Here is a 72,089-nt window from a genome sequence, read left to right as displayed (position 1 = left end):
GATCAGAGGCCTGTAAACGGGAACTAGCGAGATAGTGGTGTGATCCGATTTCCCGAAATCAGGGAGCATGATGGTCTTGTATCCGTTCTTTTAAGGTGTGTTACAATGGTCCCAAGTTCTATCTCCTGAGGGATATGTTGGTGGAAATTAGACAGAACTTTTTTAACGTTTGCTTTGTTAAAGTCCTCAGTCACCACCACAGCCGCGTCGGGATGTTTGATTTGAAATCCGCACAACACATCATACAATCATACAGTGCTGTGTTGGTGTCCGCTTGCGGTGGGATATAAACCGCTGTAATAATGACCGTGCTGAATTCCCGGGGGAGATAAAATGGAAAGCATAAGATTGTCAGCTGTTCCAGGTTCGGCGGGCAGGTGCGGGAGAGAGTCTTGGTGTTGTTAGGGTTACACCAGGGGTTGTTTACCATGAGGCAGATGCCTCCACCTTTGGATTTCCCCGACTCCCCCGATCTGTCGCTGCGGAACACAGAGAAGGACTCGGCTGGACAGATGGCTTCATCCGGCACCAGTGGGTTCAGCCATGTCTCTGTCAGGCAGAGGATTCAACAGTTCCTCGTGTCTCGTTGGAATTAAATCCCCACTCAAAGTTCATCCATCATGTTCTCCAGAGACTAAACGTTGGCAAGAAGGATGCTTGGCAGAAGTGAACGGTAAGGTTGCGTCCTCATTCTGACCTGAATGCCGCCTCGTTTACCACGATGCTTTCTCCGTTGGCCCACTCGTGGAACAGCGGCTCCATTTTTGTTGTTGTTGTTGTTGTTGTTGAGCGTGTTCGCGCGTAGAATTTCAGCCGGCCACTCTACTTCCACGGATAAAAAGTCCTAAAGTTGTTCGTTTAGGGAAGTTTTTATATCAACGAGTGCATCGCGGCCATAAGAGATAACTGCCGATGCTTTTTCGGTGGACATTATGATAAAAAAACGGAAAAAATACTAAAATGTGCAATAGTCGACCGGAGCACCAGCGCAGGCGACCGCAAGGGGCGGCGCCACTATCGCCCACTGTAGCGAAACAGGTTTGCTACAGTGGGCGATAGTGAAACAAGTTTGCCTCACCGACCACGCAGTGAGAATTCTCTAACAATACACACAAACATGCACAGCACATGTGCATGATGTACATAAAATCCCACTGTATGCTGAGAAAACAATATACAGAAAATAGGCTATATTTATAATATTTCTTCAAAGGTAAATGTCTGCACAAACAGTTAGTGTGGTCGTAAGCCCTGGTTTGCTTGTTACTTGTAGCAATGTTGGTCTGAGAGTTCGGGTGCTGTTTTCTATGCCACCCGCCACTGGTAATGAAAATGGTTTAGATTTTGTTAGATTATGTTTTTGAGCAGATAAGCAGTGGTAAGAGGGTGACGGAGGACACGTCCCCATCACACACAGTGCTTGTTTTGTTAGATAAGGCAACAGAGTAATAAAAGTAATAAAATAACCTACTTCTAAAAAAAAAATACACTGTTTTGGTGCACCAATCACAGGGCATTGTTTTGTGTTGGTCCTAGAGGATTTTGCAACCTGGTACTCCGAGACAGTGCCGTTGCGCAGTATTACGACCAAAAGTGTGAGGCAGGTACTGTTTCAGGTCATCCTCCGAGACGGGATTCCGAAGGAAATCCTGACCGACCAGGGCACTTTCTTTATGTACACTTTAGGAACTTTACAGGCTATTGGTCGTCCGCTCCATTCGGACCAGCGTGTACCACCCCCAGACCAACATGGAGCAGTTAAATAAGATGCTGAAGACAGGGCCGGCCGTAGCATAAGCACTCTATGCCGTTGTTTATGGCCACAACCGCTGTGGGGGGGTACACTATCAGTGTAGGGGCCACACGATGAGTGTGACGTTTCCTCTCTGCTCCTCTCGACCAATTCGTGCCGCTTCTCCAAATTTACCCCCTGTTTCTCAATCTGCACTCGATTGCTCTTCCTCAACAACACGGATGTTTGTCTCATTAAACTGAAATTGAATTGCAAGAACGGAATGAATTTTTCAGTGACCATCAAATACAGTTTCAGAGCAAATTAACTCAATTTTATAATATTACATTCAGTTTCAAGTTTATTTAAATTCAGTTCCAAACTAATATATTCAATTTCAAATGATGCTATTGAGATTCAGTTTGTCAATCCAGTTATTCAAGTTAAGCAATACAAATTCAAAATATGTAATTCAAATTTAGTTTTTTAATGCAATTACTCAAGTAAAACAATACAAATTAAAATTATGTGATTGAAATTCAGTTTTTCAATGCAAGTATTAAAGTTAAACAATACAAAATAAAAGTATGTGATTCAAATTCAGTTTTTCAATGTGATTATTCAAGTTAAACAATACAAATTCGAATTCTGTGATTCAATTTCAGTTTTCAATGAAATAATGTAAGTTAAACAATTCAATTAAAATCATGTGATTCAAATTCAGTTTTCAACGCAGTTATTCAAGTTACACAATACAGTATTCAAATTATGCGTTTCAAATTCAGTGTTTCAATGCAATCATTTCAAATTGTCATGGAGGAAAACCTAATTGTTGCGCAAAGACAGCTGAGGAGACAGCTGCTTTGGCTCCCGGAAAACAGGAAAAAGATAAATTATGAGGTCAGCCACAATTGAAATAGATTAATGACCAAAGAAGGAAGAATGTTGAATTCTCTTGAAAATATTGGTGGTGGGCAATACAGAAACAGGATCCCCCAGAGGCAGATCCTGAAAGGGCAGCCCCAAGAATAGGTGTGCAGAAAGGTATAAAAGTGTATGACATTGCTGAAGAAATCAGCTTTTCTGCAGAACTGCTTGGTTTTTTGGTTACTCTATAATAAAAAGTCAATTTGTATACTTAACCTCATCTTGCCTGTTGCATCTTCTTAAAGTTAAAGATTTGAAGACTCTCCACACCATGACATAATTTGGTATCACAAACAGGATTGGAAAGAAGGTCCAAAGACCTGCGGAGCCCGGGGAGGATCCAGTGCAGACCACCCAGAAGAGTGAGTGGCCATTCCAAAAAGAATGGCCACTCACTAGAATGTTCTTACTATTTAGCTAGAAGTTTTGTGTGGTTTGTCCCGGCCAACCTTGGGGCTGCGCACTGAGTAGGATTCTCCAAAGCAAAGAACAAATTATTAAATTATTGTATTCTAGCAGCAGAAATGGTTGAGTTGCAAACAATGTCAGTGTGATCTGTGTTGTGAAAAAGGATGTGCAGGTGTTCGAAAAGCCTTTGGATACTGTCTGTGTTTGGAAATATTAACAGAGGTCTGAAACGGACAGGTCGTTTTGAGAGAAAAATGCATATGATCAACTATTTGAATGAGGACAATAGCCTTTTGTATGTTACATGGTTTTAAAACATTGCCTCTGGGTTTTTAAGGAGCCCCCCCCGGAGTTTATGTAAAGGGACAGTTTTTTCTCTACAATGTCAATTGTAATATTGAAGAACCAGATCACATGTCATCCTCATTCAAACTTATATGAAGATACAGACAACCCCAGGGGGGCTGGAAAGAGCATTGTAAGGGATAGTAGGATTGTACCTGTGACCGGAGTTCGATTGTACCTGGGAAATCACTGTTTGAGGGGAACACCCGGGGAGAGAATTGAGGGGCACAGTCTTGTAAATAACATCAGAACAAAGGCACACAACCTCTCTTTGGTATAAAACTGTCTTGGTCAGTAGTAGGGGTAGAGTGATCAGATCACTGCTTTGGAGCAGCTCTGAATCTTTTTCTTTATGCTGCAGAAGAAATATCTTTAATATTCTTGGTTTTGTTTTCTTGTAGCAGGCAGATTAACCTCACCAAGCATGCAAGAGAAATTCTCAAACAATCTGGCGACGAGGATGACACTCTCTGCTTGACTCTGTTGGACCTCTTCATGCCCAGGTTGTGTGCACAACGGCAGTGGCCGTGAGACATCCAAGAAGGAGTCGTCTGGACATGACAGGCAGATCCAGAAGAGGCAACACGAGATTGTGAACAAATGAAGGTGAGGACTGGAGATATTATACCGATTAGGAAAAGCATTGAGTAAGCTTAGATATTGTACCGATCAGGCAATATCGAAGGAAATAGCTATTGTGAAGGAAATAGTTCTGAGTAAGCTTAAAGATTGTACGGATCTAGAGGATCGTTGAAGAAGCTTTGTTAAACTCAGAAATCCCCCCCCCCCCCGACAGACGTGTTGCCAGCAGCGTACAGTGCAGGTTAGGAAAGTGCAGCAGATATATCAGTCTGGAGGACCGTGGAAGTGGCCACTATTGCATCGATCAAGAATTGTGGTTTTTCATTGTTTGTTTTTTATTTTTTATTTTATTTTTATGTTATTCAATAATAAGTCGACATTATTGAATACATAATCATTATAGATTATTCTTGATCCCTCCTAGGAAAAGTGTTGAGGACATGAAAGAAGAATAGTACTCCCCTTTTTCCTCCTAGCAAAAGCGATGGGGTAGGTGAGGAACTTCTGGTATTGTCAAAATTACATTAAATTAATTAATAACTAAAGTCAAATTGATCATAATAAATAAAGCCACCTGTTGGTCATGTGGTGTATTGGGACACAGGTTTGGAAATAATAATAATAATAATAATTATTATTATTATTATTATTATTAGTAGTATTATTATTAGTATTATAATTTTGATGTATTGTTCTGTTTATTATTTTTTATTTTTTTTATTTTATTTTGGAGGTACTGATAATCCAGTTATGAGACTTAATTTCTAACTAGTTTCAGTAAGTTTTGAATAGTTAGGAAGAGGACGGAGTTTAAGGGCTCATTGTGTGACTCTATGTGCAGTAATACACTCTCACATGAATCTTGTGTGATCTAAACAGTGTCTGGGCCTGTGACTGCCTGGCCGATGCATCACTCTGGAGCACGTATGAGAGTGTTCGGAGAGATTCTATCAGTGTCTTGGGGTATGTTTTGCTACCTGGCTGATAAAAATCTTGATGAAACAAGCAAATGGCGAGAGAGAGCTGTAATGTTAGTTATAGACTGAAAGGATTATGGAAGTTGATGTGAAAGACAATAAAAGTGGGAAAGTTTGCACATGATGCATTTGGGATTCCTTGTTTAGGATGAAACTTGGAGCAAAGTGAGTTATAAAAGTCATTTTTGTAAAATATTGGTTCAGCAGAGGAAGCTGCAGGAATGAAAGATTTAACTAATTGTCAAATTGTGAACTATGTGGTTATGGTTTACTAGTGGTGTTTAGCAGACTAAATTATAATCAACAATCAATTGGATATAAGTGCCAGTTAACAACAGTAGTCTATGCTGAAGTAGTATGAATAGATATTGAACGGTTTGAACTGTTGATTGATTCTGTTTAGAGAAATGATTGTGATATTGATCATAGTGGTGTGATAAGTTGTAGCAGGTTTTAAGTTGCTGGAAAAAGTGTCCGGTGTTGGTTTATCAATGCGACTTTTATAGTATGTATGATTAGTACATACTATGATTAGTGAGTATGAGTATGAGTATGATTAGTTTTTGTCTTCAGAACTATTGTTTGCGCTTTTTTAATAGATTTATCGCAAACCATTTCAAATTGATAAAACTAAATTGATCAATATAAATTGGGAAAAATTGCTTACAAAATATATTTTTAAGCTATCGCGGAGAGCAGATATGATGCATAGTAGCAGCAGAGATGCATTCGTTTTTGGTATATAATGTTTGAGTTATTCTTTGCAGATTTACTTTATTTTTTCCTTTTAGTGTTCCTGTGTCAAAGTGATCTGCTGGTTGAGACAAGATAATCCTTTATCTATCCCACAGAGGGGTAGTGTGCAGTGCTACAGCAGTAATGAATTGGCATAATTGCATGAAGTATTAGTAAATTAGTACTTCTAAATTAATGGATATGATAAATGAGTAAATAGTATATATATATATATACTGTATATATATATATATATATATATATATATATATATATAGGATTAAGAACTATACATTGAATCGTAATATTGCACGAGTGAACAACAGTTTTGGTGTGATTTACAATAGTGTTTGTGTGTATCAAATCCTTACTGGGTTTTTTTTTGGTACGGCTGGTAAGTTTTTAAGTATAATCGAACAGTATTATTATTACTATTTTAACTTTAATTTTTTTTTCTCTAGAAGTAATCTCGATTTGACATTGAAAAAGGTAGATGCTGATATACAGTATACAACTTAGCAAGTAGTTTAACAAAGAGGAATAATTGTTTTGTTTTGTACACTAGAGATGGATTGTGTACTTTCGCTTACTAAAATTGAAACACTAAAATAAATGTGAAATACGTTGACTGTTTCAATGGCTTTTAATTTGGGCATTCAAAATACTTTAAGTTTAAACTTGAAAATATCTTGTGGATCGATTAATGTTGTAGTTGTGTATTGATGGATTAACCAACCTGTCTATTCAGTGTTTTATTTCTGCAGTTTTAAGCAGGAATCAACTGGCTACATTTTCGAACAGTGTAGATGTGTAGACTGCCTCTGATTGGGAAGACTTGAAGGACTGACAACAGGATTGATCGAAGAGAATTGCTCTACAATTGAGTAAGGCCATAACATGCCCAGCATTCAAAGGCCCTCTTAAATGAATGATATTATCACAATTTGTATTTAACTGATTTGTAAATTCGATGATAAAATAGGCTCAATTGGAATTATTTTGAGATGAAATGCATGCAAGTTTATAAATGGAAAGACCTGGATTGAATTTAGCTCTTTACCCCATATTGAGCTCTATCGTTAAATGTTCTCTAAGAAAAACTAAATTCTAGTAAGAATACTGGCAAATTAAAATTAAATAATTTTCCAAAATTTTAGGAAAAGGTTTGAATAGTTAATAAATCAAATGTATTAAATAGAAACAGAATTAGGTAAATATTATAGACAAAATAATTGCTTCAGTGATTTGCAAATATGTTAAAAATAGCCCTTCTAGGTTTTAGATGGTCTCAATTTGAATGCTGGCTATGTTATTGTCATTATACATATATTTTCAAATAAAGGTGTTAACTTGATTGGAAATGCCAAATAGCCTCTAAATTTTTCTCTGATCAGACTGCAGAATGATGTGACTTATAGTTCAATATTCCCTGGCCAAAAGGTAAGACTAGCAGTTCAAAGCTTAGCACATAATATATGTGATTTTTAGGAATTGGGTAACGTAAATTGACTGTGAGATAATGGATAGGTGATCAAATGTTATTGATCAACGCCAGTTAGTCTTCAATTGGATTGATGACTGCTGAGATCTCAAGCTTATTGTTTGCAGTTATTAATTGTACCTTTAAGGGTACAAGTAAGAATTATTAAAAAAAATATATATAAATAGGAATATAAAATTGAACGCTACATTTTAAAATGTTTTTAACTTTTTAACACAATTTTTTTGTTCCTTACCCTCTCTAGTTGCTTAACTTATTGTTGAAGTTATGTGGAGCCTCCAGTAATGTTTCTTCTGCCACATTACGGAAATTTATTTTGACTGATTATTATTTTTATTAATGGCAGCACAGTCATTCTAATATTGATGGTTTGTTGATCTGCTTGTGTCGTGGATACACAGGACTTCCTAAAATACTTAGAACAAGAGGATCACAGTTTCTTTTTTTCCCCTTATAACTCCAGCCGGCACAAAAGAACGTTCATTACTTGAGTCATGACATTTATTTTATTTTAATTTTGTCTCCTCAGGAACGCACCCTGGCATGGCCTTTCTTGGCTGTTGTGGTTATTGTTGTTTACGGATCGTGGAATGAGGCAATGCTTGCCCAGCCATGAGACGGGAGAACGTTTTGTTGCTAGACTGATCAGAACACTGCTTTGGAGCAGCTCTGAATCTTTTTATTTATTCTGCAGAGTAAATATCTTTAATACTCTCAGTTTTGTTTTCTTGTAGCGGGCAGATTAACCTCACCAACCACGCAGGAGAAGTTCTCCAACACCACCCCGGTCAATAGTGAAAGGAAAGGAAAATATCGTGGGAGAAGTGGAGATAGAAAATAAAGAAGAAGAACAGCATAGTCGAGAAGAGGATAGCTAAGAGAAAAATCTGACATATATCCAGACTTGGAGTATGAAGAAGGACTGAAGGGAAACAAGACCCAGGTGAGGGAACTTCAGGACAACAACGAGCTCATCATTACTCCAGCAGTTGCAGGAAAAGATAAAAAGCTTTGATAAAAGAAGAAGCACTCCAAATGTAGAATATCTCACGCAATCTATAGCCTAATCCCAATATTACATAAAGCCAGAAGCAGAGGCAGGTATAGAAACAATAATAGAAGCGTTGAAAACGGCAAGAGTACTAATAGAGAGCTGTTGCAATACTCCTTTGCTCCAAGTTCTGAAGGCAGACAAATAAGTGTGGAGGCTGGTACATGATTTGAGGGCAGTGAATGAGATTGTAGAAGATCAACAGGCAGAGGTCCAAAATCCACATACACTGTTGACAAATATCCCATCTGATGCCAAATATTTCACAGTGATTGATCTCTGTGGAGCATTCTTTAGTGTGCCATTGGCACAAAAAAACAACATTGTTTGCATTCACATACAAAGGAAGGCAGTACACATATACGCGAATACCCCAAGGATTCAAACACTCACCACATGTCTTAAATCGGGTGCTGAGCACAGATTCAAAATGTCGATGATTTGCTGTGTGTTTGTCTTTTCTTTTTTGTCAATGATGTGCAGATGAAGAAGGAATGTCCGTTGACGCTGATTTGATTATAATATTGTGTTTACTACTAGGAAGAACAGCATCAAACCAGACTTGCCATGGATGTCTGGCAGAGAAGGGAGTCAATGCAGTCTCTCCCGAATGGAGCCAGAGATTGTCTTTAATACCTCTATAGACATAACATCACACATCTGGTTCCCTTAAAAGGTCACAGTTCAGCACCTGTCTGACATAAATCTAAACATTTCCCATTCTCTTCTCCAAAGGCAACCTTCTATTTCCCTTCTCACCGGAGTCCCTAAATAGACACTCTAGTGTTGACGTTCTCCGTGTTACAATTTAAGCGCCATATCAGTACTAACATATGTTAGTACTTACACTTATACAATGGGCTCTGTCTTGGGAACCCAGTGGCCTCTTCAACCCCAAACATTCCAGACACCTCATATTTCCCCCCTTCGAGACTACACAAAGTCTCGAAAGAGAGAAGAGTGATGAACTTGATGATGTTAATTGGCTTAATAGAAATCACAAACAAACAAAATGATTATAATGTACCCTTCAGACCATGCTTAGTTGTAGCAATACAGTCAATTTGTGGAGTGTGAGAGCCAAAAACCCCTTTTCTTAGTATATCCATCAAAAAATCTAGACAGGAAAACTCTCTCACGGTCCCTCTGCCCCAGGCAACCACCTATGGTACTCCAAATCAATTAACAAAAAATAAGAAGGGTTTAGAAAACTGTATAGGATGTTACATATAAATGTATATATTTAGAACCTCAGAAATAAATCAAAAAATTAGTCCAAAGTCAGGCTGGTCGACCCATTGGACCTTCCAGTGGACCATTCCCTGCCTAACACAAATGTCCCTCTAGACTGCAAAAAAAAAGAAAACACCTGAGGTCCCAATGTATTCACTTCACCCTGTTACAGAAAGCTCCAAAGAAAACAATACTAAATCCAAGTAATATGTCTTGCTAAAAATATCTAGTGTAGAGTACAGAAAATTCATCAGTAATACAGGTTACATTGTAATAAACAAACTCCAATATTATAAAAACATGCAGGACACATATGTATGTATTGAACTGTTGCTTTTTAACACCATCAACTTTCAATGATATTTCACTCGACACCCCTGATCATGATGTTCTCATTCAGGGTCTGCCGTCCATTTTCAACCTCCATTTTTGAATGTCCATGTTTGAGTGTTCAAGTCCATTAGGCTGTTAGGATCTCTGGACACAGCCACCCTCAGACTGGTCCTGAAAGAAAAAATCACCAGCCAGTATCTTGCACAAACATCAAATACAGTAAAATAATTTAACTATTGCATTATACTTTAACATTATTCCAATATATGATTGACATTTTCCATTCCCCCCCTTTGTCCATAAATTTTCCCAGTATAAAATAGTATTGAGTCTATGACTGAATCAGATATTCAGAATGGATATTTCTCTACAAGTGTTAGCTCCCTCCTTCATCACTATTTCCTCCTCATCTTCACTGACATCATTACCACCCAATAGTGGCATCTGAACATTTTCTCCCGGCATTACAACTCCTACCCATCTCAATATCATGGCCTTAGCAAAGGTCAACAACACCGTACAAAAACAAAACATCACACACAGTGATAGAAGAGCAGCCACCAGAACCTGAACTACTACAGCCCCTAGTGGTCCTAATTTATCTTGCAACCACACATTAGCTGACCACCAAGCTCCTTCTGATGGCCCAAACGCATCCCTTATAAATTTCAACGCATCTATGACATTAGTCATGTTATCGGCGACATCAGGGATCAACGTATAACAGGCATCCCCGGTTAGATTTAAAGCCACGCAGAGGCCACCTTGTTCGGCCAAAATATAATCAAGTCATGTTGTCGTGTTTCAGCAACGTCAATCGATGGCTCCCCTGGGTGTTTGACAAATATTCAAAACCTCTTATGGTCTCATTTGCAAACCCTTGTAGGTTATATGTGATATTATCAATATGATCAGCTAAGAATGTGACCCCATACCATGGAAACAATCCTATGGCCCATTTTTCTCCTAAAGATATCCTCCAATGATAAGACTCCAAATTATGAAACTGTGCCAAGTCTCTTTTCTTCCTACTTTCGGCAGTCTTTGTAGAGTTACCCTTATCTGGCTCATGTCCCTTCCGGATAACAAAAACATCATAAGGAAGTTTCAACTATGCCATATAGCAATGCTTTATCACCACATACCCACCAAATTTCTTCAAATGTTCCTATAGTCACATTACCTGGTAAAGTTTGATTCTTTACGCTTAAAGTTTTACTCTGTCAAGGATGTGGTGCATGAAAGGTCACTGTATGTGTGTCATCAACTGTCCTTCGTCTAAATAGCATCATGTAGCTTTCACATTCTGATATTCCCATAAACATACCATCTCCATCATGAGTATCATTTGAACAAAAACAAGCTCTACCTTTCGCAGGTGTCACTTCCATAGCATCAGGTATTGCTGTTCTAATATCTTGATACTTATAAAAAGATTTAAATATGATAATTCTTTCAACCAGGAACACCCACATCCATGTCTAAATAGATAGACCGACAGAGCCATCCATTTTTCATTCGCTGCTTGTTGTTTGAAGAGCAGCCATGATAACACATTACTTTGACATTCAGGGCATCAAAAGTTCTGGTACCGTCTCTAGAATTGAAGGCCATGTGCCCGGAGCTGGAACTCTCACCACATTAGCAATCATTCTAACGGAGTGAGTTATCTGTTGGAACCACAGATTTCTCTTTGTCCACTCAGCAGCAAGAAAATCATTGACCACATTCGACATAGTCACCTGAACTATTTCACCTGAATACCTATCAATCTCCTCAGCAAATGGCTCTCTCATTACAGATCTGTCCTTGCTATTGTCCAAATTAATTTCCAACTTCACCATAGTCTTCTGAGTTTTATTTATCAACTTCTTAAATGATGGGGATGTAGTGATGGATGTCAACGTCTTAGCTACAGAATTTGTAGACACCGAAAAAGTTGTCATTGTCAAAAAGGGATCACCACACCATTGGGACACATTCTGACACCACACAGGGGCCATTTAGACATTTGGTGATGGATTATGTAGGCATTATTAAGAACGTCCATCGGAAAAGATATATGCTGGTGTTGATTGACAGGGTTTAGCAGATGGGTGGAAGCGGTCACCTCAGCAGACCAAGGAGCACGAACGGTGATAAAGTTTCTGACCAGAGAGGTGATGCCAAGGTTTGGCATTCCAACTGAGATTAGCTCAGATAATGGTTCATCATTCATTCAAAAAACAGTGAAACAGGTGCTACAGCATGTCAGGATAAAACAAAGGCTAGGGTGTTTGTATCATCCCCAGTCACAGGGAGTGGTTGAACGAGTGAATGGAACACTAAAGGCAAAAATGAACAAGATATGTTCAAGCACTAAACTGAATTGGGTGGATGCACTCACCGCATGAGATGCTAACGGGTCGACCCATGCCTATATAGTATATTAATGCATGGATGTCACAGAACTTTTTACAACTGAACAAAGGCAAAACAGAAATATTCCTCTTTGGTGCAAAATTTGGTGAAAATTGCTGCTCATCTCAGTTCTCTGTCCCCAGAGAGCAGTATGAAGCCAAAAAATCTGGGTGTAATCATAGACGGCGATCTAAATTTTAAGAGCCATATCAATTACATCACAAAATCAGCCTTCTACATCTAAAATACATTTAAAAATTAAGAGGCTTCCTGTCAAAAGCAGACTCCTAAAAATTAATCCATGCATTCATAACGTAATGGCCTATTCACCGGCCTACCAAAATCAGCTGTGCAGCGGCTGCGGTTAATGCAAAATGCGACTGCACGCGTTCTCACTGGGACAAAAAGGTTTGAACACATCACACCTGTTCCTAGATCTTCTCATTGGCTACCTGTTAAAACTAGAATTGATTTTAAGATTCTGCTACTTGTACGTATATGAAGCTATAAATGGCCTTGCACCTCAGTATATAAAAGAAATGCTGATTTCTACACGAACCAGCCAGATCTCTCAGGTCCACAGGTAGTGGTCTTTTAAATATCCCTTGTATCAACTATAGAGCAGGGGAGGCTGCCTTCTGTATCTATGCCCCAAGTAAATGGAACACCCTGCCGAGGGACCTGAGAGAGGCCCCCACACTGAACACTTTTAAAAGAAGGTTAAAAACCTTGCTGTTCACTACGGTCTATGACTGACTTCTGTGTGTGTGTGTGTGTGTGTGTGTGTGTGTGTGTATGTGTGTGTGTGTGTGCTCTGTATGCTGTGAGATCTGCTTATTCTGACTGTTCTTATGATTGCACGGATAATTACTGCTGCTGTTTCTGTTGTTGCTGCTGTTGTTGTTGTTTCTGTTGTTCCTGCTGTTTCTGTTGTTCTGTTGTGGCTGCTATTGTTGCTGCTGTCTGTGGTGGTCAAAGGGACGTGGTCAAGCACAGGCTGCGGATGACAGCACAGTTCCCTTTTCCTGCAGCCACCAAGTTGCCTCCTATCGGCTCAATCAGCGCCTGCAGATCGCTGATAGGTCCGACTTGAGGCAGGGAGTTTTTCTTTATGTTTTGTTTGTCTTACAGAGGAAATCAGCGCACAGGCTCATGAGCAGCCCAGCAGAGGAACACCATTCCTCCTGCGCCCGAGAGGACTGTTATTACCCACGATTACCATAAGACTCCTCAGTGGTATATATAATTGTGGCCTGCGTGCCACGAATTCCAATGAACAATAAAACTCTCGCCATGTCGGCGCACCACGGCCAGAAAGACTCCGCCACACTGTCGTTGTTTCCGTTGTTGCTGCTGGTGTTGTTGTTGCTGCTGCTGCTGTTGTTGTTGTTGTTTCTGTTGCTGTTGTTGTTGTTGTTGTTGTTGTTGCTGCTGCTGTTGTTGTTTTTTGTGTGTGTGTGTGTGTTCTCTATGTTGTGAGATTATGGGTTAGTGCTGCTGTTTCTGTTGTTGCTGCGGTTGCTGTTGCTGCTGTTTCTGCTGCTGTTGCTGCTGCTGTTGTTTCTGTTGTTGTTTCTGTTGTTACTGCTAGTTTTGCTGCTGTTGTTGTTGTTGTTGTTGTTTTTGTTGTTGTTTCTGTTGTTGCTGCTCATTGTTGCTCTGTTGTGAGATTTCAGTGAGAGGATCATAAGAAGGGTATGTTTTCAGAGAGAGAGAGTGTAAACGGTCTCCCTCCCGAGGTTTGAATGAAAACATGACCCGTAATTTATGGACGCTAGTTAAAAGCACCGTGACTGGATTGAGATGAGATGGTGCACACTGTTGAAATTTCCGTTTCCACTGAGAGCTACCACTTCTGGTTCCGGTGACGTTTTTGTGTGAGCGCTACTTCGTTGAATCGTATCCCAACTTTACCTGATTTGGATTAGGGATTTTGAATCTTGCTTTGACGCTCGCCTGAAATATTTTTGGGAATTTGGGACGTGGACTTTGGCTTGGCTAGCACTCGGCTAGCGGCAGTTGTTGCTGCTGTTGCTGCTGTTGTTGTTGATACTGCAGTTGTAGTTGTTTTTGTTGTTGCTGCTATTGTTGTTGCTGTTGTTTCTGTTGCTGGTAACAGCTGCTGGTAACAGCTTTTTGCTGCTGTTCTATTGTTTCTGTTGCTGGTAACAGCTGCTGGTAACAGCTTTTTGCTGCTATTCTATTGTTTCTGTTGTTGCTGCTGTTGTTGCTGCAGTTGTAGTTGCTTTTGTTGTTGTTTTCGTTGTTGTTTTTGTGTGTGTTTTCTATGTTGTGGGATTTTTGTGTGTGTGTGTGTGTGTGTGTGTGTGTGTGTGTGTGTGTGTGTGTGTGTGTGTGTGTGGGTGTGTGTGTGTGTGTGTGTGTGTGCTCTGTATGCTGTGAGATCTGTTTTCACACTGACTGTTTTTATGATTGCACAGACATTTTCTGCTGCTGTTTCTATTGTTTCTGTTGTCTACTGCTGTTGCTGCTGTTTCTGTTGTTGCTGTTGTTTCTCTCTGATGCCGCGGTTGCCGCTGCTGCTGTTGCTGCTGTTGTTGGTTTCTGTTGCTGTTGCTATTATTGCTGTTGTTTCTGTTTTTATTGTTGTTTCTGTTGCTGCTGCTGTTCTTGTTCTTTCTGTTGTGAGATTACAGTTATAGGATCATAAGAGGGGTGTGTTTTTCAGAGAGAGAGAGAGAGAGAGTCAAAAGTATCTCCCTCCGGAATTTTGAATGAACACTTGACCTGTAATTTACAGACGTTAATTAAAGCCCTGCAACTGGATTGAGATAAAATGGTGCACACTGTTGACTCAAAACAGATGAGAGATTTCCAGTTCCGGTGAAAGCTACCACTCCAGTGATGGCTTTGTCTGTGCGTTACTTCGGTGAATCGTCTCCCAACTTCCAACAACCTGATTTTGGATGAGGAATTTCGAATTGTTCGCACTGTGATATTTTTACTATCTCCTAGCTTTTACCATCGCCTGAACAATCTTACAGATTTTGGAACGTGGACTTTGGCTTGGCTCGCGCTAGTTGTTGCTGCTGTTGCTGTTGCTGTGGTTGTTGTGAGTGTTTTTGCTGTTGTTTTTGTTGTTGGTGCTGGTGTTTTTTTTGCTTCTATGGCTGCTGGTATTGATGTGTTCTGTTGCTGCTGCTGTTGTTGTTGTTTCTGTTGTCTCATTTGTTGCTGCTGTTGTTTTTGCTGCTGTTTCCATTGTTTCTGCTGTAGTTGGTTCTCCTGTTTATGTTGTTTCTGTTGCTGTTGTTTCTGTTGTTGCTGCTTCTCCTATTGTTGTTTCTGTTGTTTCTGTGCTGCTACTGTTTCAGTGTTTGTTTTTGTTGTTGTTTTTGTTGTTGTTGCTGCTGCTTTTGTTGTTGCTGTTGTTTCAGGGGCATTCTTTTGAAATGACCAGCTGACAACTTTGTTCTTTTTTTAATTGCATTTCATTGCGCATTGTGTTGCCCTGGTATGAAATGTGCTTTATAAATAAAGTTTGTGTGTGTGTGTGTGTGTGTGTGTGTGTGTGTGTGTGTGTGTGTGTGTGTGTGTGTGTGTGTGTGTGTGTGTGTGTGTGTGTGTGTGTGTGTGTGTGTACACTGGTGCTTCGAGGACTGTACAAAGGTCCAACACTGGAACAATTGGAATGGAATGGAACTAAAAGAATACAGTATATCAGGCAACTAACTGCTATACATAAAGTGATATTCCAACGGGAGAAAAGCAGGGTTCCAGAGCCTGAGGGAGAGCCAGTAAGGGGGGTGGAACCAGGTGACCTAGTTTACCTGAGAATTTCCAGGAGACGGTGGAATGAGCCCAGGAGAGAGGGTCCCTATAAGGTGGTCAGCGCGACTCCAACAGCAATTCAGATAGAAGGACGTACCACATGATATCATCTTAACCACTGTACTAGGGTGCCACGACAGGGATTCAGCCCGCAACATGAGGAGGAATCAGGCTTGGGTTCCGGAGAGTCTGAGACCAGTCCAGGCCAAGGGGAGCCCCGGGAGGAACCAGCCCAATCCCCAGACTCTGATCATACTCAGGCTGCTGTTGATCAGCTGCAGGCCATGGCGGATACTATCAGCACAAGGGACGACTGTGGAGGAGGCCGAATGAGGACCTCACCACCATCAACATGGACGACCTGGCCTGACAACCAAACGACGCAAAACAGGGGTTGACTATAAGCCACCCCATGCCGCAGCAGCTTCAAGGAAAGAACTGTTATTAAGATACAATGCAGCTGGAATACTGATACCGATCCCAGCAGAGCTACCTCAGGAAATCCTGCGATTTGTTGCAGTACATGAAAAAGGAACAGAGAGGAAACTGTGTGTTCGGGCAAAAGATCAAACAACAAATTTAGAGGCGATTACTGATCTTGGGTGTAACATGACTTTAAGGGTAGTAGATGTACAATGGGATGTATGGACAGAAGTGTATGGGCAGGTGCAGATACGCGACACTTATACTGTATACTGGTGGATAGGACAGGATACATGGATGATAGTGTGGAAACCTGGGTGGAGTGGACAGTCCCAGCCAGGGAAGTAACTACTCCCAGAGTCACTATGGTGAAAGCCACCTCTCCTACAAATAGGTAAGGCGAGGGATGGTGGGAATCCATCAGAAAAAAGACAAGTGATTGGTTTGGTTTTGGTACATGCTAATGTTACGCACTCGAACACTCAGGACATTGAGAAAGAATACCTATATGATAAAGCACTAGGCAACGAGTGGTATACATGGCTGTCATATACAGCCCAGCAACATACTTCAGACTTGTGCTGGGCATGTGCTCAAGGGGGACAAAACTCATTAAGGGTAGGCGCAGTCAAATATACTTGCCGCAAGTGCCAGAGAACAATTAAAGCATGGGTCCAGGCGGTGGTTCAGGTTCCGACTACACCTTACCCTGATAATTGTGCTGTGCAGTATATGATATTCCTTAGCTCCACTGTACACTGGGAAATGCTCACAACGATATGTGAGTCTCTTGATGTAAGAATATTTAAGGATATTGCAGGTAGGATGGTTCCGCTGGTAAGAAATCTAAAGGTTCTTGTAATACTTGAGTGCTACTCTCAGAGAGGTAATGTTAGAATAGACGGTTCATCAAATGTACTACAATAATGAATGTAGCTGACGGACCACCAAGTATTACATTCCAAGGGGACTTGTATCAGGATAAGAATGCTACTGTCAACCCGCTGTTAAACCCTGACCAACCATTGGCAGACATCTTTTGGATGTGTGGTGGCGGATCATTGCATAGCACCTTGTCAGCATTCTGGGACCTGGTTTGTGCACGAGTACAGTTATGGCAGTCCGTTACTCTGTTAGTGGATGGCTGGGATGTGGTAGCGGTCAGCGACCCCGATGTGTACATAGATAATATTGGGGTACTGAACAAAAACAAGGTGAGATTTCAGCAGGAACTGAAGAACTTCTTTTCATTTATCCCTGGGTTGGGTACTTTTGCAAGTATTACATCGACTAAGAACATGAAATGGATCAATTATGCATACTATTACCAACAGAGGTTCATTAACTACACCAATGATGCCCTCTCCTCATTAGGGGAGCAGTTGCAGGTGACGAGTTCTATAACATGGCAGAAGAAGATAGCACTTGACTATTTACTGGCAGAAAAGGGAGGAGTATGTCATATGTTCAGTGATCAATCCTGCACGTTTATCCCTAATAACACTTTGCCCGAAAATAGTTTTACTTTAGCCATGGAAAAGCTGAAAAAGTTACATCTAGAAGTAATGGCTGCGGCCGGATTCGACGCTCGCCGATGGGACTGGTTAGAGATTAGGTTTGACCAATGGGAGATTTGGCTGACCAAGATAGCAGTGCAGCAGGAATAGGTTTGTAGTACTTTGCATAATTTTATGCTGTCTCATCCCATTTTTAAGGTCCTGTATAACCAAAATGATAAATGACCAAGTAGGGTCCAGGCGGGTGTGCAGCAGACGATCATTATGCCCATCCAGTGGCTGGCCAACCAGGACATTATGTCACCCCGGAAGTGATGCCATGCAATTGCCATTGCCGCAATGGACCCCTCGACTGCCCCTACAAGAACCCTGACTGTGTGTGGCCATTTGGACCCGACGCGGAGGCTTCATGAATAAAGTACTTTCCCTGCCTGATGAGGAATGTTTCCCTTACCCCTGACACTGGCTGCACCCCACAGCCAGGATTGATTTTGTGTTATGGACAAGTATGACCCTTGCACCCACTCCCACACTAACAATGACGCAGGCATGGCCCCACAAGTACTGATTTGTGCAATTCCAGACCCAGGAAATAATATATGTTTTGTTGTCTCAGCAGTGAGGATCGGCATGCTTGCAAGACATGTTGGACTGGGCCAGACAAACCAGATACGCAAGCTGCCGGACACGTCACAGCGGGAGCTTACTTAAGCGCCGAGCTTATGGACTATGTTCATATTGGCCTGCGAGCTGTTGATTTATCATTTTGGCCCCCGAGCCCCCTTTTAAAGACTGAAATTAAATACACGCCAACTGGCGCTGTTTCTTCCTCATTCCCTGGCCCTGCACCAGAACACACCTCCACACTCTTCTTCTTGACAAGTTGCCATTCACTGTAGCATTAGCTCTGTCCTGTCCATGTGACATCACGTTCAAATGTCCGATTTTTAGGTGGCCGTGGCCAGTCCAGCTGTAATTCAAAGTTAAAAAAAAAGAAAATAATTCTTAAATCGAATCACTACATAATTTCCCCACACATTAACTCACTGTGTATGCCAACCTGCAAGTTGCCCTTTAAAGTGGTAATCCATAAAATCAACTGTGTCAGAATGAGAATCGTCTTTATTGCCAAGTAAGTTTACACGTTTGTGTAAACTTACTTGGCAACATTTGGAATTTGTCTTGGTGTTCAGCGCATACAGTGGGGCAAATAGGTATTTAGTCAGCCACCAATTGTGCAAGTTCTCCCACTTAAAAAGATGAGAGAGGCCTGTTCATCATAGGTATACCTCAACTATGAGAGACAAAATGAAAAAAAAAAATCCATAAAATCACATTGTCTGATTTTTAAAGAATTTATTTGCAAATGATGGTGGAAAATAAGTATTTTGTCAATAACAAAAGTTCATCTCAATACTTTGTTATATACCCTTTGTTTGCAATGACAGAGGTCAAACGTTTTCTGTAAGTCTTCACAAGGTTTTCACACACTGTTGCTGGTATTTTGGCCCATTCCTCCATGCAGATCTCCTCTAGAGCAGTGATGTTTTGGGGCTGTCGCTGGGCAACACGGACTTTCAACTCCCTCCAAAGATTTTCTATGGGGTTGAGATCTGGAGACTGGCTAGGCCACTCCCACCTTGAAATGCTTCTTACGAAGCCACTCCTTCGTTGCCCGGGCGGTAAGTTTGGGATCATTGTCGTGCTGAAAGACCCAGCCACGTTTCATCTTCAATGCCCTTGCTGATGGAAAGAGGTTTTCACTCAAAATCTCACGATATATGGCCCCATTCATTCTTTCCTTTACACGGATCAGTCGTCCTGGTCCCTTTGCAGAAAAACAGCCCCGAAGCATGATGTTTCCACCCCCATGCTTCACAGTAGGTATGGTGTTCTTTGGATGCAACTCAGCTTTCTTTCTCCTCCAAACACGACAAGTTGAGTTTTTACCAAAAAGTTATTTTTTGGTTTCATCTGACCATATGACATTCTCCCAATCCTCTTCTGGATCATCCAAATGCTCTCTAGCAAACTTCAGACGGGCCTGGACATGTACTGGCTTAAGCAGGGGGACACGTCTGGCACTGCAGGATTTGAGTCCCTGGCGGCGTAGTGTGTTACTGATGGTAGCCTTTGTTACTTTGGTCCCAGCTCTCTGCAGGTCATTCACTAGGTCCCCCTGTGTGGTTCTGGGATGTTTGCTCACCGTTCTTGTGATCATTTTGACCCCACGGGGTGAGATCTTGCGTGGAGCCCCAGATCGAGGGAGATTATCAGTGGTCTTGTATGTCTTCCATTTTCTAATAATTGCTCCCACAGTTGATTTCTTCACAACAAGCTGCTTACCTATTGCAGATTCAGTCTTCCCAGCCTGGTGCAGGTCTACAATTTTGTTTCTGGTGTCCTTTGACAGCTCTTTGGTCTTGGCCATAGTGGAGTTTGGAGTGTGACTGTTTGAGGTTGTGGACAGGTGTCTTTTATGCTGATAACGAGTTCAAACAGGTGCCATTAATACTGGTAACGAGTGGAGGACAGAGGAGCCTCTTAAAGAAAAAGTTACAGGTCTGTGAAAACCAGAAATCTTGCTTGTTTGTAGGTGACCAAATACTTATTTTACCGAGGAATTTACCAATTAATTCATTTAAAATCCTACAATGTGATTTCCTGGATTATTTCCCCCCATTCTGTCTCTCATAGTCGAAGTGTACCTATGATGAAAATTACAGGCCTCTCTCATCTTTTCAAGTGGGAGAACTTGCACTATTGGTGGCTGACTAAATAACTTTTTGCCCCACTGTACATGAAACATAAATGTAAAGTAGAGCAACAGGAAAACATTAAGTAAAATATATAAGAATATGTAAAATAAGGCTGTTTTTGTTTTTTAAATAAAGCTGTACAGTTTGTGCAGGAATGTGCAAACGTTCAGTATAAAGTTCAGTGTTCAGTATGTGCACTGTTCAGGGATAATAGTCCAGAAGAATGAGGAATGTGCGTGACTGTAACACATTGCACCCATTCAATTTAAGGATGCAGGTCTGTGTAGTATGTATGGGGGGGGTCAGTGTCAGTGGGGGTCCTGGGCCTTGTTGATGAGACCAGAGGGGAGAGGGGAAGAAACTGTTCTTGTGGTGAGAGGCTTTGACCTTGTTGGACCAGAGCTTCCAGCCAGAGGGAAGTGTTTCAAAGTGTTTTTTTTCTGGGGTGGGAGGGGTCAGCCACAATCTTACCTGCACGCCCCAGGGTCCTGGAGGCATACAGGTCCTGGAGAGATGGCAGAGTGCAGCAAATAACCTTCTCAGCAGAGCGAATGACATGCTGCAGTCTGCCCTTGCCCTTGTCTGTCCTTGGTGGTTTCAGCAGCATACCAGAGGGTGATGGAGGACGTGAGAATGGACTCAATGATGGAAGTGTAAAAGTGCACCATTATCGTCTCTGGCAGGTTGAACTACCTCAGCTGCCGCAGGAAGTACGTCCTCTGCTGGGCTTTCTTGATGGTGGAGCTGATATTCAGCTCCCACTTGAGGTCCTGGGAGATAATGGTTCCCAGGAAGCGGCAGGACTCCACAAATTTGACTGGGGAATCACACAGGGTGAAGGGGATGAGTGGGGCTACATTCTTCCTGAAGTCTACAACCATCTTCACTGTCTTCACAGTGTTGAGCTCCAGGTTGTTCTGGTTGCACCAAGTCTGCAGATGGTCAAGCTCCCACTTGTAGGCCGACTCATCCCCACCAGACAGCTGATCAGCACAGTGGTTCAGGGTAGATGGAGAGACAGCTTTACTGGGGTTCTGCCTCTTGAAAAGCCTGGTGACGTCCCTCGCCAGGATCAAAAGAGTCATCACTGTGGTGGGGGAGGAGGGGGGGTCTCTAAGTTGAGGTGTTGTGAAGAGGTCCAATCTCCTGCTGTGGTAGGGGAGGTGGAGCTGGTAGGGCTGGTGGAAGGTGTCACAGGGGATAGTGTCAGAACTGTACCATTGTCTTTCAAAGCTACAATAGAAGGTCGTTGGCCAGGCGTCAGTTGTTCAAGGAGTGAGGCGTTTTTGGTTTGAGGTTTCGTGATTTGTTTGAACCCTTTCGAGACAGAGGCAGAGTCATTGGCTGAAAACTGGTGTTGGAGTCTCTTTGAGTACAGTCGTTTAGCAACTTGCACCTCTTTGGTAACCTGTACTTAGCAACTTATCAGCAACACAGCAACATATCTCTGTACTCACTCCTAAACCCCTCTTCCTTCTCTGACCTTAGCTGTCTGAGTTTAGCTGTGAACCAGGGCTTGTCTTTGTTGTAACTCATCCTAGTGCGTGATGCTACACAGCTCTCCTCACAGAAACTGATGTATGATGTCACAGCCTCTGTGTACTCATCCAGACTTTTGGTAGCAGTCCTGAAAACGTCCCAGTCGGTGCAGTCCAAGCACGGCTGAAGATCCTCCACAGCTTCACTGGTCCACTTCTTTGATTTCCTCACCACAGGTTTGCACAGCTTTCATTTCTGCCTGTATGCAGGCATCAGGTGGACATGGTCAAAGTGTCCCAGTGCAGCTCGGGGGACAGCGTGATAGGCACTGCTTACTGTGCTGTAACAGTGGTCCAAAGTATTCTCCTCTCTGGTGGGGCATTTTATAAACTGTCTATATTTGGGGAGTTCACGGCTGAGGTTTCCTTTGTTAAAGCCGCCAAGGACAATAACCAAGGAGTCCGGGATTGTCTGTTTCACACACTGTATCTGGTCAGCGAGCATGCACTGTGCCTCCTGCACGTTGGCTTGTAGTGGTTTGTTTTTGATTTATTTTGCTCTCATATGTGAATGTTTATCTAGATTATCTTGGCAGTTAAGAGCACTTTGGCTGCTGTATTATCACATTTACCACGGCCTACCAGTAGGGGGGGGGGGGGGGTTAACACTCCATAACGGGGTTGGATATTATTCCTACTGCCTACTACAGTCCAAATATTCTGACCAGACTGACAACAGGGACATCATTTTTATGTCATTCACGTGAGCTGGTCTAGGTTTTGGCAAATTGAATGGGATATTTGATACAAGGCGTGCAACAGGCAATTGTGGTTGAAAGGTTTGACCTCTAGATGGCCCTAGATAGATATAGGTATCAAAGAGTACTTTTCCACGATTCAAGAGCAGAAGCCTTGGATTTGTAGGGATTCATGTTTTTATTGCAGTGATCCTCTGGGGCTAAGTGAAACTTCAATGGCACCCTTGTGAGGGTGGGGATCAAATGTGATATGATGAATAATATTTGATGCGTCTTCACACACAGTGATTCATTTTGTAAAAGGGAGAGAGAGAGAGAGCAAGGGATCTACTGGTGTAGGATCTAAATGTGGATCTACTGAAGGATATGGAGGTGCCACACAAAGGGTGAATGCTACTTGGTTTGGGTTGTGGATGTGTTTTTTATTCATTTCCAAATTGTCGTTACCTTGTTACTGTATACAGCAGATTGAAAAATGTATACGCTATGATGAAGATGTGAGCCTACAATCATAAAGTAAACTGTATAGCCGGGAACAGCCAAATTAATTAATAGATAAATTAATGAAAATCTAAAAAAATGAAATAATGGCACAGGACTATCCTGTCATACACAGACATATATAACTGTGCTTATGGATTACTAATAGTTCTCACTTTCACAGTGGAACTTGAGCTTGCTCTGATGAACACAGAGCTGCTATTCTGACTGGAACTGATGAATAAGTACAGCCTTCCAATTTTGATTTTGCAACACAAGAGCTCATTTCCATAATTTGAAAGAAGAGGAATTCGATTTTTTTCACGACACACTGACCAACCACATGTTTTTGTTACTTTATTATTATTGATTGGCCGAAATGATACAAACAATGTCAGTAGAAACTCAGCTACAATGTAACAGCAAATAATAAAGATATAAATAAAATAAACATATGAATTTGATAACCTTAGCATTACTATGGTTATTTAATTAAGCGCAAAATACATAAATAAATGACATTAATAGATTAATAAACAGATTACACTGTTCTTCATTTATTATTTTGTACCAGTAGAAAATCAGCAGCAAATAGAAAAGCGAACAGATTGTATAGGTTTGATACAATCACAATAAACGTAGGATTACGATGACCATGAAATTACAATTGTGAAATAAACATAAAATGAATACAGGTTGGAAAAGCTGTGATAGAGTGCAGTTATATGGCTTGGCCAGTAGAGGGACTCTATCTTAAGTAAACGCTCCTTCGCCCTCTCTGTCAGTTGTCGTAGTGGTAGCCAGCCTGGCATGGTACGGCCGCGCCACATGTTACTGAAGACGGTTGATAAAGGGTGAACAAACCATACCAAAAAACAAATGAATAAAGATTAAATGTAAAAAATGCATTGGAGATGTTAATCTTTAGAGGCCCTTTTTAAAGATGGATTTATAGTATTTTAAAAACTATAGATTTTCTCATTATTTATTAGATAGAGGAATTTGAGCGTTAAGAGCGTGGCCCATCCCCGTTTTTTATTTACATTTTTTATTTAAATTTTAAATAACATTATTGTAGATAAACATAGTAGATGGCAAATAGAAAGAATCACCGTGACCTCAACAGATGACGAATGAAAACGCTGCACAGTATAATCATGCGCAGTACAAGTATAAAGACAACAAGGAAATACAAATACTAATTATATAAGTACATGTATAAATAAATATATAATAATTATTAAAAAAAAATACGAAATAATTAAAAATAAATAAACATAAATAAGTTGTAAATGTGGTGTATGCGGTCTGTGGGGGTGTGACGTCATTGCTTCCGCCAACCCCTCCTCCCCCCAATCCACCTCCTCCTCAGCAGCCTCCCTCCCTCCCTCCCTCCCTCGCCCGGTGTCAGCGGTCGCTGGCTGGCCGCTGCCGTCAGAATCCAACATGGAGTAACGAGAGATGGGGCTCGTACGGGGCCATCCCCACCGACATCCACGGGCTCGAGTGGACGGGCCACCTCGTTTCGACGCCGCCGGGCTCGGGCGGGACCGAGTAGCGGAGCCGCTCGGGGTGGATCGCGGCCGCGGGGCTTCGATCGTCGTTTCACGGGTGTTAGTAATCATAAGGAGCGGCGCGCGATGCGTGGAGTAGAAGGAGCGGCAACGTAATAACAAGAGAAGGAGGAAGGATAGAAACCAGAGGACATCAAAACAAACAAAAAAGGAGACACGACAGAATGAAGGCGTCGCGCCGTGCACCCGCGGTGGGATATTTCTGTAGGTGAAACGGGGAGACAATGACAGAGGAAACACACCCAGACGAGTAAGTGCCCTTTACATCCTTTGAGGGTGAAGATGCTTCCATCGGGAGGGGGGGGGCCCTGGTCCTTGGTGGGGGGTGGTGCTGCGATCAGAGACATTTGCAGAAATGTGATCGGATCCCAGAGTGGGTCGGTGCACGACAACCTGAGGTACACGTCTGTGTGTCCAGATCCTGATGCAGGCATGTTTCCTAGACGTTGGGGGCAACACCAACTGGGTTTATTTTGCATCAGGGTAGAGTTCCCTTTGAGGGGAGGGGAGGGGAGGGGGGTGGTGACACGCATGTATGCATGCATGCATACATGCGTGTCACCACCCATAATTCCATTCAAATATACAAAATAAAAAACATTAACCCCCTTGGGCCTTACCAAGGTGATTTGGTGGGATTTAATATCAGCCGGTCAATCACTGCAAAGGCTCTGCAGTTCCACCGGCCGCTTCAATGTCTCTATGTAGGTAGTGGTCTCCTTCCAAAAAATAAACCCTAAATGATTCTGATTAAGCAATATTGAGAGGTTATAGTATATTGTTTATTCCCCCCTTGCAACCAGCCAGCCAGCTATAGACAATAGACCAATAACCAACCTTGCTTTTCATTTCAAGGACCTCTATTTGATACACATTACTCCTGGGTCACACCAGAAGCAACACGTCAACAATGTGAAAGCGGCGTGGCAACGCTTCAGATACACTGCCATGTTAATCAATATGGAAGCGTCACCAAGGCTCCTAAACCTCGCGTTTTTTTACACCTCTATTTTTCCGGCGCAAAGTGTAAACCTGAGTGTAGATCCTATAGAGGTCCATTCAAAAAAAAATATTTAGTGAAAATCTTTAACTACCAAGCCTGGTATGCAAAGTGCTTGAAGTGGGGAAAACATGGTGCACCCCTTAGTTACATGTTGCCATTGAGGGGTTATCAATCTGCTTTAAAATAAAGAAATATTGTGTGTAGAACAGCTAATGTTGCGTTCCATTGAAGTTGGAACTCAAAAAAGCACACCTTGTACTTGGAAAAGTGTTAAGGAACAGCCATTTATGTTGGATTTAAAATAGGGCCTTTTAATCTCCTTTTCTCCAGACCATTATGGTCTCTGGGGTCTCCAAAACATGATTTTAAAGTTTTGTGCCGAAAATAACACTTAGATTATGCATTTGAGCCATTCTAACATGCTTCCAATCCAACTTTCACCACAGTGTCCGGAGCACCGCAGGATACGGCAGGGCCGCAGGCTTTTTTGTTTCATTCAATTACGGAAACTAAATAAATAAATAAATAAAACATCTACAGATTTTTTTGGAGAAACACGGAGCAGATCACTCACCACAGCCTACTGTACAGTTTTTGGACACACACAAAAAAAACACCGCAAATACTTACATTTCCCTCGTCTGCAGTTTTGTCATGGACAGTTGGTATTAATTCCTCTTTCTTTTAGAAGATTTGTGCCGGACTCTACAGCCAACAGAGCACTTCCCATGATTAGCTCTTAGCTTTGATGCTAGCGGGCCTGGTTTCACACAAGTTGTGGGTGGAGTTACTCAGATTGGGGCGTTTCTATTTAGAATAATCCCCCTGGTGATGTGTATCAGGGCAGCAAAGCTAAACGGCTCATATAAGGACATGTATTCTGAAACAGACAGCTCGCAAAACAAAAAGACAGTTGACTTTTTCTCAGTTTGTGTGTTAGTAGGCCCATCAGAGACCCAAATGTATGTGCACAAACTACTAGTTTTTATGTTATGTAAACATGCAGACCACCGACTCAAATTACAGCTTTCCAATCTGGTGGAATAGATAATGAGGTAGGGCCGGGCAATAAAATGACCACTGTCATTTTCACAATAAAATCGAATACAAAAAGGATTATAAATCTTTGAGATTTATTTTCGATACAGAGTCCATTTTCCTCTTCCAACAAAGACACAAAACAAACAGCCAATCGCACAGCAGAGAAACAAGCATGTAATACAAACAGCCAATCATTCAGCAGGTGCGTGGGGACGAGCTGATGCGGCGGATCTTCCTCAAACACCAATTTGAACTGTAATTCGCCCTCCTCCCAACCCCACCCCGGCCCCCATCCCCCACCAAAAGCAGATAGAATAAAGAAAGAATCTCTGATTTTCAGTGACGTCTGGTGCATCCCTGCATGTAATCACAGAGCGCAGATTCGGCATCATTTTGGCGTTCTTAGACGACAATGATGATTATATGATATATTTAAATGTATATAATATATATTTATATATTAGTTATTATTAATTTATAATTGTTTTTGTTTGCATATTTTTAGGTAAAGCCATGAGAATGCGCTTAAAACTGTAAATTGAGCATTATTATTATTATTATTATTATTATTATTATTATTAATAATAATAAATATATATCGTGATGAAATGTTTGACCATATCATCCAGCTCTATAATGAGGGAAACCAGCTGTTTCCATCAAAGAGCTGCGAAAACACAATTCTGAAATAGAAAGCGCAAAAAAACACGCCCACTCAACCTGAAGTAGTCCCCGTCTGTGTCCATATATGGTCATTGATGTCATGACAACCCTGAGCTCGTGCGTTCTAATAATTTAATAAAATAGTGCACTCCGACTTGATTTGTCCACTTGAGAGGGCAGAACAGACTACCGGCAACTTGTGAGAAGTGCCGGTACTCAAGAAAAATTAACAAACTAATGCATTTTCCACCATAACAAATGAAATTCCACTGATTTAAAGAAATATTATCATTCCAGCAGGAAAACAAATTTCACACCCGGGAATAGACTTTAGATTTTACTTCTTACTTGGGAAGTCGTTTCAGAGACTACCGGTCTGGTGTACCGCACCTGTCGGCAATATGGAAGTGGGACGGTCTCTTTGCTGCTTGGAGTCACTACGTGTGGCCTCGAGTCAAACTGACTTGTCAAGCAATAGATTATTGTAGTAGAGAAATCTGTCGATTTGTTTATAAGGTATTATTTAGCTATTAATGTGTTTTATGAAATGTACAAGAATATATTTTCATTCACAAATAACAAAAAAACAAACCCAAAAATCAAAACCCTTTATTACAGAAACAGCTCAATAAATAAACATATAGATTGTGGAAATCTCCTGCATCCTCCTCTGGTTAATGGGACAAACCTACCGCTGCCGTCCCTGGCTTCTCCCTCGGATCCACGGAGAAGAAGCGGCACCACCTTTGCTCCTGTCAATAGCCGCAATGCATTTATAGATTATAATTCATTCCAGCGATAAAATGTGTTGAACTAAAGATTATTATTCATTCCAGCGATAATATGCGTATTCAAGACAGAAGCTGCTGTGTGAAATATAAAAAATAAACTCTTGACTCACAAACTAATCAGACTACGCTTATAAACAAACAGACTCCAAGAATGAAATGAAAAGTAAACGGTTGAAAGCAAAAGCAAAGATTCACTTACCCTTGAAAGTTGGGAAATTTCATTGGACATTTTTTTCAGACTTTTGGGGTTTCGGAATAATGGGCCGTCAGAACAATGGCATGGCACAACAGAGCCCCAGACGCACGCTCTCCACCATGCTCGGGCAAACCTTTCATTGGTTTCGTAGTTCCACCTGACAGCAGCAACAGCAGCATCCTCTTTCTCTTCGTCATGTTTGTTTATAAGAAATTGTTTAATAAATTCATTTGATTCAAACAATACATAAACATTTTCAAGAATTGGCGAATTTGGCGACTGACAATTAACGTCAAGAAGACTAACTTCCGCTGCTGAGGTCACATGATTTCCTGTCAACCTGCGGAGGTGCCTCCATTTGGTCTGCGCCCAGGTCCTTCTCGAAAGGAATTGACGAATTGTCAAATTACATGCCGCTTTCACATGACGATGTCGCTTCTGGTGTGGCCCAGGTGTTAGGCCACCCCCCACATTGGATACAATTTGGGTCTGTTGCACCACAATTTGAGATTCCATATCCATTTGTGTATCACATAGTTAGGGGGATAGGGGGTTATTGTATATTTTGTAATGGCGCTGACGTCTTGTGAACGACATGACGGTGAAGTCTAACTATTAACCATTGAGCTGTGGACCCCTGGCACCCACATCGAGAATCATAGACTATACAGCACATACTGTATCGGAGAGATAAAATGCAATCTGTGTGTGTGCGTGTGTGAGCTATTGCCCGCTCTGAACCGCTCACACACCTTTCTTAGCTTTTCAAAGTGAATGTGGCACTTTATACTCAGTCCCTTCGAGGTCTTTATCCTGGGCGTAGAGTGCTGGCAGCACCAACACCGAAGAAGCAGAATATCGCTTCTTCGACTGATTTATGACCATTGTATACACCCCATACAGGGAAACACATGACGCATCTATACGTGGAGATAATTGGCTCCACTTGTGTTTAACCAAATTGAACGGCGCAAAAAGAGCAGGGAGCATAGTCGGGAAATAAAAGTGTGTGTGTGTGTGTGTGTGTGTGTGTGTGTGTGTGTGTGTGTGTGTGTGTGAACAATGGGTATCCATTGTATGCGGCTACCTTTGAATGATTTTGCACTTTAAGAGAGTCTGTCTCGGATAGAGTTGAAGTTGTTGGACCTCTTGGCAATGGCAATGGCAAAGTTACAATGTACAGCCATTTATGAGGTAGAATGACTTGGAGAGCAAATAAATGAAATGGTCTCTGGGACTCTAGGGGGGTTCAGTGGTGTCACTTTTCTTTGGGTCCTGAGCCGAGCGTTTGAGCAACAGCCATTTCTTCAGCCTCATAATCTGATAATCATGCTGCAACTAAGTTGATCTCATGTATTATGACTCCGGTAAAGCCCTGTTCCAATCCCCAAGCGGCTGAGAATGAATCACATCTCAACCTGGATCTGCTGAATTCACCCTGGAATCAAAGTGCCGCTGTTTTTTGTCTCGTTGGTTCAAAGTGTCCAGGGTTGGCGAGAGTTTTTTTTTTAACCCCATTTTTTTTGTTAACCCCTGAGTTATTGGCATCGCAATCTTTGAAATTGATCCGGTATTACAATGTCTTCTAATATTAAAAAATGTATGTGAGTTGCGTTTGACAAATGTGGATCTGGTGTGGAAGCAAATATAGAAGACTATTTGGCTAAATTTGCAAGTGAAATCCCCCCGTTGACCCCAATTCATTTGATACTTTTTGTGGTATTATTTCCACAGGACGTGTCTTTTCCCTCGGTAATCGGTGTCTTGGGAACTAAACAAGCTTAGAAAAAGCCTGCTTGAGGCAGACGCGACCAAATGGCAGAAATAGTTTATGTATTGGTGTTCTTGCTGCTGCATGGTATAGTTTGGGAAGGGAGAAGTGAAGTCTGTTCTGCTATTTGGGAAACAACCTCCTCATTGTTTAGCTCCCTTTAGACCCAATCGGAATCAATGGGAACATACATATAAACACGAGGGCCGTAGCGCGATTTTCAGTCATAGGGCTTTTTCAATAAACTTGGTGACAGTAGACAGATATATTCATCCCAGGAGGGAAATTGTGTTGCCACAGCAACCCACATAAAAAAATGGTAATATAATAACAAAGTGAGAATAAAAATTGGAAAAAAAAGAAAATGGCAGTATGCAATCACCCTAGGAATTAGCGTAAGAAATTGGCAACATACCATACACCTCGAAATTAACTGAAGGTCGAAAAATGTAAAAATATCCCATAAATTTAAAAATTTACAATCGACAGCCATCCAGACAAACATTTTACATTGGTGGCACCCAGATTACTGATGTTTTGACTGATATATTGTCAAAAAGTACAACATATTCAAATCTTTCATTAAAGTTTCTATATTTGAGAACATTTAATTTAGAAACAACAAATACATAAAAATAAACACACCTAGGTTTTGTTTTTTTAATAGATTAAAAGAAAAGGAAAAGATCATATTACTTTTTGTTAATTTTTCAGTGAACCCATCATCACTTACGAAACAAGTTAGTTTTCTGAGTTTTCCATGAACACGAACGCTTCCTGCTTGGAGAGCCATGTCTTAACGTGAATGTAAACAATCATGGATGGGTTTATAATGCCTAGTCTGACTTATTTTGGTGGGTAACTTAGAAGTAGTGTAAAACTGACAAGTACAGGAATCAGTGTTTTTTTGTTTATTATACTACAAAACGATATATCTGTATCGGGGACAGGGAAGAGAGATCGAACGGTTACCTCCACCGATGATGTCGGGTCTGGGCTGGGTCTTTCAGGACAGGTGTAACAGGCACCGCAGCATTTTTCTTGATTTAAAAAAGAATCAAGTTCTCTTCATTTTGAAATAGGCTATGTTTTAAGGTTGTGATTTCTCATGATTTCGCTTATTCACACGCAAGGAATGTGGGAGGAGTACAGGGCATGGTCTCACACATACAAACACACAGATAGGTGTCCAAGATGTACATAAAATCCTACCAATAAACCGGAAAAATAAACCTAAAAATGAACAATAACAACTCTGTCATATACAATAACCTAATAATAAACAATTTATTAACCTAGAAATTAACAATAAAATGAAACCAAAACATAAGAAAAATGCTTCTGCTGTGTTTTGACTGGATGTCTTGCTCGGTCACTGGTCAGTGATGGCTACTTCCCTAGATTTCGCATTGCAATGTCGAATTTGCCACAGACTTTTTGCTTACGGAGCCCTGTTTTTTACAAAACAGGTGTCAACGACTGCTGGCAAAACACACATTGAAACGAAAAAAAAATAATAATCTATATATAATACAGTACATGAAATGACGGAGGTGGTCTTGGTGGGACGCAAAGGGGCTTTTTTTAGGAGGATTATTTATGATGATTATGATTAGGCTGGGGTGGTCAGACATTTTTCGATGCCGGTACCATGTATCTTGAAAGAAAGAAAAAAGGATACAAATATTTTTAACAAACACCAAATGCAGACATTTGTCCTTGAACAAATATTTTCGAACCTGACCTATTTTCTCTGGATTATTTTGTCAGCGTATAGCAGGATTTTATGTACATCTTACACGTGCATGTCCCTGTGCGTGAGACCGTGCCCTGTTGTCGCACATTCCTTACGTGCGACAAGAGAAATATAAATCCATCCATCCATATTTGTTTACACTTGTGTTTAGATGCGGCTCTCCAAGCAGGAAGCCATGCCGCATTCATGGGAAACTTGGAAAACTAACAAATTTTGGAATTGATGATGCGTTGACTAGAACTTGGGAAAAAATTACATTTAATACCTTTTACACTTTTTAATCTATAAAAAAGTTCTTTGTGTTTTTTTTATTTATTTGTTTGTTTATAAGTTAAATGTTCTCAAATATAGAAACATTAATGTACATTAATGAAATATCACTTTTTTTTATTTATTTGAAGATTTTGCACTTTTTGACAAAATATCGGTGGGCTTGAAAAATCTGGCATCGGTTGGGCTCCAATGCCTATTCCTGAGCTGAAAATATTTTTGGTGCACTAAATTAAGTGCTGGTGCAAATGGTGGTGTATATATTTAAAAAAAATGAGGCGCACCAGTGGCACCAATGTAAAAAGTTAGTCTGGAGCCCTGTTTTTTATTTTTCCAGTTGAGTTGTCAAACAGCTTTACTTTAGATGATCCCTACAAGAGTCTGCTAATTGCACTGTTCATCACTTAATGCGTTTTGGAAGCTCTATGCATATTCACTTGAACTTGCTAGCTTAGTCTAGCACCTTGTGACACACCATTTATTTATTTATTTTTACCGCAACTCACCAATTCGGGAGTTCCTCTGTGTCACTCGGCAGGTTTCAGTGAGCAGACACACATCTATGAGCTTACAACAAAGTTTATGCTGTTACCGTTCTGATTTGACAATGTTATATTGTGTTTTGACCTTTTTATCAGAGTTACATTTTTACCGTTCAGCAGCAGATCCTCCCCCTACAGTGTCATCCAGCGTCTGACTAGCCTATGCGGCCTAGCAAGCCTATGGCGATGCAAACCTGTGTTCTGATTGGCTGAGCCACTTCTGGGTTGTTAACTCTTTGTGACCTGGGTTACATGTGCCTGATACTTAACACTTCACCAAGAGTGGCAAGAAACTTCACCTCGACAGCTACAGCTATGAGCTTACCGTCTTACCCAGATTCAGACAAGAAGGTCAATACCAATTTCATCCCTATGTGTCCATGGACTGATATAGCGTCGACCGAAGAACTATCGGTATCACTTGAAATTTCCCCTATAAAGTGGCAATAAAGGTTATATCCTACCAGTGGTTATACCAAACATAATACAAAAATAACTAATAAAAATAAAAAACAACAATGCTAGTTCGCCAACTAATTGGAATTACACCGCTGGGGATGAGCGCGCACTCTGTGTCCAAGCATGACGTCAGGAGGGCTCTAATGCGTATGAACACCAGGAAAGCTGCAGGCCCAGATGTCATATCTGGGCGAGTACTGAAAACCTGTGCTAACCAGCTAGCCCTGGTGTTCACTAGGATATTCAACGCCTCCCTGGCCGAGTCGGTGGTCCTGTCCTGCTTCCACCATCATCAAGTTTTCTGATGACACCGTTGTGGTGGGCCTGATCACCGACGATGATGAGAAGGCCTACCGTGAGGAGGTGGCTGACCTGTCATTCTGGTGCCAGGACAACAGCCTCCTCCTGAACATCAGTAAAACTAAGGAGCTGATTGTGGACTTTAGGAGTGGGGTTACAACCAAGGACGCGCGCACCGTTGGTAATGGGACTTCTGTCAACGGGGTGAGCAGCTTCAAATACCTGGGAGTCCACATCACAGAAGATTTAACATGGACTACACACACAGACACTCTGGTGAGAAAGGCGAGGCAGCGTCTTTACCACCTCAGGCAGCTGAAGAAATTCCGGGTCTCGGTGAGGATCCTCAAGTCCTTCTACTCTGGAGCAGTGGAGAGCATCCTGACAGGCAACATCACTGCCTGGTTTGGGAACCTTACTGCTCAGGACAGGCGGGCCCTGCAGAGGGTGGTGCGTTCAGCTGAACGTACCACTGGAACTACTCTCCCCTCCCTGCAGGACTTATACACCAGGAGGTGTGGTAGCAGAGTCTGCAGGATCATGAAGGATCCTCATCACCCCAACAACGGACTGTTCCAGCTGCTGCGGTCGGACAAGCACTCTGCAGTCACACAGCGAGGACAGAAAGACTGAGACGGAATTTCTTCCCACAAGCCATAAGGACTGTCAATGCTGAACTCACCAGGGGTCCTAACAAAAAGCACTGAGTCACTCACACTGCCTTACTGTACTGTATGTAGCATACTGTACTGCAAGTTACTGTATAACTGTTCTGGGTTACTACATACAGCGCTGTATTGCCTATTCTGTTAGGTGTTGCTTTATTGCTGTGTCGTACTGTTGTATACTGTACTCTATATTTCCATACAGGCTTTATTCACATGCACTTTACTGCACATCTCTGTATATACAAATAGCCTATCCCATATACATAACTCCATATCCCTTCACTTCTATTTTGAACCCCCACTCTGTACTATCTTTTTGAGTCTTGTTTTATTTTTATTTTATTTTAGTTACATTATTCTGTTCACTAACTTAAATATGTTTTAGGAATCAGTTTGTTTCACTTAGTTAGGTAGGTAGGAATTCGGTTAGCTATTATGTTCGGTTAAGTAACTATTGTGCATAATCCGGGGGGGGGGGGGGGGGGGAGAGAGAGGAGAGAGAGGAGAGAGAGAGAGAGAGAGAGAGAGAGAGAGAGAGAGAGAGAGAGAAGAGAGAGAGACTCTATTGGGCCACCACTAACCAATGCTCACAAGCAGAAACAGTTGCAGTGGGCCCAGAAATACATGAAGGCTAATTTTCAAACAGTCTTGTTTACTGATGAGTGCCGTGCAATGGATGGAGTAGTGGATGGTTGGTGGATGGCCACCATGTCCTAACAAGGCTGCGACGTCAGCAAGGAGATGGCGGAGTCATGTTTTGGGCCGGAATCATGGGGAGAGAGCTGGTAGGTCCCTGAAGGTGTGAAAATGACCTTGGCAAAGTATATAGAGTTTCTAACTGACCACTTTCTTCCATGGTACAAAAAGAAGAACCGTGCCTTCCGTAGCATAATCATCTTCATGCATGACAATGCACCATCTCATGCTGCAAAGAATACCTCTGTGTCATTGGCTGCTATGGGCATAAAAGGAGAGAAACTCATGGTGTGGCCCCCATCCTCCCCTGACCTCAACCCTATTGAGAACTTTGGAGCATCCTCAAGCAAAAGATCTATGAGGGTGGGAGGCAGTTTGCATCAAAACAGCAGCTCTGGGAGGTTATTCTGACATCCCGCAAAGAAATTCAAGCAGAAACTCTCCAAAAACACACAAGTTCAATGGATGCCAGAATTGTGAAGGTGATATCAAAGAAGGGGTCCTATGTTAACATTTAACTTGGCCTGTTACGATGTTTTTGATTGAAATAGCTTTTGATTTCAGTAAATATGACCTCCTACTGCTGCAAATTCAACAAATGACCATTTTCAGTTCTTTGCAACCTTTAAAATGTTTTGAAACTCTGTGGTGCATAAAAATTTGGAACAGTTGAGTTGAGTTTTTTATTTTTGAAAAAAATACTGTTATCATTGGGAGGTTTATTCAATAACATTCGAATTATACCCTTAAAGTTGATGACTTGAAAATTATACTGACTTTTTGCGTCGACTATTTAGGAAAATCAGAGAAAAATATAATTTGCATAATAATTTGGAACACGGTGTATATTGTATTGTACAATATATCATATTGTGAGAAATTGAACTTGTGAGTTATATCTTATCAATGAATTAAACACAACTTCATAGTGTTATTATTATTGTATTTAATTACTCCTCTTACTTGCATACATTTTGGAACATTTTGCCATATTACACCCTTTCAAACTTTCGCTTGTTGACCTGATGTGCCTGTGTGTTGTGTTGATTTGTGTGGATTTGAGCAAAGGAGAAAATGTGGAACTAATAAAAAAGAGGGATATAATAATAATAATAGGGGAGAGAATGTGTGTGTGTGTGTGAGACAGTGCATGTACAGAGCATGAGTCATCGCTTGACAACCATTCCCCATTTGCCAGAAGCCTGCAGTAACACACACACACACACAGACGGGGGGGTTTAGTCACAAAAATCACCCTACCTGCAGAAGCTGCTTTTGCATTTTCCCCTTATGGCACTTTGGGGAGTTCTCATGGAAACACTGATATAAGAGCATTACTTTTTACCCTGGTGCACTTTGACAAACATTCTAAGTCCGTCTAATTCAGAAGCAATCCAACGGATATGTAGCGACAGTGGCCGTTAGTTGGTCGACCTTCTTCCCTGAATCTCCCCTTGGTCTCCTTGGGAGATTCAGTGTTCCCTCCTCCTGACCCGAAAAGCTGCTCTGTGGTCAAGAGCAGCACAGTGTTGTGGTGACCCAGGAGACGCATGAAGCCTGACTTGTGTGACACCAACTTGACAATGAAAATAGTATAGTCTGAGCTGGCCCCAAGGAAGCGCACTGATCTACAATTTGAAGACATTTAAATGACTCTGCTGCATAGAAGTTCACATGACGGCTCAATGGCTGGTTATGTGTTTGTTTCTGTAGGGAGGATAAGATACCAACTTTGTGTTTGGGCCAGAAAAGAAACATATTATATTATATTAGGGTTGCGTGGTGCAAGGGTACCAAAGATTCTGAATTTCAGTCATTTTGCAAAATTCAATCTTCTTTTTCATTCGGCTGCTCCCGTTAGGGGTCGCCACAGCGGATCATCTGGCTCCAATACCTTCTGTTCTGTGCATCTTCCTCCCTTACACCAACTGCCTGCATGTTCTCCCTCACCGCATCCATAAACCTTCTCTTTGGCCTTCCTCTTTTCCTCTTGCCTGGCAGCCTCATCCTCAGCGTCCTTCTCCCAATGTAACTCTCATCTCTCCTACACACGTGTCCAAAGCATCTCAATCTCGCCTCCCTCACTTTTCCACCAAACTGTCCATCCTGAGCTGTCCCTCTAATGTAATCATTCTTAATCCTGTCCATCCTTGTCAGTCCCAATGAAAATCTCAACATCCTCAACTCTGCCATTTTGCAAAATTCAATACTTTATACAAAAAAACAGGCTTACATTGCTTTCTACTGCAGCGAAATGGTGGTTGGGAGATAAATAATCCCCCCCCCAGCTGGCTTTCTGCTGGTTTCAATTGGCCATTATGTTGGTTTTGTACACAGACCTGGCAACCCTGGATGAGTGAAAGCTGGCTGCAGAGCTATAAATAAATGCAGCCGCTCACCCCGACAGCCAACAACTTATGGGAAAGCAGGGCTCTCATCGCGAAGTATGGCAGTACTTCGTTTTACAAGGCCAATGAAAGAGGCGAACCCACAAAACATTGCAGCGCCATTTTGGAAAATATTTAAAATTTAGTCTATTGAGTTATATCAATGGTTTAACATACCGTTGAAGACACACCCAGTGATATGTTAATTTAGTTTGTTAAAAAGATATGTAAAGGTTAGGTTTTCATTTTTCAAGAAATATTTTGTTATCAGTGATTTACCATGGTATTGATATTGACAAAGCTCAATATCAAAATCAATAATTCGGTATCAAAACAACTCCTGAAGACATCCTTGCAAAGGGGTCAATTGATTTAGCAACAAATTAGACAGAAAACGACGACAAGGAATTATAAGGATTTTTCTTAATAATGAATAGGAAATATAATTTGTTTTTACAGAAAGGTCAAACAACGAGGCCAGCTATAAAATGCTACCCCTGGGGCTTATTGTGATTCATTGTTCTTCTTTGAACTTTAACTAACAGCCAATAAATATCAAGTTTAGAAGTTTATTAAAGGATCCAATGTCGGTTAGTGGCACGCTATCAATAATTGCATGAAACTGGATGGAACATGATTGATGATTAAAACACCTCATCATCTGATTTACTAAAGGAAACTTGCATTTGTACATTTGTGACTTACCACGAGAAAAGCTCGTAAGATCTACCTTTATTGGTTTCTAGTGCACAAATGGCTCTTAAAACATCATCCGTACCATACCTATGTACTGTTTGTAGCCACATGAAGAATACTGAGAGTGCGTTGATATGGGAGGTGACGATATTACGGTCGGTTGTCACTGCTATTGACAGGGATGTTGGCTTGAGGTCCGGTAACCAGAGACTGGCTTGCTAAAAGACGTCCACACACCAGTATACCAATCAGTTCCACTAGCACACCGGTTGACCTTTCTCTTGGCTGACCCTCCCCCCATGTGTCCATAATTTTGTCCGTCTGCAGTGACAGCTACATTGTACGCGTCAAAGCGGTGGTCATGACGTGGGACGACTCGAGCGGTGGCTGGCTGGCCCAGGACGGCTGCCTCAGCAGGGTGGGCGTCTGCAAGGTGCTGGCAGCCGAACTGCTGGGCCGGAGTGCCTTTCTCATCCACGGAGAGCGCCTCAAAGACAAGCAGGTCAGTCGGTTTACATTGAAATTACCGCTGGGTAAAGCTGGGCGATGTGGCCAAAAATGTTGTCACAATAGAATATTTCATACCATTCAATAACGATATTTACCACGATTAATAAACCTCACAATTTATATTAAATAGGTTTTATGCACAGCACTCGTAATGTATGTAAGAAGTGAACAAGAAGTAACAAGTGCAGCTGCTTTAATTTATATGACACTTAAAAAAAATTTGGGATGAAAACTAAAACAAAATAAATATGGGAAAATCTAAATAAATAATGAGGTTTGTAGTGTTGCCCGTTTTCGTGGGCACGTCTCGTCGAGACTTATCTAAAAAACGCCAAACTATCGATGTATGTGGCCCTCATTTGTAAGCGAAACATCATCTCTCTCCTTCTCCACTGAGTTGCTTATTCTGGACGCTGCAGCTCTGCCTCCGCTGCAGTGTGTTTACAAGTGCACCCTACCCACGAGGCAGGGGGCGGGGCTTTCTATATCGACAAATGTAATTGGCTAGAGGTGAAAGATTGGCTTTAGATCATCCTAATTGATGGCCACTTGCAATTAAATGCTATATATGAACAAATCTACAGAAGACATTATCGAAATTATCAAGCTTATTTTATTTCAATATTGAGGAAAAAAATATTGCGATAATAATCACAATTGTTTTACCGCCCAGAACTACCACTAGATAGGAAAATCCATAGCATATAGTAAAGTGTATGTATAGTACTTTGTTCTCTCTATCTGAACTAACTCGTCAATGGAGGCAACATGTGTCGCTTATTGATCATTTGTAATGCAAATGACAATTTCTGATCAGGAATAGATGATGATGACAAATGGGTGCATCGTTCAGTGGTTGACCCCCCTTGTTGTTGTCCATGTCCCTTCACCCAGGTGATTCTGGAGTGCTTCCTAAAGAAGGATCTGGTTTACACCAAGGCCACACCCACATTCCACCACTGGAAAGTGGACAACAGGAAGTGCGGCCTAACCTTCCAGAGCCCGGCTGATGCGCGGGCCTTCGACCGTGGCGTCAGGAAGGCCATGGAGGATTTAACAGAAGGTATGTCTTGTGTGCGGCTTTTGCTCTGGAACTGGAACCTCTTTTGGTTTTGTGAGTGTGTGTGGGGGGTGGGGGGGGGGGGGGACAGCATTAGGGTCTGGCTCCTGTACTCGCTAACCCGTCTTCGTCTCCTACTTCCTAGGCTCGACCACCTCCTCATCGACCCTCCAGAACGAGGCCGAGCTGGGAGACGATGATGTCTTCACGGTAGGTGTCACCTTCCCATCGCCACCTGAACAATTTTTAAACCCTCCGATGTGGGGGGTGATTCAATAGGTTCAGCCGGGAACAAGTAATAGTATAAGCAAGTGGCGAAGTTTCCGCTAGGTTATTTTGCTCAAAAAAGTTAAACAAAAACAATGTCAGAATTCAGGTCTCTGTCAAAATGATGGCTGAAGCACTCCTACATTGACAACCAAGCTTCACAACGTGTGCAGTACTGTGAGATGTGAGAGGATAAATTGAGACGTCACATTACAGGTCCTCATAGGAAGAGGAATGGTCGGGCATCCCTCAGGTCCAGGTGGTAAAATTAAATAAAGAAGAACTTTTCACTTTCGGTTTGAGAGCATGTAGAGCTGCACATGTCCTAAAGATTAGCCAGCAATAGACTTTATTAAGCAACAATGTTTTGGCTGTCAGTTTTACCTGTGTTACATGTTTAATGAACATTGTGATGAACATGTCAATTATGAGTCACTATTCATCTATTCACAAGTCATCTATTGCAACAAACAAGAGTCTTATTTTTCTATAGCCATTGGACATTTCCGCCTACACAGCTGTCTGTAAGACACCATTGAGTGTGGAGGGGCTTCTTTTGTTGATAGCTAAAAGTGTGTAGTGTTCAGATTCAGGAAACATCATTCCACAGAGAGGGAGCAAATTGCTATTTAATTGAACAAATTAAATCGTTCTTGATAGGGGAGTTGTTGTTAGTGCTGTATACCTTGATTTTAAAAAGGCTTTTGATACGGTCAATCATTATGGTCTTTTATCCAAACTGTCAAAAGTTCAATTTCTCTAATAATGCATTAACATGGATGGAGTCAAACCCGAACTCAAGAAAACAGTGCACAAGAATTAATAACACATGCTCATCTTTTTCTGACGTCTTTTTCCAATCTGTTTTGATTGGTGTTCCACAGAGATCGATCCTTGGACCAATTATATTTAGCTTATACATTGATGATCAACCCTTTACTTACCCATAGGTCACTGTTGCCTTACTCTTAACTTCAGCAAAACTGTGGAAAAATGTATTTTTCTATCAAGAGAAATGACACACATGAACCTGACATCCTAGTAAAGGAGTGGTACTAAATATTGTTGAACACTTCAAGTTTCTGGGCGTAATTTTTGATTCTAACTTAACTTTGAAGAAACATATTAAAAGAAGTATCAGATCTAGCCGGGTGAAATATTAGGCATCAACTGCCTCTAGCCAGTGCTGAGCTCTTTAAGCACTCACTGATTTTCTCGCATTCATACTGTGCTACAATCTGGTCCCAGGCAGGAGTGACTATGCTAAAACGATCAAACACTCTTAACAATCTGTGAAAATCCTTGATAAAAAACCAAGGCGCTACCATCATTGCACCATAATTCAAAAGTATAATTTATTGACCTTTGATAGTTTTCTTTTTTACAGATACAAGTGCATGCCCGTTCAATATGTAAGACTTTCTAAGACATTTGAATGGCACAGTTTAACAAAATGTCAATGATACGATCCTGTGTTCCACAATGGAAGATCTACTTCTTCTTGTTTTACGGTGGTTGACATCCAGCTTATTGACGCATTACTGCCCTGCAATGGAAGATGAAACTGCCACTTAAAGGCATACACCAGAGCCCCCCCCCCCTCTGACTTGTGGCTCATTCATTTTATTAATATTACACGAGTCGCATGTCAAAATTGCACCAAATTCAACACTGCACGTCCTTGGATCCCCAGCAATACACCTGCGAAGTGTGAAGTAGTTTGGATGAACGGTTGTTGAGATAATCAAAGGACAGATAGACAGACAGAGATTCCTGCCTTTATAGTTAGATAAGATAGTTCGATTCCTTCCTTTATAGTTAGATGTGTGATGTATAAATTAATTCATGATCTTGTGCCACCACCACTTAAACATTGTGTGTCATTCTGCAGGAACAATGCTAGGGAGACCAGGCCATCAGTCAGAGGCGACTGCTCAGCTAAATTTAGGTAAACTTCTTTCGGACAATCAGCATTTTCAGTCAGAGCAGCACATACATGGAACTCAGAATTCTATCCGAATTTTAAGAAATGATGTTGAATTGCAACTCTCGCTGAACCTGAAGGTCGAACCTGAAGGTCTCTTCTCTGACTCCTTTCACCCCACCGCGCCCCACCCAAATTCTTCAACATCTCCTTCAATGACCTGTTGTCTCCTCCTTTTGATAAAACCACCATTAAACAGCTGCTTCCTAGCAAGCTGTGTGTGTGTGTGTGTGTGTGTGTGTGTGTGTGTGTGTGTGTGTGTGTGTGTGTGTGTGTGTGTGTGTGTGTGTGTGTGTGTGTGTGTGTGTGTGTGTGTGTGTGTGTGTGTGTGTGTGTGCGCGCGCGCGCGATTGCATGCGCATGGTTGTATTTGTCCATGTGGAAATGTGTTTTTACGTACGTGCTTTACATCACTGTTCTTGTCTGACCTAGTTCTCCCCGGCGAGGGGGAGGCGACCGTGACTCATACTGGTGCATCTGCAGTCTGTTGCCTCACACTCATGGCTCTGCTGATGCCACCCAACTCTCCATCTCCTCTCCTCTCCCACTTACACTCTTCTCCCTCACCTCTGCCTTCATTTCTCCACTCCTCCTCGCACCTCCGCACTCGTGTTTTTCTCCTCCTCCTCTTGCAAATTCTCATTCTTCTCCCCCCTCGTATCTCCGGCCGCCTTCCCCCTCTTCCCCAAACTTGGCCACACTCCTCCACTCTCTTTCTTTCTTCCCACCTCTCCTACACTGCTCTTGTAGCCCTTTTCTCCTATTCTATATTCATGCATTGAACTTTTTTTTTTTTTCTTCCCCTGTCCTCGGTTCCTCTCCCCTTTTACATTGGGGAAATGAAAATGACACCGGACTCCCCAAATCCCCCCCCATGGGCAAAATAAGTGGCATTTCATATCATGTCAAGGTCAATATATATAGGAAAAGGCTTTCATTGCATTCTCCTTTTGGTTTGTTGGTTGGTTGTGAACCAAGTGAACCACTCAAGCAACAGGTTTTGGAGGTGGAGGATTCTTCTATATGGGATTGATCTAGTGTAGGTTCACCGCTTTTCAACCCAGGCCTTATTAAAATATTGGTTCCCATTTCGTGGTGAATTGGCCTTTCCAGCTTGGATCACAATATGTCGCTTTAGCTTACTGAGCCATAGCTTGAAATTTGGAATAAATGTTTTTTCAGTTCAAAAATCGATGTATCAATGTGGAATCTACAGTATGTCATTTTGCAGGGTGTGCCAAAAAAAAATGTGGCCTTTAAAAAGGTGTTCTGCACCCACACCCCTTCCAATTGCACTTCCTCGATTTTGGAAGGCACTTTTTACGCTGTTGCTTTGCACACCTTACTTGGGTTATGCCGTGCCGGTATGTCTCCATGCCTTCTGGGTATTTGGATCACAGCTTTGAACCAGCGGAGTATAGTTTTAGAATCAGCAGCTGCCAGAAGCTGCATTTCAAAGGCTAAATTGATAAATTAGCTCACACACCGTTTCCCCTCCTGCAGAACCAACCCTGCCTCAGTCATCACCCGAGAAGGGTCACCAATTTTGTATTCAGCGCAACCCTTATGTATGACTATCCATCACTTATCTATGATGGTTTGATGATTTTTCGCTGTTTGGCAGCATATAAGTTCGAGGCTTCTGATTGGTTCAAGGCTTCTGACTCCATAAAGCAACATGCACCTGACTGGCTGGGATAAATCTGATTGAATTAAATCACAAAAATGACAAAGGTATAGTTATTGCAGACCTCAGTTAAGGTTCACCAAAGTGGGCCTTATAATTTGGAAGAAATGCCCAAAATATACAAGAGCAACGGACATGGTGTCACCGTGGATTTTCCTCATAGAAGTTGATGGAATAGCTTCACTGTAGCTATCAAAAAGTTAGCTCGGCTGTAGCTTAAGCTATTTAAGCTTAAGCTCCACTACCTCTCCGAAACACGATGTGCTCCTCTGGTTTCTCATTCAGAATGCCACTGACAGCTCGTCCAACTCCTCCCAGAAGAGGGAGCCACCCGTGCAGATGTTCGCCCACCCGGGCTTTTGCGACCACCGGCGACACAACTGCCTGCTAGGACACCTGTACGACCAGAGCCGCCCATCGCCAGGCCACTACTTTCTGGATCAGGTGGGTTCGAGGGGCGGGTGGACGTACAGTAGGGGGGACAGGTTGGTAGTATATATATATGAGATTCAATGGATTAAAACCCGACAGCTTAGCAATCAACCGCTCCGATTGAACAAGAATGACAAGATGAACAAGAACGCTTTCGGGCCACAGAATTGAAATAAAGATACATTTGGAATTGGATTTGGGTTGTGTTTACGGCCACAAAATTTGATTTTGCGTTGATTTAAGCCAAAAGCGTTCCCTTCAGCATCAGCTTCCAGCAACTTCCTGTTATGAGCCAATCAAAAGTTGAGAGTGAGTATTCTAAGTTGATGATGCGTCCAGAATGGTGTGCTACATACTACATGTTTGATCTCCTTTAATATCTTGACCAGGTATTACCTCCTGCCGTGCAATGTGCAGTGTTTGTGTGTTACGATATTTCCTGTAGTGTGAACCATTCACACTATTTGAACTTTCTGTGGTTCCTTACATACCCAACAGTCATTTGGTGTACTAAAAAGTATGGAAGCATGCTGTTCTTGGATGCATTGCTATACATTCACTGGGCCAGCTGACAGCCTGGACAAAGGTACATTAAGCATTTAGATATATTATTATACTATGTGTGAACTGGTGAAGTTGTGAATTGGTAATTATTTGAGTTATTTTTTATTTTTTTGCCATTGAGTCTATGGGGGGAAACTGCTTCAGCATATCTACACATCCTCTTGTCTTCTGTTGGTTGCACCGTAAAATGAACAAGAGATTAATTTCTTCACTTTTATAGTGCTGCAATACTCATTCTCGTTCAATACTTGTACTTACTGTAGACTGCTGCTGCTTGCCCATATTGGTGGTAAGCATAGTGCTAGTAGTTAGCATAATGCTATTTCATGTCAACTTGTGTAGATAGATGTGTACATATGTTATTTCATATCTGATTTTAAGTTGTATCTCTTTCTCTACTGCACTGCTTTTTGCTACTTTAATGCCTCAATTTATCTCCAGTTATTAATAAAGTTTTATCCTATCTTACTTGTAGCCGATGCCCGTGTTTCCCAGTCACGTCAGCTTCCAGGCGGAGGAGGAGGGGATTGTGCGCATCAACCCACGGGAGCGGCCGTGGCTGACGGGCTATGAGGACTACCGCCACGGCACCGGCACATGGGACAAGCTGGCCCAGCCCGATGGCAATGACCCCCGCGCCTATGCACACTTCGGCAAGAGCGAGCAACCCAAGCACGACTATGCCTACCCGTACCCACTGGGCTGCGATGGCCACCACCTCCACACCGACCCCAAGCTGGGGAAGTGTGCAGAAGTGCTCGGGGCGAGCGTGGTGAACACCCAGCCCTGTGCCCTGCAACCCAAGGGTGCCACGGCCACTGGCAGGCACAAGGAGGACGACAGAGGCAGAGGCGGTGAACGTTTCCGCTGCGTGTACTGCCAGGACACGTTCAGGCGGGAGGAGAATGGGCGCGGGCGCTGCCAGGAAGCGCCCGACCCAGTCCAGACGTGTATCCGGCGGGTCAGCTTCATGTGGTGTGCCGACAGCCTCCTGTACCACTGCATGTCGGACCCGGAGGGGGACTACATGGACCCCTGCTCTTGCGACACCCGCGACGATCGCTTCTGCCTGCGCTGGGTGGCGTTGGTGGGGCTGTCGCTACTGGCACCCTGCATGTGCTGCTATGCCCCCCTGAGGGCCTGCTATCGCTGTGGGGTGGCCTGCCGCTGCTGTGGGGGCAAGCACAAAGCAGTGGGCTGAGTTCCCTGCACTCCACAGGATGGTCTGTAAGGGGAGGGACCAATTGGAGGAAGCAAGAAATATGACAGTGGCCGCGTTGTTTTGTTTCGTTCGTTTTTTTGTTTTTTTCTTTTAGGGTTTTTTTGTTTTTATGTTCCAAATGTAAGATAAAACAGTGTGGGGGTCATTTGATTGAAACGTTTCCCCTGATGGGATTTTTAAAAAGCTCCCTGTTGTTTTTTTTGGTGTGTGTGTGTGTGTGTGTGTGCGTGTGCGTGTGCGTGTGTGTGTCATCCAGCGGCTTCCATTCATTGCTATGACTGAACAACAAAAATTCATATATACAAGTATGAATTAAAAACAGGTACTTTATATTTTTAAACTTGTGTGTTCAAGGCGTGAATATGTCATTTCTATGTGTTGTGTGTGTGTGTGTGTGTGTGGTCGGTCCGAGCAGTGCTGTGTTTCTCTGAGGAAGCACCCGGTGGTCTGTCGTCCCAACTCACGCCTAAAAAGCCACTTGTATCAACTTTTGTTTTTGTTTTGTTTTTCCATAGTATTATGTCTTTAACTTGTGAAGAAACAGAAAGTGTGCCAAATTACGGAAGAGCAGGAGGGGTTACTCATTGTTTCATTACAAATTCCCAATTTTATCCACCTTGTTTTGAAAAGTCTCCATTTCAAACTGTTCCGCGAATAGTTTGACTTGGAAATGCACTCCACAAAAACGTTTTACTTTTCAGAAGTGTTTTTTCTTTTTTTTTTTAGAAAATTGTAATGAAAAATAAATTTAATTCCACACAAGGAATACTTCACCTGTTGAAATAGATATTTTTTATTATGAATGGGGAAGCTTTCTGTTAAACAGTGGCACTTATCTTAACTGTGATCTGTGATTCTGACCCTCAACCGAGCCAACCAATAGGAGCGGCTGTACTGACTGTGCTTCGTTTGCCAGATCTGAGTGAAGTGTGTGTGTGTGTGTGTGCGTGCGTGCGCGGTAGGGGGGGGGGGGGGGGGGGGGGGTTGAGGGTACTCAGGGATTTTTATTGGCCATTATTATTAGGAGGCCCCCCCCCTTATTTATTTAGATTTTTATTATTATTCTCCTGGCCATATTCACATGTCAAAGTGTCTGGCCCGCAGAAACCGTCGAACCCACGGACACAAATTAATAATATTTGTATTTGTGGCGGTCCACACATGCTGTGGTCCGACTTTATTTATATAGTCCTATAGTCCTTGACCACCCCCGGTACCGGTGGAGTGGGGCGCTTTGTGATATCATTATCCAATTTGCTATACTGTGTGCAGGTTGTGGTTCTGGGGGGCATTTCACATCGGACCGGGTTTAATGGAATTATCTTCAAATCTTCCACTGATTGGTCTTAGAGTTTATTTCCGTTTTCAAAAAAACAGAAATATCATTTTTGTTGCATTTCAAATTTGTGTAATTGGTACAATTGCTGCGACTAAACTGGTCCCTGTGCATTGCTACCTGCAGCTATATTTAGGAGTACAGACTGCAGGGCTGGATCCATATTGTTATTGCTTTAAAAGTATCTCAAACACAGACAGCGGCAGTACGCAGAGACATGGTTGAGGTTTCATTAGATCCTGGATTGATTGGTCAAGACGTAAGTCCACGGTGATTGGTCGAACACATGAGCATGGGAAATACTTCCACGAAAATGAAAAGTGACATTTTTTCTTTATTTATGCAGAATTTATTTCAAAAACATTAAATATACATTAAAAAACAGCCTCCCTTCGCCCAGACCTCACAGTGGACACGAGGGACTGGGAGCGACCCTTGATGACGACAGGTTTTCCTCAATGCGACCTGTCTGAATTGCGTCGCCCTGGGCGGTGTATGGCCCAGAGCGAGAAGAGAAGAGATTCAAGATTCAAGATTTTTATTTGTCACATGCACACAGGTATGCAGTGAAATGCAAAGTGGCAGTGCCTACAGAGATTGTACACATTTTTAGCATTAAAATAAATAACATTTCCAGTATAACACTGTCAAAATAAAATAGTATAAAAATAGAAATAGAAATGTGGACTATACAAGCAAATTATTCTGTGCAAAATAGATAAAATCAAGTCAAAATCAAGTCAGTACATCCAAAGAAAATATATATCATCTGTATCCAAAAAGAAGTGTATATAAGCTAAAATTACTGTACATCTGAGGTGTGCAACAAATAGAAGAGAGCAGCAGCAGCATGTGTGTAGGTATGTAGTGTGTTGTATGTGTATACCGATTATAGTGTCTGTGTGTGAGTGTCGTGAGGGGGGGCACTGATGAGATCAGTGTTCATAGTCCTGATGGCTTGTGGAAAGAAACTCTGTCTAAGTCTTTCTGTTTTCTGCTGCGTGACAGCAAAGGCGTTTGCCTGACCGCAGCAGCTGCAATAGCTTGTTCGGGTGGTGAGGATCTTTTATCCAGCCAGACGCAACACCCTCTGCAGAGCTCTCCCGTCCTGAGTGGTGCTGTTTCCAAACCAGGTAGTGATGTTGCCTGTCAGGATTCTCTATAGCTCCAGAGTAGAAGGATTGGAAGGATAGGAATTTCTTCAGCTGCGTAAGATGATAAAGGTGCTGTCTTGCCTTCCTCACCAGAGTGTCAATGTGAGTAGTCCATGTCAGATCTTCCGTAATGTGAACTCCCAGGTATTTGAAACTGGTCACCCTGTCGACAGTAATCCCATTAATCCATAGTGTCGTATACGCCCTCGTTTGTGGTGCCCTTCTAAAGTCCACAATCAGCTCCTTAGTCTCTGAGACATTCATGATGAGGCAGTTCTCTTGACACAGTATCAGATCCACCACCTCGTCCAGGTAGGCTTTCTCGTTGTTATCCAAGATCAGGCCCACCACGGCTGTGTCGTCCCAAACTTAATGATGGTGTTGGAGCTGCAATTGGCCACACAGTCATGTGTGTACATGGAGTAGAGTAGTGGGCTGAGGATGCAGCCCTGGGGGGATCCTGTGCTCAGGGTGAGCAAGCTGGAGGTGTGTCCACCAACCCTAACCACCTGGTGTCAGAAAGTCCAGGATCCAGGCGCACAGAGAGGAGTTAATTCCCAATCAGCTTAACAGCTAGTCTGGAGGGGACTATGGTATTGAACGCTGAGCAGCAATCAATGAACAGCATTCTCACATAGCCCCCTTCTGGCTGTGAAGGTGCGTGAGTGTGGTGTACAGAACCTGGGAGATCACATCATCCGTGGATCGGTTTGAAAGGTATGTGAATTGCAGCGGGTCCAAGGTCCAAGGGAGGGAGGAGCAGATAGGAGCAGTTAGGAGCAGGAGATAGGAGCAGAGGGAGGAGCAGTTCTTGTTCTTCTTCATATAGTCCTTAATCAGCCACTCGAAGCACTTCAGTTATTCTGGCAGGCTGGGGAGGCATTCTTGGGTACAGGGACAATGGAGGATCTCTTAAAGCAGCTGGGGACCATGGACCTTGGTCAGGGAGAGGTTGAAAATTATGGTGAACACAGGAGCTAGCACAGGTCCTCAATACCCTCCCAGATATGCCATCTGGGCCAGCAGCTTTCCTGGTGGGCTCAGCCAAGCCCTCCTCACCACACAATCTGTCACGGAGAGTGTGTGATCCGCCCCAGCTGAGGAACTCCCCTCAGCCGTGCTAGCCAGCACACTAGCCAGTGCACTGACAATATTGTTGTTAGCAGGTGAGCTAGCGGTGCTGGGCTCAACCCCAGCTTTATAATCCCTAAAAGATGGAGCTGTAAGCAGCGGTGCGAGAATTCGGAGCGGCGCGAATGGATTTGTCAACCCATGGTTTCTGATAGGGAAAAGGTCTAATCTTAACTGATGGTACAATGCTCTCCGCTAGCATAGCTATATAAGCTGTGGTTTCTTCTGCAAACTTGCTGACGTCGCTGGAACTTGATTGTAACATATCCCAGTTGATGTAAGTCAGTGCATCTTGTAACATCGCCTCTGATTGGTCTGACCACCGCTTTACGTCCCTCGTCACTACTCCTTCGCATTGACTTTTTTGTTGATACGGTGTGGTCCGACTTACCCGGAGGTGGGCGAGAAACAGCCTTGTATTCACTCTTAAATGGAGTATAACAGTGGTCCAAAGTTATTTCCCCCCTGGTGGTACACATAATGTGTTGGTGGAATGGTTTAATGTTTGCCTTGTTGAAGTCACCAGTTATCACCATCGGCGCATCAGGGTGTTTTTTTGATACCGACACAGCGCGTTGTGTAGAACCGATAGCGCTGCCACGGTGTCCGCCTGCGGTGGAATGTAGATCGCCATGATGATAATTGAACTGAAAACAGAAGGACTCAGAAGGACAGATGACTCGATCCGGTACCAACAACGTATTCCATGTTTCCATCAAGCTGATGATATTAGAGTCTCGAATATCCCTTGGAGTGTAATCCTTGCCCTAAGATCATCCATCTTTTTCTCCAGAGACTGGATATTAGCAAGAAAGATGCTAGGTACGGTGGACGGTGGGCTTGAGCTCTCAGTCGATCCGAATGCATCCGCATGATCCTCTTTGTTTTCTCCACCATTTTCCCACATTCACCTTGTTGTTTTGGTGATCGGATCTGAGAATCTCTGCCAGCCACGCTGGATCGATCGAAAACGTATCTAAAAATGTTACATTTTTGTACTTTTACATTACAAGTACATTTTTACATTTAAGAGTGTCTTTCTGTCGTAGTCCCCCAGTTGCTTTCCATTGTTATGGGACCGTATTTAGTAAAAACTCGATGTTTTTGTGCAAATACTTTACGTGTAAATAATAAACCTGCACTTCTGGAAAGGGGAGACCACATTACATCACATTGTATATGCGCGCAAACCCTTATTATTATTATTATTATTATTATTATTATTATTATTATTAATAATAATAATAATAATAATAATAATAATAATAATAATAATAATAACAAAATAAATAACAAACAATAAGCCTGAAAATCTGTTTTACAGAATGATTTTGCATTTGAAAATCAGACAGACCTAATGATGAACGCTAACGCTAATGCTAAGAGCTATTTCTGAACAAAAAAGTGTTGTTTTATAAAACAAGCTTCAAAGCAAATAAAATTGAAATGTTATTTTAATTGTAATTTCCTTTAAAGCTTGTTTTTTTTTTGTTTTTTTTAAGCAAGAGGAACCATTAAACCACCAGTATGGACATAATTTGAAAGGTAAAAAGAAAGATGGAGGACCAGTTGCAGCAAAATAACACCAGAGCCTGGAAGGGCCTCAAAACCATCTCGGGCCACAATGAATCAGACTCCCAGGCTGTGGGGGATCAGAGGTGGGTGAATGATCTGAACTTGTTTTTCAATAAATTTGATCAGTCATCTACCTCTCCCCCGGCCTATTCACCTCTGCTGCTACCTCTGTCGTCTGCACCCCAGGTGTTCTGCCACCCTCCTCCCATCAATACTCAGCTTACAGCCACCCCCCCTGGCTTCTCCTACCAGAGACAAGACCCCCCCATTCACACTCTCCACTCAGCCCCCCTGCCCCAATCTGTCCCTCACTACCATCCAGGTGAGGAACAAGCTCAGGAAGATGAAGGAGAGAAAGGCTCCAGATCAGGATGGCATCAGCGCCAGGATCCTGAAGACATGTGCAGACCAGCTCTGTGGGATCGTGGAGCACATGTTCAACATGAGCCTGAAGCTGGGGAGAGTGCCACAGCTGCGGAAGACATCCTGCATGGTACCGGTGCCGAAAGTCCCGCACCTCAAGGATCCCAACAGCTACAGGCCGGTGGCACTGACGTCTCACCTCATGAAGACCCTGGAGAGGCTGGTCCTTGTGCATCTCCGCCCCCTGGTGAGATCATCAATGGACCCGCTCCAGTTTGCCTACCAGCCTGGCATCGGGGTGGACGACGCCGCCATCTTCCTGCTACATCAAGCTCTCTCTCACCTGAAGAAGCCTGGGAGCACTGTGAGGATCATGTTCTTTGATTTCTCAAGTGCTTTCAACACCATTCAGCCTCCGCTTCTGAGGGACAAGCTGCAGCACATAGGAGTGGACCATCACCTGTCTTCCTGGATCCTGGAATACCTCACGGACTGTCCACAATACGTGAGGTCTCAGAACTGCGGGTCTGACATGGTCATCTGCAATACGGGGGCCCCGCAAGGAATGGTCTTGGCACCTTTCCTCTTCACCCTCAACACTGCAGACTTCATGTACAACTCAACCAACTGTCACCTGCAGTAGTTCTCTGATGACTCTGCAATCGTTGGCCTCATCACAGATGAGGACGACAGGGGATACAGAGAACTCACCATGGACTTTGTGGGCTGGTGCCAGCAAAACCGCCTCCAGATCAATGCGGGTAAAACCAAAGGATTTCCTCAGGCCCAGACACTCCCCCCCAACACCGGTGAACATCCAGGGAATGGATATTGACACAGTGGAATCGTACAAGTACCTGGGTGTTCACCTGAACAATAAACTGGACTGGACTAATCACATACATGCACTTTATAAGAAGGGTCAGGGCAGACTATCTGCTTAGAAGACTTAGGTCCTTTGGAGTGCTGGGAGCTCTCCTGAGGACCTTCTTCGACACCGTGGTGGCATCAGCCATCTTTTATGGAGTGGTGTGCTGGGGCAACAGCCTCACCACAGCTGACAGGAAGAGACTTGATAAACTGATCAAGAAGGCCCGCTCTTTCCTGACGACCACCCTGGGCCTGGTGCAGGTGGTGGGAGAAAGCAAGATGATGGCCAAGCTGTCATCCATGATGGAGAACGAATCCCACCCCATGCATGAGACTCTGATGGCACTGGAGAGCTCCTTCAGCGATAGGCTGCTTCACCCAAAGTGTGGGAAGGAGCGCTATCGCAGGTCGTTCCTGCCTGTGGCTGTCCAACTGTATAACCAACAGCGCAGCAAGTAGACCACACACACACACACACACACACACACACACACACACACACACACACACACACACACACACACACACACACACACTGGAAAATCCAAGTGCAATTTTTCATAATAAAAAAAAAAGTACAATCCCTGATATGCAATGTGTCAAGATATGTGCAATACACTTAGTACTCTGGTTCCTATTTATGTTTTTTTTTTAATATATATATATATATTTTATATTGCTTATAGTGCTATCCCCTCTTTGCTGCTGGAACAATGTAAAATTTCCCAGTGGGGGACTAATAATGGTTTATCTCATCTTATCTTATCTTACCTTATCTTATCTCATAATTTCCAAAAAAAACATGAAAACATAGGGTGCCAGTGCAAGAGATAAGCATCAGAGAGCCAAAGATATTGATTTTATCGCTCAAAAGCTATTTTTATTCTTATCTCAATCAAGTAGATCTGTAATTGATCAGATCTGCTTTTTATTTTAAATATCCACTTTTCATGAAAAAACAAACAAACAAAAAACAATAGTGGGTACATTGTGTTAGATAAAATGGGGGAAAACAAGCCTTGTGACTGGATGCCTTCTCTCTTGGCCATCGACGTCAACATCTGCCATTTTGAGTGAAAAAATAAATAAATATATATATATATATATTTTCCTTGCTAAAACATACAATCCAGCCTAGCGGAAAAACACGTATTTTATTGGATATTGAAGTGTTTTGTTCTAAGAATACAAAGAAAGATATATATTTTTGTTTTGTTTTTGCCTTCTATGGTGGATCCCTTTTTTCTTCTTTTTTTTTTTTTTATTACTATTAAACGACCAATTAAATGACAAAATACATTTAAAAAATATATATTAATCTCTATTTTAAGAATTATTCAGAGATTTTATGCAATCCAACTTCATCTTGCGATTGCGATATAAATACTGAAAGGGTGGCCATGTTTGTGCTCCTAACAATGATTGGCTGTTAAGTCAAGTTTTGTTATACCTATATATACTTAATAAATGTTTTGGTTATCTCAGGAATTCTCACTCTAATTTCTCAATTTTTAGCTGAGAAAACCTCAAAACAAATACAGTATATAGAATTTACAAATTGAAGCAGTTTTGTTTCGAAGTTGATACAACCGCTCTTTTTTTCCGGTGTATGTGCTCAAAAAGTTTCAAATCAAGGTCACGTTTGATACGGTCATCGATATTAGATGCTTAAATAGGGGGGCATGCTCAGATCTTCACCCTGGTATGCATCCCTGACGCTCGGCATCTCAGACTTTCCAGGATCGCATCGTGGCGGCATGACAGAGATGGTTGGTGTGGAAATTCCCAGCACCTGTGAGTTGCGGTAGGCAATATGGCGGCAAACACACTACTGCTGCAAATCTGCCGGCAAATCGAAAATGGTCTCCCTTTTCTTTTTTTATCCATGGGCGAGAACAGGACCTGTCTGGTGTGGTGGCTGCCATGCTCGTTCCAGACGTTCAACATAAGAAGTGCCTGAAGCCCTCCTCTTCATGTGTGTCCTGATGTATACTTCAGAAAAAGAATATCTGTATGGATATGTATATGAACAACGGACTGGTTTAAAAGTATGTAATTGCCATGTTTACCCCTGTAAAAACACAGTATACACATATATACACAAACATACATACATACACACACACATGTATATATGATCAATTGTATGATGTGCATTTTCAGTTATATTTTTTATTGTTTATATTACGATTGACGCCAAAAGAAAAGTCAATTAGACATAAAATCCAATAAATCATGTGGAAGCTAATGTTAAGGTGGTCTGATGAGTAAACCTTTCTGTGTGTATGTGAGAAAAAGATAATCGAAACATTTAAACAGACAATTCAAAAATAAATATCTAGGAGGCTTCTGCGTTTGGACGTTGGTATAGAGCAGGGGTCGGCAACCTGCGGCTCCCATGCAGCATGCAGCTCTTTAGCCCCACCCCAGTGGCTTCCTGTGGCTTTGACAAGAAATTATATGGATATGAATAACGGTCATTTTTCAACCTTTTAATTTTCATTTATCATTGTTGTAGGCCTAAAGTGATAATTTCCTTCTTCAGTTGTAAAAATGTGTAGCCTATACAGCGTATACATTCTTTTTAAAATATATTTCAGTCAACTACATTGTGCATAAGGGGTTCAAGTTTTCCGAGTTCCAGCTTTGATTAAACGCAGCTGTTTGTATGCACACCACGGGAACGTGACGAGGCGGGGTCCTCACATGTTGAGGACAAACAAAATCAAAAATCAAGTATTCAGCTCCTTACTTGCCAAATGCAGACATTCCAGCCAATGGGAGAGCAGACAGCTAGGATTGGATACTGGATAGTAGCAGCAAATGCTCTCCGGGAACGCTTTAAGTAGACTGCAGCTCTGACTGTACAGCCATATTATTTATCCTCATATTTGGAACTATTTCACAGCAATACAGTAGCTATGCATTCCAAATCCCCAAAAAGAAAAGTCTCGGAGGAAAATAAAGAATTTAAAAGTGCGCGGACCAATTTGTTTGCTTTCACCACCAACACTGTTCGCTTACCGCTATGCTTAATCTGCGGTGAGAAATTATCAAACAAAAAATGTAATATTGAAAGACATTTCCAGAACATAGACACTGCATTTATTGAAAAGTATTCAGCTGAGGATGATAGAAAGAGTGCCATTTTGGAACTGCGGTGGAAAGCAGAGCAAAATAATGGACTTTAGTAGAATTTTAAGAACATTTCCAACATAAATTGATGCAGTAAAGGCATATATTGGTGCATAAAAGATTATGAAATGAAGTGTTTCACGCTCAACATTTTATGAGGGAGGATGCCCAGATCCCCCGCTTAATGTGCCCCCCCCCCATGTTCAAAAAAAACCTAAACCACTGCACCTGAGACGTCTCTTCAGTGTCCTGCCAATCATTTGCGCTTGACTGCATTTATTTAAAAAAAAACATACTATTTAATGCTCGATTAACATTATGTTGATTAGCTCATTTAGATGTTTAGGCTGGGTTACCTATATTATAAGGCTACAGGCTGTTTTGTGGCTCCAGACAGATTCTTTTTTTTTTTTTTTGCTCAAAAATGGTGTACTATCAAACCTTTTGATAGTAAAGGTTGCCGATCCCCTGGTATAGAGAGACAAACTGACAACTCTTCCAGACGGTTATATAGTAAAAGACATGGCACGAGAAACAAACAGCTCGATGTCCAAGATACCAGATACATTAAAAAAAAATGTATCTGCTTTCTTCAATAAAAATCTAAGCTTTTGCGATGCTTGAAGGTGTATTTCCCCAATTCCACACAAGCTACAGTAGGCTAGTTGATTCGCTCTGCACCCTTGTATTGAACTAACACAGTTAACACGCCACACACCGCTGTCTCTGTATTGGCCACATGGGAATGAAATTGGTATTGACCTTCTCGTCTGAATCAGGGTAAGACAGACAAAGACCAAATTTCTCCCCAAACTGGAAAATAATTTCGAGGAAACAAAGTGTATTCCCAGTATTAATCTTGGATTGAAGCACCTCTGAAAAATTCTTTCCACCTATCTTCAATTCTTTTAGCCAATTAACTGAAACCCTGAAACATTCTTTTACATGAGCCCAACATAAAGATTTGTGTTTTCATCTTTCATCTTTAACTGGGCTGTTTTCAAGGGCGTTCAATTAATTCTTCAGGAGCCTACTTTAAAATCAGATTGACACAGGACCTAAATTTACTGTAGGTATACTTGCTCTAACTTGAATTTGCCTCGCCATCATCAGCAGCTCTGCCCTCTGCAAGCTCAGCCGGCGGGTTCTCGGAATCTGTGGGTTGAAAATGTAAATGCAAGCCATATGCAGCAGGAGCTGCTCGTTCTAAAGCTCTGCTTGTTTCACATGCCATTCCACAAGCCTAACAAGCTGTACACAGGCCTCTTGAAGAGCAAGAAATCTGGCCTTAGGACTTGTTGCAGCAGTGAAGACCCAGATAGAAGGAGCTCTAAGCTGAGACGGTCGATCTCAGTGACTTGTAGCTACTTCCTTTGAATGACATCCAATTTGTTATTCTTCCTTTACATTTAAAAACAGATCAAATGTCCGCAACAATGCCAAAGGGATCCATGCTAAATCCCAAACCCTGATCTAGGTTCAGTGCAGTACCGGTTCCAGTCCGTTGCCAGTCCCTTGTAGCTGAAAGGGTTGGAGCATGGGGCTATAAAAATGCCACTTAGTCGATTATTCTCAAAATGTCCACCCATGATAATTGTGTATACTGTACATACTCTTGGCACGTCTTTAAATACAGTGTCCACATAGGGGCAGGTATTCTGTCTATGATTCACAACACGTCTGAAGTTGGTCCCATGTCACCATCAGCTAGCCACATTGCTGAAATAGCATATAAAGATCGAAAATTATGAAACCCACAGTCGTAATAGTGGATACTTTGGCTATTCGACAAGCCAGTCTGTGCATGAAGTGATGTTAATGTAGATGGATCTGGTAAAGATTGTGGTCTTTACCCTTTAAAACTAGACACTCTAAACAACTTTGTACTAACCTTTCAGAGGCTGCTAAATGGCAGAGAACAGCTAAGACACTTAACTTTCTCTTATTCTATTCTGAAATAGATGGTTAAGCCCGATTTGATTGGATTGCTGGGAAATTAAATTATCTTGATTTGGCCCGATTTGGAGACCTACACAATTGGAAGTGGCAAAGCTATCAAAGTGTGACATAAAACGTCATTTTTAGACATCCACCCGTCCCATGAATGGCTGAAAAGCTACTTGGTTACTCAAGCGACAAAGGCAGAAAGAACTGAGAAGAGAAGAGGAGCCACGGATCAGCCTTGACCCTGATGACTCCAGATGAACACTTTGTCAAATATCTATCAACCCCCAAGTCTTTGTCTGGGCTTCAGTATACAGGCAGAAATCCTCAGACCAGACTTTTCACGCCTCCGCCCACCACGTGAAACCAGACACCCCTCTGTCCCTTCTCTTCTCTTTCTGCAACTGTGGATATGAATACGTCAAAGTAAATCTTACGTCTGTCTCCTAAGTCAGCTGTGCATTTGAAGCGTGCTTTTCATAGAAGCTTGGCTTCACTGTGACAATTTAGCCAAGCTATCATTGTACATTCATCGTAAACACGCATTACAAGTGTTGTGACAAATTCATTTGTTCATTTGATTCATCTCACTGTTCATCTGTTAATTTGACACATTCATCTGATGATACACTTTGACATGTCTGTGCAAGACATTACCTCCTACTTGCCGGTGGGTTAATAGACATCGCTAATAATCACTATATCTTCCACATAATTTGGGTGTTATAAAATATAGGTGTTGTAACGTGATCTCTCCCTTTTGACTTTGTCGCAGAAATGTATCATGCAACAGGTAACATGTTGGCTGCATTCCATTAGCGAGTCTGCTACATCTCTACCACATTTATTCACCTCTGCAAAGTGGACTTCTACAAATGAGATAAATGCAGTACAGTAACCCCTAAAGGAAGCCGTAGAACTACATCGCAGAAGAGCGGTCTGTTTCAAAATAGTAAAGCCTGGGTTGACAGCCTGTTTGTGTCATGACCAGGGCTAGGAGAGACCCAAACGCACAACACTGGGAGACGGGAGGCAGACAAAGGATGTTTATTAGCCCACAAGGTGGAGCTGGCCGGGCGGGCCCAGTCAGGTAGGGATAGAGCAGGGCTGGGCAGGGATGATGATGACAGGGAGGAGGGGTCCAGGATCCGGGTGGAGAGACGGGGAACCGGGCTAGATGGAGAAGGACGGACAGCCTTGATCGACGAGCGGAGACAAGCAGGTAAATCGGGCTGGCTGGAGATGGACGGACAGACTGGGTCAACAAGCAGGTAAGGGGAAGACGAAACAAAGAGACATAGACTAGAAACAAGCACTCGGAACTTGGAATGGCACCAGTAGCTGTTCAACTCGGGTAAGCTAGTTGACGATCTAGCAAAGAATGACTGGGAAGCTGGAAACTAAATACTGCGTGGAGTGATGCAGGTAATTGATCCCAGGTATGTGCAATTGGCTCAAGGGGGGAGCTGAGGATGGGGCAAGAGCGGCCTCTAGTGGTGCTGGGCCTAACAGTTTCAACTTGTCCTTTTAACGTTTCTCAAACTACCAAGGCATTAATAACAGTGAAATATAGTGATCTAGTAGCAAAAGACAATCTGGCAGAGAACAAAGGGAAGTAGACTGGTATTTATATTGAGGGAATTAAAGGGCATGAGTGACAAGTGGGGGAAAACCAGGTGAAGGAAAGAGAGTGACAGCAAAGCAAAAGAGAGTGGTTAGATCTGAGATGACATGGAGGTTAGAGACTTGGCATGAGGAAATGACGAGATGAAAATAAAACATGGAAACAAATATAAACACTGAAACCAGGGAGGATTCATGACAGAACAGATTCTGATACTCAGTGTCACACTCTGACACAGGGTTCCTATACCTTTGGATATTTAACAGCTTTGTAATTTACTAAAATTGCTAATAACACTTTTGACAGCTTTTATGATATACCGGGTTGTTGATAAAGGTTTTTGAAGGCTTTGTGATTTCCTAAAAATTGCTAATAAGGTTTTTAAAAGCTTTTGTGGCATGCTAAATTGCTGATAATATTAATGTAACCTCTGTGATACATTGCTGGTGGTATTTTTGGAAGCTTTGTGGTTTATTGCTGATGTTTTTTGAAAAGCTCGGTGGTTTATTGCTGATATTTTTTAAAAGCTCTGTGGTTTATTGTTGATAGTATTAACAAGCATTATTAATATTAAGTATTATTATTAAAAACCTGTAGATACCGCTTTATGGGTACAAATTAGAGGAAAGGTACGATAAAGGACTCAATGGGCATGTCCCTAAAATACAGATAAGGATCTCTTTGTTGTGTTAATCCCCACATAAAAAGAAATTCAGTTGAGACAAAGAAACAGGCCAAAGTCATATGCCCATATGTGGCACGGACGTTCCAAGAACCATAGAAAAAACTTTCTTTCAGGAAAGGAGAGGCTGACTGGTAACAGGGCTGTGATTGGTTCACACCCAACAAAGAGTGTTTGGAAAACCACCCCAAAAAAATGAGAAAATCCCTGGTAACAGGGCTGTGATTGGTTCACACACCACAAAGCCTGTGATTGGTTATTTGGAAACCACCCAAAAAAAGAGAAAATCCCTAGTAACAAGACTCTGATTGGTTCCCGGGCAGTACATGTAATTGGAGAGCAGTACATCTCGGGTATATAAGGAAGTCCAAAGGATCGTTTAGTTAGTTGAGCTCTGGAGTCCCTCTCACTGTTTATTGCTGTACTTGACGCTCAGATACACAATTAACATTTTCGCATCAGACTCTGCTCGGTTCCAGTGTTCTTTCTTCCAAGTTTTTTGAAGCCAGAACAGATAGAAACATCATCGAGAGATCCAGAGTGTCACTGGCCCAGGTCTGGACCTCTTTCGTCGAGACAAAATGGTGAGCCAGCCAGGAGAGAACGACGACTAGGACCAAGACTGAAGACCTGGGAAGGACCAACCTGCACCTCAGAGACTACTGGCCACAAAATTTGAAGATAAGATGAGCCTTTTCTCTGCAAATTCAGTTTGTGTCTGACTGCAGGTCTCCACCTAGGTTGCAGGTATCGGAAAAGTCTCTTCTCCAAGAACATAAAATATTGACCTAGTTAAAAATTACTGTAATTATAAATTTAACCAGAAAAAGGTACTTTAACAGAGGCTGATGCGGATTATCTATGGGCATGATGTGGAAAGTATGAGTCATCCTCTTCTGAATGTTGCTATAATCGGTTAGTGTGTGGTTTGTCTTGTGTAGGCTAGAAGGATTCGTTTGGCTAACTGTGGAGGTGTGTTCAGGGCCAGGGAATGAGAAAGAGGAGGCAGGTGGAGGCAAAACAGTGCCACTGAGCTGTGGGATGATTGATCCCCTCAAGTCCTGCTGGAAATTATATCTTTTTGAGGGGTTGCTTTTGTGTGTGTTCGCAGCTGTTGTTTTATCAGTCTGTCTATCCTGATAGTATGTAATAGGTGTGTGTAGTCGGATGTTCTCTAAGAAAAACAACATTGTAGTAAGAGCATTGGCAAATTAAATAATTTTAAAAATTTTCGGAAATGGTTTGAATAGTTAAATTAAATCCTTAAGTTGAAACAGAATTAGGCACAGATTATAGACGAAAGTGATTGCTTCATTGATTGTGTTTACTATGTTAATATTCCTTCTGGGGTTTTAGATGGTCTCAATTTGAATGCTGGCTATGTTATTGTCACGTATATTTTTTAAGTAAAGGAGTAGACTTGATTGGAAATGCCAAATAACCTATGAATTTTTCTCTAATCAGACTGCAGAATGATGTGACTAGTTGAATATTCCCTGGTCAAGAGGTAAGACTAGCAGTTCAAAGCTTAACACATAATTCATGTGATTTTTTTAGAAGTTAGGTGACACAAATTGACCATGAGATAATGGATAGTTGATCAAATGTTATTGATCAACGCCGGTTGGGCTTCTATTAGCTTGATGACTCCTGAGATCTCAGGCTTATTGTTTGCAGTCATTAGTTGTACCTTTTAAGGGTATAAGTACAAATTATATTAATAAATTATGAATATAGTATTGAACGCTAAATTTTGAAATGTTTTAGTATTTATTTTTCCTTACCCTCTTGGGTTGCTTAACTTATTGTTGAAGTTTTCTGCCACATTAAGGAAATTAATTTTGGCTGATTTTGAGTTTATTAATGGCAGCACATTAATTTGAATGTTCATAGTTTATTAATCTGCTTGTGTCATGGATACACAGGACTTCCTAAAATACTGACAACAAGATGGGCACATAGCTTCTTTTTTCCTGATAACCCTAGCTTGCACAAAAGAACGTTCCCTGTTTGAGCCATGACATTTATTTTATTATTTCTTTTCTCCTCATGGTCACACCCTGTCATGGCCTTTCTGGGATGTTGTGGTAATTGTTATTTTGGGATCATGGAATGAGGCTACGTTTGCCCAGCCATTAGCCAGGAGAAAGTTTTTGTTGCTTTTAAACAAGCTTTTGCACCAGCTCCACGTTGGGTTTGCTGGATTACTTTAACTGTGGATGAGGAAGATGGGTCGTCATGTTAGCTGTGTTGTCTTATGGAGATGAATTACGTCTTGTTGCATGCTATGCTCGGAAACTTAATGCCGGGGTTATTGGGTTGATTACATGTTGTAGCCTTTATCTTGCTACAGAGTAAATCAGCTCATTTCTCTCCGGCAACACCTGTCCATCATCAACATGTGCAACTTTCACTTCGCTCTTGTCACTTTGAAGTGGTGCACCGCTCCTACTCCAGCTATTTTTCCTCCCTCTTACAGCGATAGTCGTTGTGGCAGCGATTATGGCTTTCCCCTGCCCAGATCTTTCCACTGGAGCTCTTGAAAAGTTAGACTACGATGATTTATACGATGAATACAACTATGAGGAGAGTTTTCGTTTTCTCTGTTATCTGTTTTTTGTGTAAAACAGTAGTTGTCTATTTTGTACAATCGTTTGTATTTCTATCTGCTGTAAACTGTCTTTTATGTTATTTTCCATGAATGTGTACAGGCCAATGTGATACGGTGCAGTGTAGCTGATTAATGAGATATACAGAACATCCATTTAATGTTTGGATGTCATAACCCTCCCATTCTGATCTTCCTATTTGTGTTATTTACATTAATGTACTTGACCCCATCTCTACAGGAAATGTTGGAGCCAAAGCAGTCAACAAAGTCACCGTACCTGATATTGCTCTTGTCTAATAATGGTTGTTTCCTCCTCAGATGAGGACACAGGCATTCTGCACTGAACTTTTGTTGTGGCAGAGCCATGTGGTACTGTATGATCCGCAGGCGGAACTGTATCTCCCCCGCTAGTTTTTAATTGCTTTGTTTGTTTGACATATGGTAAGTACCATTTGTCCAAAAGGAGGGAGAGTTAGAGAATGAAGTTAACATAATGACTGTGCTTAGAATAATGCAGGAAGAGGCATTTCCACCTCCAGTTTTCTGCATTCTATTCCAAGTGCGCCTTTCAAACACCTCATGATGGACTTTATTGAGCTGACTCCCTGTCATGGTTAATATATTGTTTAGTGATAATTGACATGTTTTTCTTAATGGAATCCTGGTGAAGGTAAGCTCGACTGAGTTTCATTTCATTTCATTTCCTGCCATTAGCGATGATGGGAATGCAAGGATGATCACATGGTGTGATCTGTGACTGTCCCCGCATAAGTGCTGACCAGGAGACCAATGCGGTTAGGTCCATCTTCTGTTGAAAAAAGCCACACACAAATTACATCATGTAAACCAGTAGTGATCCAATCGTCCAGTTAGTGTTTAACACTTTTCTCTTTACTTAATTAATGTACTGTGTAGATGGGATTATGTTCAGGCAACATTCGAGAAATGCATTCTGAGAATATGAAAACCCTGCATGATTTGCACACTGTTGGTTATTTTGTAGCCTAATCGATATTCTATGGACATTATCCCCTACATATTAGACATTGTGATAATTTGTGACCCACCGGAGGAATACCCAACTTGTAATTTTTCTAAAATCGCCATGAGCTGCCAAATAAGTTGGAAAAAAAATCTTTCTAGAAGGAAAATTTGATTTTTCCAGATTGGTGTTCCATTGTGTTTTTTTTTAAATCTCAATGTATTTTCAAAGCCAAGTTTGATTAAGGACCACCGGAGGAGACAGATACGCCCATTGTTGTTTCAACAGAAGAAGTTGATGACATGATGAAGTCCATTGAGGTTGGTGATGCAGATTATGAACAAGTAGCAATGAACAAGATTCTCAAGTTCATCTGCAAATGCAGCCAGGGGAAAAAAGAAAATGAAAAGAGGCAGCCCCAAACAGGCTCTCAATGTGTAGCTGGAGTAGGGTTGGGGTTAGCCCACATAACTCCAAGAATTTTGAAAATATTTGGCATACGCACATTTATATATTAGATGACACACCGAGGTGGATATACAAAAATATAATATTAAAATAAAATAAAAATAATATTATTGACAGACTACATTTTGTTGTCTGCACTTTTTAACTATTACTGTTAAATAAAAGCTTATTTATTTTAACAAAGCTGTTAAAGCTGTGTGTCGATGACGCTGTTCAATATCCCATCAAACCACAAGAACAATGCAGAGATTGCTCCATTCAGCCGGATGTCAAGTCACCATTCAGCAGAGTGTCAAGTGCCCATGTGGCAAGTAGCCATGTGCCTCTGTTGGTCCTCCAACCATTTGCATTCTGGGAGCTGGCTGAATGAAACCAACTGTGGGGAAAACTTTGAGGGTGATTATCTCAAACACAGTCACCCCACCCTCGACACCAACCTCCTGCGACACATTGTTATAAGAATTTTATATGTGTGTGTATATATATATTGCTGTGCCTTTGACGTTAACTCTTGTACGATGTATGTGTATTCGGTTTATCCTTCCCAAAGCTAAGTAGAGTTCCTGCCGTAAAAAGGACTTAAACTAGTCACTTTGTGTGTCGTAAAGAGGAGGAAGGGAACCTCAACAGATAATCGGTCTCAACAAAACTGCCCCATTAATGATCTATGCAGGAGTGTTGCAACATCTACTGACCTTCATCCCAGCGGCTCCTAAGTTTCGCCACTCCAAGAGGACTGTATAAAAAGCTAAGCTCTCCAGTCAGAACTGAGCCCTTCCTCTGTGACATTCTGTTGTGTTGTTACACTGAAACTGCTCCTCTTGTACAAGATGAAATACTTTATTAACCTCAAGAATTTGTCTCCAATATCCTCTGTAACGGTTAGTCCGTCGACAAACAAAGTTTATAGCTGTTTAACTTTAACACATATCCAGCTCCTCGTTGGACACAGCCACTTTAGAAACTCCCCACAGAAGGACCCAGAAACCACAATGGGCCCACTGTTTTCTGAACCTGCCATGATGGCAGCTATGTCTTTGTCTGCTTTCCGGTCCCTTCTAGCAAGGGTCCCACAAGCTACAGCCATGCGCCTGTGTGAAATACACATCAGGGAACAATGACGGCTCCAGTCACTAAGGGCCCGCCACAAAGCTAAGGCTTACCTCGATCCGCTGGTATCATACAAAGATCAAGTGGAAATGCTCAATACTGCCAATGACAATCTGTGCCAGCAGGTGACAACCCTCCATCAACAACTGCTGCGTATTCAGCAGCTTCGACTTCACCGCCAAAGGCTACCACAGATGAATGGTTTCTTATGTACCTGTTATATTAAGGTTGTTGTTGTATTTCTGTTGATATTTGGTAATCTTTTTCTGTTTATACCACAGAAAAGATGGTTTTGCATATTTTTATCCATCACAAATATTATAGAGTATAAACAGCAAAACAGCAAAATAACCAAATATGACCGCTCTAATGTTTATGCATTAAACACAAATCTCCATACCTGTATTTTCTCACATAATTTGCTTATCCTTTTAGTATTTGTGCACTCACTACATTTGTTTTATTATACATTTGCTCACAGGTTCATCTATGTTTTCTGCTTCTTTACGTACAACATATCGAGCATACTCATTATCATTTAGTCATATATCTATCATATCCAATGTTACCACTTAAAGTCATTCTTTTATCCTTTGTTTTCTTTTAGAATGTGACTTTAGAAGTCACAGATGGGGGAATGTTGTGGTTAATTATAAACCCCCACATGACAAGAAACTGATTACATGTTCTACTAAACCACCAATATTCAATGTATATGTATTAAAAAAAACTTTGAAAAATGTATGCTATAAAATTTAAAAAAGGGAAGTAATAAAATAACAGAATGAACTTAATTCTTCTACAAAAACAGGCCTAAACAGAATACCAGCCAAATAGAGTTGAAACAAAGAAATAGGCCATGGTCATGAAAAGGAAATATGCCCATATATGGTGTGGGTGATCCAGGAACCGTGGAAAATAAACTTTTTACTGTCCCAGGTCTGGTCCTTTTTGGTCAGGACATACCCAACCTGTGTGGACCACAAGAGCCTAAAAGGCCACACCATTGGCGATGCAGAGCATCCTGTGTCCTATCTGCATGGAAACAGAGAAAGATGCAGAGGAAGATTTGTTGGTCTCCGTCATGTTTAGAACCTCCATAATAGAGACACAACATAGCCCAATCAAAAACAAGCTAGAAGATGAAGTGGGACTGACCTAGAGTTCAGTGATTACCTGGTTCATGCAGTGGACAGATACCGTCAAAATGAACAAAGCTGAGAGGTGCAGAGAAAGTTGTCTCAACTCCAGTTGGAGGAAATGACAAAGAAAGACAAAAATAAGAAAAAACAGGCAGAACCAGTTGCAGAACGGGGGTGGGGGGATGGTAGCTCAGGAGGTAGAGCTGCTCGTCTAGTAATCTAAAGGTTGCTGGTTTGATCCCAGGCTCCTCCTGCTAGCACGCTGTAGTGACCTTGAGCAAGACACTTAACCCCTAATTGCTCCTGATGGCTGCGTCCGTCGGTGTTTGAATAATTGTAAGTCGCTTTGGATAAAAGCATCTGCTTAATGTAATGTAATGTAACAGGCCCCACCTCAGGCGTTCTCTCCCCTAGCACAACAGCCTCAGAGCCAAAGGTCACCCACCCCACCAATGTGTCAATGTATAAACACAGAATAGTGGGAATCCAAATGATGGGTACAGACAGAGTCAATATAGGGGGCCACAAGGACAGTGTAGATATGCTCAGCAGCACGGACCCCCTAGCCAGCGCAGAAGGCCTATGGATGGTTGGGGATGTAATCAGGAAGGTCATCCCAGAAGAGATTGTTTGATTAACCCCTACCCAGCAAAGGCAGGGGCAGCAATGATAGGGAAATGACTATCAAAGGTCGGCAGGACCCTGGATGGGTCAAGGATATGAGGGATGCCCAGAGAATCCACACGGGGTGGGTCAGCTAGTAGCTTAATTAAAAAACAGGCTGATGAGGAACCTATGCAGGTTCTAATAAATGACAGAGGCACACTAATGATGGTGGACACTTGTGCAACTTACACCTGTGTAAGTTCAAATTATGCCTTTCACCTCCCTATGGCAGGAAAATTTGCCAAAACTGTAGGATTCTCGGAACAAACACAGTTAATACCTATGACAGCTCCAGTGACGCTCATTCATCTTGGCATCAGACACCACACCGGTCAATCTAAAAGGAAGAGATGCATTATGTAAATTAGGAACAAAAAGTAGAAAAAAGTAGCGATAGAATTACAGTATATAGTAATTGGGCCACAAGGAGCAGCTATGACGGAATAAGATACAGATCAATCGTCGGCGACAGAAAATTGGGTTAGAGACATTAACAAAGCACCCCACGTTACTCTATTGATGAATAAAGGATTCAAAGCAAAACAACTAGGGGAAATTATGCTCTGGGAAAAACAACAAAAACGGGAGCGAACAGATAATTCACTCATTCTCCAGTCATGTTGCAGAAAGTATTTAAAAATCTTGCGTTATACACACAGGACAGGGGTTTTACAGGAAGTGAGAGGTCGTCCAGAAACAGCAGAAACAAATGACAGGAAAGCCACACAATGAAAGGCAGATAGAGATGGCAGCCAGAACACCAGAACAGGTATGGTCGAAATTTGACACAGATGGTGGATTGGTGCATTCTGCTAACCCAGTAAAAATCTAGATTAAATAAAATGCTAAACTACCATGGCGAAAACAGTACTACATGAAAACTGAGGCTGAGGCGGAAATAGCCCCTACCATAGAAGACCTAATAGCCGCGGGTGTATTGATGGAAACAAAAAGTCATTGTGTCACTCCTTTGCTTCCAGGATGACGGCCTGTAATTTACTGCCAATACTACTGAGGAAAGAACAAACAAAGTCAGTAAAGTTTGTATAGTACTTATGTAGATTTATTAGAACAGGTACAAAGCAATGGAGTACTCTGGTCTTGATATCATGATATGAGCGACGAGACGTGGCTCTGTCCTAACTTTATAGCCCACATGAGTGTAATATTACAGGACGGATGGCACACAGAGTCAAGTGTAAAATTATAGAGTTGTACAATATCGAAACCGAAAGTTACGGCGTTACAGACTTCAAGATTGAAAGAGAGAGAGAAGGAAATAGAAAGAGGGGATCAGATCAGACCTCAGATAATAGACATCAAGTACTAAAAGAAGATAAACAAAAATGGTGATTAGTACATGATCAAAGAGCAGTAAATGACATTGTGGAAGAAATGCAGGCTGAGGTTCCAATCCCAAATACACTGTTGGCTAATGTCCTTCCTGATGCTCAATATTTCACGTCTGTTTGCATTCACGTATAAAGGTAAACAATATACAGATACGAGAATGCCACAGGGGTTCTGGGGTCACAGGGATGATCTTCTGATATGTTCTCCCACGTTTGAGCAATGAAGATTCAAGAGGTTTATTCGTCACATACATAAACATACTTCCATACATACTGTATATGCAGTGAAATGTCAATGCAATGCACCCGGTGATTACGCACAATATTTTCTAGACCACAGGTGGGCAAACTTTTTGGCTCAGGGGCCACATTGACTTATAAAATTTGACAGACGGGCCGGGTCAGCATAAGATGCATACATATCACACATAAACAGAAAAAAAGTATTACAGTGTTAATACACTTACCTTTTAGTGGGAACAGTGTTTTTGCCAGTGCATCGAAGTCTGGTGTTAGTTTTGTTTTGGCAATTCTTAGAACAGATCTGAGGTGTTCATCACTCAAATGGGATCTGTGGGGTGCTTTGTTGGTGTTCATCACACTAAAAGTCTGTTCACACACATACTCAGAGCCAAACAACACCAGCATCCTCTGTGCCATCTTCTGGATGTTTGCAAATTTGGCTGCGCTTAATGAAGCATAAAACTGATCCAGTTAAAGAGAGTTGAACTTCTCCTTTAAGACGGTGTCACATTGGAGATCAATCAGTTCCAACTGCAACTCCTGTAGCGCCGTTTCAGAGTCTTGTGAGAAGGGACATGACACCAGCTGAAGTGACTTGTCAATGTTTCCAAAATCAGAGAACCGACGGCAGAATTCTTCATGCAGGTCATCCAGTGATTTCCTGTATTTTTTCACTTGTTGCAGGGCCTCTTTCAACGTAGCCAGTGTGGGGAAATGAGCGAATGACTTGTTTGGCATTTACTTTGAGAATAAAGCTAGCTTGGTTTTGAAGGCTCTGACGTTTGTATGCATTTCATGCACAAACTGGTCTTTCCCTTGTAGCTTCACGTTCAACTCATTCATGTGTGTCAGTATGTCCACAGCAAAAGCTAAATCACAAATCCAATCTGTGTCACTCATCTCAGGCAACATGTCAGCGTTCTCACGTAGCTCCAAACATGAGATAATCTCCTGTTTGAGCTCCCACACTCGTTGACATACTTTCCCCAAACTTAACCAGTGGACATTAGAATGGTAAAGCAAGTCCCTGTGATCAGCGTCAGTTTCTTCAAGAAACGTAATAAACTGACGATGGGAAAGTCCCCTCGCTCGAATAAAGTTAACAAGTTTTACAACTAGGAAAATTACCTCCTGCTCAGGGTTTTCCTCTTCCACCCTCTCCTGGATTCTTTTGAGCAGTCCGACATTTCTTCCCGTCAGATTTGGCGATCCATCTGTGGTAACGTTGGCGAGCGTACTCCAAGGTAGGTTGTGCATCTTGATGACCGCCGACACACTGTCATACAAGTCATCTCCCCGTGTTTTCCCTTTTAGGGATTCCATGGCCAAAAACTCCTCCGTTTTCTCAAAATTGTCATTAATCCCTCTGATAAAAATTAAAAGCTGAGCGGTGTCCTTTATGTCATTACTTTCGTCCAGTTCCAAAGAATATAATGTAAATGACGCCGCTCTTTTGTTTAGCTTGCTAGCTAGGTCTTCGTCAATTAATTCAACACGGCGAGTCACTGTCCTGTGTGATAAGCAAATTTTTTCAAATTTGTTCTTGCTCTCAGGACACAAGATACCTGCTGTCTCTACCATGCACTCTTCGAGAAACTCCCCTTCAGAGAAAGGCTTGCTGGCTTTTGCTAATTTGAATGCCAGCAAATAACTTGCCTTCGTGCTTGATTCTTGGATGGCAGTTTGTCAGATAAAGGTGTTTTGCTGAGCCTGCAAGCCAGCTGCCAACCTCTGAGCGGTAGCCGTCCGTTATGCGTTGATTGGTTATTAGCGTAATTAGCATGCTTGGTAGAAAAGTGAGGGCTGATGTATGCCTTTAAAACTGCAATCGTTTCTTGGCAAATAAGACATACAGCCTTTGACCAGACCTAGGTAAAAAAAGTATTTAGTTGTCCATTCCTTATTAAACACTCGGCACTCACTGTCGACTTTTCTTTTCTTTGGCCCACTCATTGCAGATCAGTTCAGAGTAGTAGCAGAGTAATAACAAAGAGTAGCTCGGGCTCCGCAAAATCAAGTCACTGCGCCTAATGCGCCACCTGGTGAAACGCCAGGCATTACAGGTCAAGGTGAAATGAATGCAGTCATAATTATGAATTCTGTACCAATCTTTGGCGGGCCGGATTAAAAAGACCAACGGGCCGGATGTGGCCCGCGGGCCGTAATTTGCCCACCCCTGTTCTAGACTGAACACAATAGCTAGCTTATTTGTACTTGACTAACTAACTGATTCCTAAAATGATGCTAATGCTGTAAGTAAATAGAATAATATAGAATAAAATAAAATATAACAACGCAAAAGTAATATAGGGTAGGGGTACAAAATAGAAATAAAGGAAATAGACTTATGTATATGGGATAGGCTATTATGTATATACAGATATGTGCATTAAAGACAAAATGTTTCATTCAAAGTTATCATTGTAAACAGCCATGTTGTAGCTCAGGAGGTAGAGCTGGTCGTCTAGTAATCTAAAGGTCACTGGTTTGATCCTGCTAGCATGCTGTAGTGTCCTTGAGCAAGACACTTAACCCCTAATTGCTCTTGATGGCTGCATCGGTGTTTGAATAATTGTAAGTCACTTTGGATAAAAGCGTCTGCTAAATATAATGAAAAAGTTGAGAGCTCTTCCAGCTGCCTGTCAAGAAAGAAAATGGTAAATCATACACAGATTCTGCATATGCACATGGTGTATGTCATTTGTTTGGAGCAGTATAGAAAATGCAGAGATTTAAGAAAACAGTTCCCCATAATGCATTGTTGAATTAATGTCGGCAGTGCTACTGCCTAAACAAGTGGCAATAATCAAATGTCAGGGACACAGGAAAGGTAATGATGATGTTATAAAAGGTAACAATGCTGCAGATGAGGCTGCCAAAGTAGCCTCGAACAGTAGTAGGGCATAAAGATGGAGTTTATGAGCAAAATATGTGGATATGGAGGGGTGCTGTGCTGTACCTAAGAGGGCCCCACACGGGACCCTCCCTTCAGCATTGTCAAAATTAACTGCAAAATATCGCTCTGCCCTCCACCTCGTTGTAGCCATCTTCAGACAGGTTAAACCAACGGTGATCCCAGACGACGGACCGGTGCACGCCTGATCATCACCTCAGGCCGCAACTGGGTGTCCCTGAACGTACACAAAAGAAAGTGGGATGAGCCCAGTAGACAGGGCCTCTTTCAGATAACTCTGCTTACCCCCACAGCTGTGCTCACAGAAAAAAAAGAAGAAAAAAACTAATCGTCTGGTTCCATGTCACCCACTCCACATCTGATCCAGAACCCAACCCAACCACCATTAAACGCGACCTGAGAAAGGCAGCGGAAGACTTTACTCAGAGAGAATCTACATCGGAAGCTGAGTAAACACACCCACACTAGTTTGCGCTGATACATCTGAATGACAACACCAATCCAAGAGCAATTTCGAATAAATAATACCACCCTGCCCATTAATTGGACTGGCACTTGCACACAAGTTTCTATGGTAAGCACACTTCAGTAATTCCATCAGCAGATCTGGACACCCTCTTGACTGTGCGCGCAGAACCACAGAACACCCGTCGTAAACATACTATCTAACGGTTCGAGGACAACCCCAGTGTCTACATAGATGTCTTCAGGGTTCCAAGAGGTGTCCCCTCGTGAATTTAAGGCACAAAACCCAATTTCAGATGGATTTTTGTCTATACTTTGTCCCTGGTGAACAATTGACAAAAATGACGATTGG

General features: G+C 42.0%; 1 protein-coding gene across 1 annotated transcript; it reads left to right on the top strand.

The window, feature by feature from the left end:
- Positions 1-24,963: 24,963 nt before the first annotated feature.
- On the top strand, positions 24,964-46,712 carry spred2a (sprouty related EVH1 domain containing 2a). Its single transcript, XM_079999357.1, has 6 exons — positions 24,964-25,255; positions 38,572-38,746; positions 39,649-39,817; positions 39,960-40,024; positions 44,038-44,196; positions 45,224-46,712. The coding sequence occupies exons 1-6, from the start codon at positions 25,230-25,232 to the stop codon at positions 45,947-45,949; spliced, it is 1,320 nt and encodes a 439-aa protein (XP_079855483.1). The 5' UTR covers positions 24,964-25,229; the 3' UTR covers positions 45,950-46,712.
- The last annotated feature ends 25,377 nt before the right edge of the window (positions 46,713-72,089 follow it).

This window comes from Zeus faber (assembly GCF_960531495.2).
Source record: "Zeus faber genome assembly, chromosome: 4".
Lineage (NCBI taxonomy): Eukaryota > Metazoa > Chordata > Actinopteri > Zeiformes > Zeidae > Zeus > Zeus faber.
The sequence above is the reverse complement of the archived record's forward strand: the minus strand, read 5'-3'. Positions and strand labels throughout refer to the sequence as shown.

Bases quoted from the DNA above. Each gene is read 5' to 3' on its own strand.
- spred2a (XM_079999357.1), top strand. From the start codon at position 25,230: ATGACAGAGGAAACACACCCAGACGA. The intron at 25,256-38,571 runs GTAAGTGCCCTT...GTCCGTCTGCAG, and splicing joins GAGGAAACACACCCAGACGA to TGACAGCTACATTGTACGCG. The intron at 44,197-45,223 runs GTGGGTTCGAGG...TCTTACTTGTAG, and splicing joins GCCACTACTTTCTGGATCAG to CCGATGCCCGTGTTTCCCAG.